Source organism: Oncorhynchus masou, chromosome 17, assembly GCF_036934945.1.
Source record: "Oncorhynchus masou masou isolate Uvic2021 chromosome 17, UVic_Omas_1.1, whole genome shotgun sequence".
Taxonomy (NCBI): Eukaryota; Metazoa; Chordata; class Actinopteri; order Salmoniformes; family Salmonidae; genus Oncorhynchus; species Oncorhynchus masou.
The window spans coordinates 1,665,463-1,736,252 of record NC_088228.1 but is presented as its reverse complement, the minus strand read 5'-3'; the positions used below and the strand labels follow the sequence as shown (position 1 = coordinate 1,736,252).

General features: G+C 46.6%; 3 protein-coding genes across 7 annotated transcripts; 1 reads left to right on the top strand and 2 right to left on the bottom strand.

The window, feature by feature from the left end:
• Positions 1-13,158: 13,158 nt before the first annotated feature.
• si:ch211-106k21.5 (SLIT and NTRK-like protein 3) lies at positions 13,159-26,773 on the bottom strand. Its single transcript, XM_064991859.1, has 2 exons — positions 26,496-26,773; positions 13,159-14,713 (listed from the first exon to the last, which is right to left on the bottom strand). Exons 1-2 carry the CDS (start codon positions 26,506-26,508, stop codon positions 13,461-13,463), a joined length of 1,266 nt encoding a protein of 421 aa, XP_064847931.1. The 5' UTR covers positions 26,509-26,773; the 3' UTR covers positions 13,159-13,460.
• Positions 26,774-31,831: 5,058 nt separating this feature from the next.
• LOC135558311 (zinc finger protein ZFMSA12A-like) lies at positions 31,832-44,133 on the top strand. Of its 3 annotated transcripts, none has more exons than XM_064992043.1 (9): positions 31,832-31,981; positions 35,025-35,227; positions 38,394-38,486; positions 38,692-38,787; positions 40,445-40,555; positions 41,401-41,524; positions 41,909-42,644; positions 42,929-43,046; positions 43,176-44,133. In XM_064992043.1, the coding sequence occupies exons 1-9, from the start codon at positions 31,978-31,980 to the stop codon at positions 43,758-43,760; spliced, it is 2,070 nt and encodes a 689-aa protein (XP_064848115.1). In that variant the 5' UTR covers positions 31,832-31,977; the 3' UTR covers positions 43,761-44,133. The 3 variants fall into 3 exon arrangements, with proteins under 3 accessions (XP_064848115.1, XP_064848114.1, XP_064848116.1); XM_064992042.1 differs by having other exon boundaries at positions 35,022-35,227; XM_064992044.1 differs by having other exon boundaries at positions 35,022-35,227; positions 42,929-43,078; positions 43,176-43,363.
• An 11-nt stretch (positions 44,134-44,144) lies between these two features.
• Positions 44,145-62,394, bottom strand: znf414 (zinc finger protein 414). 3 transcript variants are annotated; one of them, XM_064992047.1, is made up of 8 exons: positions 62,127-62,391; positions 61,788-61,911; positions 55,582-55,695; positions 54,586-54,691; positions 53,901-54,478; positions 50,196-50,272; positions 44,423-44,563; positions 44,145-44,324 (listed from the first exon to the last, which is right to left on the bottom strand). In XM_064992047.1, exons 1-7 carry the CDS (start codon positions 62,127-62,129, stop codon positions 44,468-44,470), a joined length of 1,098 nt encoding a protein of 365 aa, XP_064848119.1. In that variant the 5' UTR covers positions 62,130-62,391; the 3' UTR covers positions 44,145-44,324; positions 44,423-44,467. The 3 variants fall into 3 exon arrangements, with proteins under 3 accessions (XP_064848119.1, XP_064848117.1, XP_064848120.1); XM_064992045.1 differs by lacking the exon at positions 50,196-50,272 and having other exon boundaries at positions 62,127-62,394; XM_064992048.1 differs by lacking the exon at positions 50,196-50,272 and having other exon boundaries at positions 61,788-61,915; positions 62,127-62,392.
• Positions 62,395-70,790: the final 8,396 nt, after the last annotated feature.

Here is a 70,790-nt window from a genome sequence, read left to right as displayed (position 1 = left end):
CCATCCCATCCTATCCCATCCCATCCCCCCATCCCATCCCATCCCATCCCATCCCATCCCATCCTATCCTATCCCATCCTATCCTATCCCATATCCTATCCCATCCCATCCCATCCCATCCCATCCCATCCCATCCCATCCCATCCCATCCCATCCCATCCCATCCTCCCATCCCATCCCATCCCTCCCATCCTATCCTATCCCATCCCCATCCCATCCTATCCCATCCCATCCCATCCCATCCTATCCTATCCCATCCTATCCTATCCCATCCCATCCCATCCCATCCTATCCCCATCCCATCCCATCCCATCCCTATCCCATCCTATCCCATCCCATCCTATCCCATCCCATCCCATCCTATCCCCATCCCATCCTATCCCATCCCATCCTATCCCATCCTATCCTATCCCATCCCATCCTATCCTATCCCATCCTCCCATCCCATCCCATATCCTATCCCATCCCATCCTATCCTATCCCATCCCATCCCATCCTATCCCTATCCCATATCCCATCCCATCCTATCCCATCCCCCATCCCATCCCATCCTATCCCATCCTATCTATCCTATCCCATCCTATCCCATCCTATCCTATCCTATCCCATCCCATCCCATCCTATCCCATCCCATCCTATCCCATCCCATCCTATCCCATCCCATCCTATCCCATCCCATCCCATCCCATCCTATCCCATCCTATCCTATCCCATCCCATCCCATCCCATCCCATCCTATCTATCCCATCCCATCCTATCCCATCCTATCCTATCCTGATCCTCCTATCCTATCCCATCCCATCCTATCTATCCCATCCTTATAAGGGTACAAGGCGATCCTATCCTATCCATCCCATCCCATCCTATCCCATCCCATCCTATCCCATCCCATCCCATCCCATCCTATCCTATCCCATCCCATCCTATCCCATCCTATCTATCCCATCCTATCCTATCCTATCCCATCCTATCCTATCCTATCCTATCCTATCCCATCCTATCCTATCCTATCCTATCCCATCCCATCCTATCCTATCCTATCCTATCCCATCCTATCTATCCCATCCTATCTATCCCATCCTTATAAGGGTACAAGGCGAGACCTAGATGCAGACACGGGAGGCAGATGGTTTGAGTCTTTGATATTTATTACATCCAAAAGGGGAAGGCAAGAGAATGGTCGTGGAAGGGCAAAAGGTCAAAACCAGGTCAGAGTCCATGAGGTACAGTGGCAGGCAGGCTCGAGGTCAGGGCAGGCAGAAAGGTCAGGCAGGCTCGAGGTCAGGGCAGGCAGAAAGGTCAGGCAGGCTCGAGGTCAGGGCAGGCAGAAAGGTCAGGGCAGGCAGAAAGGTCAGGCAGGCTCGAGGTCAGGGCAGGCGGAATGGTCAGGCAGGCAGAAAGGTCAGGGCAGGCAGAAAGGTCAGGCAGGCTCGAGGTCAGGGCAGGCGGAAAGGTCAGGCAGGCAGAAAGGTCAGGGCAGGCAGAAAGGTCAGGCAGGCTCGAGGTCAGGGCAGGCGGAATGGTCAGGCAGGCTCGAGGTCAGGGCAGGCAGTATGGTCAGGCAGGCTCGAGGTCAGGGCAGGCTCGAGGTCAGGGCAGGCAGAAAGGTCAGGCAGGCTCGAGGTCAGGGCAGGCAGAAAGGTCAGGCAGGCTCGAGGTCAGGGCAGGCAGAATGGTCAGGCAGGCTCGAGGTCAGGGCAGGCAGAAAGGTCAGGCAGGCTCGAGGTCAGGCAGGCAGAAAGGTCAGGCAGGCTCGAGGTCAGGTCAGGCAGTATGTGTAGGCAGGCTCGAGGTCAGGGCAGACAGAAAGGTCAGGCAGGAGGACACAGAGTTCAGATAACAGGCAAGGGTCAACCCCGGAAGCACTAGTAAAAGAGAATAGAAAAGGCAGGAGCACAGGAAAAACACGCTGGATGACTTGGAACATACAAGACGGAACAGAAAACACAGAGATAAATACGCCAGGGATAACAAGCCAAACCTGGAGGGGAGGAGACAATCACAAGGACAGGTAAAACTGATCAGGGTGTGACAATCCTATCCTTTCTCTCCCATTCTATCTGTCTGTCATTCTAGATATCCCATCTGGGCGGCAGGGTGGTTAGAGCGTTGGACTAGTAACCGAAAGGTTGCAAGTTCAAATCCCCGAGCTGACAAGGTACAAATCTGTCATTCTGCCCCTGAACAAGCTGTCATTGAGAATACAAATTTATTCCTAATTAACTGACTTGCCTAGTTAAATAAAGGTACAAATCTATCCATTCTATCCTTTCCAAAATGTACAATTCTTGAAATATTGATTTCAAATGTTTGCTTTTAAGAGTAATATAATGAGGTTCCAGCCAAGTTGAAAATCATTATGAAGGCATGTCTCCTCATACCTGTAAACACTGAATCCAGTCCCTCAGTCCTTAGAAAGATACTTACTTCCCTCTCCTCTCATGTCAACCTTCCACATTGGCCGGTCAGAGTCTATCAGCGCCATTTGCAGATTTACAGGCTGGGTATGAATGCAACAAAAATCTGAGAATGTTAATCAATGAATGTATCAATGTTAATCAATGAATGTATCAATGTTAATCAATGAATGTATCAATGTTAATCAATGAATGTATCAATGTTCATCAACGAATGTATCAATGTTAATCAATGAATGTATCAATGTTAATCAATGAATGTATCAATGTTAATCAACGAATGTATCAATGTTCATCAACGAATGTATCAATGTTAATCAATGAATGTATCAATGTTAATCAATGAATGTATCAATGTTAATCAATGAATGTATCAATGTTAATCAACGAATGTATCATAAATTGAAGAAGTACATACTGTGAAATAAAAAGGTCAAATCAAATCAAATTTTATTTGTCACATACACATGGTTAGCAGATGTTAATGCGAGTGAAATGCTTGTGCTTCTAGTGTTTTTGTTTTACAGTGAATGATTGATAGCATGGGGATAGCTCCCCCTGTACTGTTCAGAGCAGAACAAAACACAGTTTATTGAGGTACCACCCAACTGGAACAAAATGTTTTACAGTGATTGATTGATAGCATAGGAATAACTCCCCACAATATCACCCTGTACTGTTCAGAGCAGAACGAGGTCCCACCCAACTGGAACAAAATGTTTTACAAGGCCTATTTGAATGCCTGATTGACTTATATGGAGGACCAAACCTGACATAATTAGAAATACATTAATACATCCATAAATGAATACATCCGTAAATTAATAAATCCATAAATGCATAAATTAATAAATCCATAAATGCACATATGCACACATACATAAATAAATGCACATATAAATAGATAAATGAATCCCACTTTCATTCATCTAAATTATACAACGGCAATCAAGTGTATGTGGGTGGTATGAAACACACCGTTGCTCCATTGCATTCGCCTGCAACATTTAATTAAATGGAAACCTCACTGTACTGAACAACCAGTTGAAACCTGTGTGATTATGGTGACCCAGAGGGCCATTGTCTATGTTGTGCTGCACAATCTTTGTGACAACGGTCACACCCATATTGATCAGGCCACACAAACATACCTCAAAGGCTGCTGAAGAACGACGCACCATTTTTGTAAAACGTGTCGTTCAGTTCAAACCATCACGCAACAAACCATCACGGAAACGTTGAACCTAACTCAACAGCACTACCAAGTCTAAGGCCACCTCACCTGATTGCAGCCACTTGCCAGAAGAACTGGGCTGTTGTCTACCTAGTTTGATTGTTTACATTTTGGACCATCAGAGCCAGGAAAATGCAATCGAGCAACGCTCTGTTGAAATTGACCAACCAATGTTGTGTTACCACCCAGAGACTTTTGATTGACACCCCCTCATTAACATATTGGAGGAATAAATGCATAAATAAATCCTTTTTTAAATAATATAGATGAATGAAAGTGTGAATAATTAGATTATAGTTAGATAAATCATTTTATACAAATATATAGCCAAAAATTATTTTTGTCAGCATTTTTGTATTTGATAGTTCATTTATATATTTATGAGTACATTTATTTATTTATTAATTTATTTATATATGTTTGCATATATTTGTTCATTTATTTATTTATAATTATTGCAGGTTTGGTCCATCATAGACTGACAGCTGTGTCACTATATATACAAAAGTATGTGGACACTCATTCAAATTAGCGGATTCGGTTATTTCAACCACACCTGTTGCTGACAGGTGTATAAAATCGAGCACACATTCATGCAATCTCCATAGACAAACATTGGCAGTAGAATGGCCTTAGTGAAGAGCTCAGTGACTTTCAACATAGCACCTTTCCAACAAGTCATTTTGTCAAATGTCTGCCCTGCTAGAGCTGCCCTGGTCAACTGTAAGTGCTGTTAATGTGAAGTAGAAACGTCTAGGAGCAACAACGGCTCAGCCACGAAGTGGTAGGCCACACAAGCTCACAGAACGGGACCGCCGAGTGCTGAAGCACGTAGCGCGTAAAAATGGTCTGTTCTCAGTTGCAACACTCACTACCGAGTTCCAAACTGCCTCTGGAAGCAACTTCAGCACAAGAACTGTTCGTCGGGAGCTTCATGAAATGGGTTTCCATGGTTGAGCAGCCTAAGATCACCATGCGCAATGCCAAGTATCGGCTGGAGTGGTGTAAAGCTCGCTGCCATTGGATTCTGGAGCAGTGAAAACACGTTCACTGAAGTGATGAATCACTCTTCACCATCTGGCAGTCCGACTGACGAATGCATAGTGTCAACTGTAAAGTTTGTTGGAGGAGGAATAATGGTCTGGGGCTGTTTTTAATGGTTCGGGCCCCTTAGTTCCAGTGAAGGGAAATCTTAACACTACAGCATACAATGACATTCTAGATGTTCTACGCGCAGGTGTCCACATACTTTTGGTGACGTAGTGTATCTTGTCCTCTTTGTCGTTGTCGCTGGTCCCCAGCTGACTTGCGTTTCTCATTTCAATGCCAAGTGGTTTTCACCAGTCAGTGGACTATAAACTTCTCTCTTCTCTACTTGCCCTGTTTCATCCTCCTCTGTTTGTTCTGTTTCTCCTTTCTGACACAAATAAAAAAAAAAACATTTATTTATATAGCTCTTCTTACATCAGCTGATGTCACAAAGTGCTGTACAGACACCCAGCCTAAACCCCCAAACAGCAAGCAATGCAGGTGTAGAAGCACACTATTTATGGGTCAGCAAGCAATGCAGGTGTAGAAGCACACTATTTATGGGTCCATCTGTCTTTTCAAAAGAACACGGAAAAGGAAGTGAGATTCAACCCTGATTTGTTTCTGTTTCAATGGAAGTCAATGAACTATAAGTAGTCCAGGCCCAGCTGCTGTCGCATTGGTGTCTATAGGAGAGCCGCCCTTTAAGGACTTACCAGTCCTACCAACGTCCTTAATCACATTGATTCAAATCATATCAGGATCCGCAAATGTAGGTGAGTATTAGCTACTTACTTTTGCATGAATATGGGCAAGATAAAAGGTAGATATGTTTCAGAAATGTTTTTGTTTGTATTATTCAGTTTCAGCAGAATGTGTGGTTTATGGACTGGTTTTGTTGGACTAGTATTATTCAGCAGGTAGTCTAGTGGTTAGAGCGTTGGACTAGTAACCAGCAGGTAGTCTAGTGGTTAGAGCACTAGTGGTAGTCTTGGTTAGAGCGTTGGACTAGTAACCAGCAGGTGGTGGTTAGAGTGTTGGACTAGTAACCAGCAGGTAGCCTAGTGGGTTAGAGCGTTGGACTAGTAACCAGCAGGTAGCCTAGTGGTTAGAGCGTTGGACTAGTAACCAGCAGGTAGCCTAATGGTTTAGAGTAGTAACCAGCAGGTAGCCTAGTGGTTAGAGTGTTGGACTAGTCACCGGAAGGTTGCAAGTTCAAATCCCGGAGCTGACAAGGTACAGATCTGTCATTCTGCCCCTGAACACGCAGTAACCCACTGTTCCTAGGCCTTCATTGAAAATAAGAATTTGTTCTTAACTGACTTGCCTAGTTAAATAAAGGTAAAATGAAATAATTCCAGGAAGCTTTCTCCCTTTCTCTTCCCTCTCTCATAAATGTTATGTATATTACAGAACATAGATCCCCAGGAGGGCCTCAGAATCAGACCAGAGCAATGTGACTGGCCTGGTGGAGAAGACTGCAGGAGGGGCCTCATAATCAGACCAGAGCAATGTGACTGGCCCGGTGGAGAAGACTGCAGGAGGGCCTCATAATCAGACCAGAGCAATGTGACTGGCCCGGTGGAGAAGACTGCAGGACTCAGACCAGAGCAATGTGACTGGCCCGGTGGAGAAGACTGCAGGAGGGGCCTCAGAATCAGACCAGAGCAATGTGACTGGCCCGGTGGAGAAGACTGCAGGAGGGGCCTCATAATCAGACCAGAGCAATGTGACTGGCCCGGTGGAGAAGACTGCAGGAGGGGCCTCAGAATCAGACCAGAGCAATGTGACTGGCCCGGTGGAGAAGACTGCAGGAGGGGCCTCAGAATCAGACCAGAGCAATGTGACTGGCCCGGTGGAGAAGACTGCAGGAGGGGCCTCAGAATCAGACCAGAGCAATGTGACTGGCCCGGTGGAGAATCAGACCAGAGCAATGTGACTGGCCCGGTGGAGAAGACTGCAGGAGGGGCCTCAGAATCAGACCAGAGCAATGTGACTGGCCCGGTGGAGAAGACTGCAGGAGGGACTGGCCTCAGAGCAATGTGACTGGCCCGGTGGAGAAGACTGCATCAGACCAGAGCAATGTGACTGGCCCGGTGGAGAAGACTGCAGGAGGGGCCTCAGACCAGAGCAATGTGACTGGCCCGGTGGAGAAGACTACAGGAGGGGCCTCAGAATCAGACCAGAGCAATGTGACTGGCCTGGTGGAGAAGACTGCAGGAGGGGCCTCAGAATCAGACCAGAGCAATGTGACTGGCTCGGTGGAGAAGACTGCAGGAGGGGCCTCAGACCAGAGCAATGTGACTGGCCCGGTGGAGAAGACTGCAGGAGGGGCCTCAGACCAGAGCAATGTGACTGGCTCGGTGGAGAAGACTGCAGGAGGGGCCTCAGAATCAGACCAGAGCAATGTGGCTGGCCTGGTGGAGAAGACTACAGGAGGGGCCTCAGACCAGAGCAATGTGACTGGCCCGGTGGAGAAGACTGCAGGAGGGGCCTCAGAATCAGACCAGAGCAATGTGGCTGGCCCGGTGGAGAAGACTGCAGGAGGGGCCTCAGAATCAGACCAGAGCAATGTGGCTGGCTCACTCAATATAGTTGCTGGTCCACCCACCATGGAATGGGTCATGTCCGTTCTAATGATTTTAATTCTATGGTTCTAATTCTAGTCATTCTAATTCTATGTATCAGACCTCTCTGAGAACTGGATGGAGAGAGGGCAGCTCCACTCCAGCCCTGGGTGATTGTCTGAGTACCTGGTAACCCAATGCTATAATTACTACCTCCCACGGTGGGTGAAATCAGAGCCTGGTACCATGGTTCTCTGACTCTCTGACTCTGGTTCTCTGGTACCATGGTTCTCTGACTCTCTGACTCTGGTTCTCTGGTACCATGGTTCTCTGACTCTCTGACTCTGGTTCTCTGGTACCATGGTTCTCTGACTTTCTGACTCTGGTTCTCTAGTACCATGGTTCTCTGACTCTGGTTCTCTGGTACCATGGTTCTCTGACTCTCTGACTCTGGTTCTCTGGTACCATGGTTCTCTGACTCTAAGACTCTGGTTCTCTGGTACCATGGTTCTCTGACTCTCTGACTCTGGTTCTCTGGTACCATGGATCTCTGACCATGGTTCTCTGACTCTGGTTCTCTGGTACCATGGTTCTCTGACTCTCTGACTCTCTGGTTCTCTGGTACCATGGTTCTCTGACTCTCTGACTCTGGTTCTCTGGTACTATGGCTGGTGAGGAAGGAAAGACTTCAGGCGAGGAGGGATTTCAGGTAGCTGACTGAGAAAGGTCTGTCCTGGGTCCTGGGTCCTGGGTCCTGGGTCCTGGGTCCTGGGGCCTGGGTCCTGGGGCCTGGGTCCTGGGTCCTGGGTCCTGGGTCCTGGGTCCTGGGTTCTGGGTCCTGGGGCCTGGGGCCTGGGTCCTGGGTCCTGGGTCCTGGGTCCTGGGTCCTGGGTCACTGTTGGGACAGAGTGAGGCTGAGAGGCCAAGGGAAGGTTACTCATTACATTAATAAAGTCCAATTAAATAAACAAATATTAAAGTTTAAAAAAGGTTAAGTATTTATGCTGCAGTAGTTTATGTGTCAGGGGGCTGGGGTCAGTCTGTTATATCTGGAGTATTTCTCCTGTTTTATCTGGTGTCCTGTGTGAATTTAAGTATGCTCTCTCTAATTCTCTCTTTCTCCCTGTCCCTCTAAGTTGGCCGTTAAAGATATACCTCTAGTAGTGTGGGGGCTGTGCTTTGGCAAAGTGGGTGGGGTTATATCCTTCCTGTTTGGCCCTGTCAGGGGGTATCATCGGGTGGGGCCACAGTGTCTCCTGACCCCTCCTGTCTCAGCCTCCAGTATTTATACTGCAGTAGTTTATGTGTCGGGGGGCTAGTCAGTTTGTTATATCTGGAGTACTTCTCCTGTCTTTTCCGTTGTCCTGTGTGAATTTAAGTATACCCTCTCTAATTCTCTCTTTCTCTCTTTCTTTCTCTCTCTCGGAGGACATGAGCCCTAGGACCATGCCTCAGGACTACCTGGCCTGATGACTCCTTGCTGTCCCCAGTCCACCTAGTCATGCTGCTTCTCCAGTTTCAACTGTTCTGCCTGCGGCTATGGGACCCTGACCTGTTCACCGGACGCGCTACCTGTCCCAGACATGCTACCTGTCCCAGACCTGCTGTTTTCAACTCTCTAGAGACAGCAGGAGCGGTAGAGATACTCTTAATGATCGGCTATGATCGGCTAAGCCAACTGACATTTACTCCTAATGTGCTGACCTGTTGCACCCTCGACAACTACTGTGATTATTATTATTTGACCCTGCTGGTCATCTATGAACATTTGAACATCTTGGCCATGTTCTGTTATAATCTCCACCCAGAACAGCCAGAGGAGGACTGGCCACCTCTCAGAGCCTGGTTCCTCTCTAGGTTTCTTCCTAGATTCCTGCCTTCCTAGGGAGTTTATCCTAGCCACCCCTCAGAGCCTGGTTCCTCTCTAGGTTTCTTCCTAGGTTCTGGCCTTTCTAGGGAGTTTTTCCTAGCCACCGTGCTTCTACATCTGCATTGCTTGCTGTTTTAGGTTTTAGGCTGGGTTTCTGTACAGCACTTTGAGATATCAGCTGATGTAAGAAGGGCTATATAAATACATTTGATTGATTGATTGATTGATTTATTGATTGATTGATTGATTGATTGATTAAAGAGATACTCCGGTATTTAGCATACTCTTTAGCCAGTAGTTCTGAAAGTAGAACTCACGAGCCAAAAATGGTCCCCGATTATTGAGTACTCTGTCACAGATATGTGCACCATGTCATTGCGCTCTCTCTCTCTCTCTCTCTCTCTCTCTCTCTCTCTCTCTCTCTCTCTCTCTCTCTCTCTCTCTCTCTCTCTCTCTCTCTCTCTCTCTCTCTCTCTCTCTCTCTCTCTCTCTCGTCCAATCAAATCACTACGTATCCCATTTAGCCAAGCGGGGTGAGTCAGAAACCTCCAGCTCAGTTTATTTCCAGAGAATTTCTTAGTTACGTGATTTTGTATAACTAGCAACGGAGTTTTGAAGTTGAGAGTGCAGTCTTGATTAATTTTGGCAATGAGGTACGAAAACTAACATAGTTCAACTAGCCAGTTTAGCCAGGGAAAACAACTAACATAGTTCAGCTAGCCAGTTAGTTTAGCCAGGGAAAACAAAATTGGGACAGGATATAGCTGGGTGCCAATGCACACTAATTCAGGAGACAGACTGTTGTCTCTTTTTATATCATCCTGATAACAGGAGATGGAGGCGAACAGATTGATTCATTTCAGTCTCTGAATTAAAATCAGATGACTAATATTTATGGACATCGAATCGATATACAATCCTGGAATCAGCTGTAACTATCAATAGTAAAAACAAAGCTTAAAACGATGTTTGAGTGAACTCTGAATACAGAAAATGAATGGGGGAGTCGCCCCCGGACGTGGTAGACCCCTCCTCACCACTCTATCGCCTTGATGTACATGTTGTAGCCATAGAGATAGATAGAGGACTCATTTTTGTATCTGTGCCATTATGGCTCTGTGACAGAATGGGCAGTGCCATTGAGGCCATCTCCATTTTAAAGTAGTTCATTTTCTTCTTCTTCTTCATTGGCATTGATTTCTCCCAACTCATAGGAATCCCCACCCAGTTGACTACTTTAATATGGTGGAAGCCCTCCATGCTAAAATGAGTTAAATCCACAATGAGTCCTCTATATATCTTTTACTGTGAATATTTAGCGAACTAAAATGAGTCTTCCGTCGTATCACCTTGAACAACCTCAAGAGACAGCCATGAGAAAGGAGCATTTATTTTCTTATCCCAAATAACAAATATGCAATTCAGACAAAGTACAAAATGGACAGATACGATGTTTGACAATCTGAACATACAGAAATGAAGAAAACAACAAATCTGTGCCGAGAGCAAGAAGTGGTCACCCACAGTTTATTCAACTGTCTGACATTGTAACAGTGTAAGAACAGTGTAACCTCTCTTTCTCAGACATACACACTTAGACACTCATCCTTCTTGGACATTACGTCGTTGATGATGATGATGATGATGATGATTATCTTGCAACAGTCATTTTAACTGTCAGTCGATGTTTATGTCGCGTTCATCAGGATACGATGTTACATACAGTAGTTCGCGTCCATCAGGATACCATGTTACATACAGTAGTTCACTTCCAACAGGATACCATGTTACATACAGTAGTTCACGTCCAACAGGAGACCATGTTACATACAGTAGTTCACTTCCAACAGGAGACCATGTTACATACAGTAGTTCACTTCCATCAGGAGACCATGTTACATACAGTAGTTCACTTCCAACAGTGTTCTTTGTGACTTCCCATGTTGTATAGAACACAATACAGTCAGTCTGAGTGTCTTAGGAATAGAATGAGATGGTGAGATGATGGTGTGTGGTGTGTGGTGGTGTTGTGTGGTGGTGTTGTGGTGTGGTGGTGGTGTGGGTGTGGTGTTGTGTGGTGGAGGTGTGGTGGTGGTGGTGGTGGTGTGGTGGTGGTGGTGGTGGTGTGGTGGTGGTGTGGTGGTGGTGGTGTGGTGGTGGTGTGGTGTGGTTGTGGTGGTGGTGTGGTGGTGGTGTGGTGTGGTGGTGGTGTTGTGGTGTGGTGGTGGTGTGGTGTGGTGGTGGTGTTGTGGTGTGGTGGTGGTGGTGTGGTGTGGTGGAGGTGTGGTGGTGGTGGTGGGGTGGTGGTGGTGTGGGTGTGGTGTTGTGGTGGTGTGGTGTGGTGGTGGTGTGGTGGTGGTGGTGGTGGTGTGGTGGTGGTGTTGTGGTGGTGGTGGTGTGTTGGTGGTGTGGTGGTGTGGTGGTGTTGGTGGTGTGGTGGTGGTGGTGTGGTGGTGTGGTGGTGGTGTGGTGGTGGTGTGGTGGTGGTGTTGTGGTGTGGTGGTGGTGTTGTGGTGGTGGTGTTGTGGTGTGGTGGTGGTGGTGGTGGTGTGGTGGTGGTGTGGTGTGGTGGTGTTGTGGTGGTGGTGTGGTGTGGTGGTGTGGTGGTGGTGTGGTGGTGGTGTGGTGGTGTGGTGGTGGTGTGGTGTGGTGGTGTGGTGGTGGTGGTGTGGTGTGGTGGTGGTGTGGTGTGGTATGGTGGTGGTGTTGTGGTGTGGTGGTGGTGGTGTGGTGGTGGTGTTGTGGTGTGGTGGTGGTGGTGTGGTGGTGGTGTGGTGGTGGGTGGTGGGTGGTGGTGGTGGTGTGGTGGTGTGGTGTGGTGGTGGTGTGGTGGTGGTGGGGTGGTGGTGGTGGTGTGGGTGTGGTGTTGTGGTGGTGTGGTGTGGTGGTGTGTGGAGGTGGTGGTGTGGTTGTGTGGTGGTGTTGGTGGTGTGGTGGTGGTGGTGTGGTGGTGGTGGTGTTGGTGGTGTGGTGGTGGTGTGGTGGTGGTGGTGTTGGTGGTGTGGTGGTGGTGTGGTGGAGGTGTGGTGGTGTGGTGGTGGTGGTGTGGTGGTGGTGGTGGTGTTGGTGGTGGTGTGGTGGTGTTGGTGGTGGTGTGGTGGTGGTGTTGTGGTGTGGTGGTGTGGTGGTGGTGGTGTGGTGTGGTGGTGTGGTGTGGTGGTAGTGGTGTGGTGTGGTGGTAGTGGTGGGTGTGGTGTGGGTAGTGGTGTGGTGGTGTGGTGTGGTGGTGGTGGTGTGGTGTGGTGGTAGTGGTGTGGTGGTAGTGGTGTGGTTGTGGTGTGGTAGTGGTGGTGTGGTGGGGTGGTAGTGGTGTGGTGGTAGTGGTGTGGTTGTGGTGTGGTAGTGGTGTGGTGGTGGTGGTGTGGTGGTAGTGGTGTGGTTGTGGTGTGGTAGTGGTGTGGTTGTGGTGGTGTGGTGGTAGTGGTGTGGTTGTGGTGTGGTAGTGGTGTGGTTGTGGTGTGGTAGTGGTGTGGTGGTGGTGGTGTGGTGGTAGTGGTGTGGTTGTGGTGTGGTAGTGGTGTGGTGGTGGTGGTGTGGTGTGTAGTGGTGTGGTGTGGTGGGTGTGGTGTGGTGTGGTGGTGTGTGGTGGTGTGGTGTGGTGTGGTGGTGGTGTGGTGTGGTGTGGTGGGTGTGGTAGTGGTGTGGTGTGGTGTGTGGTGTGGTGGTGGTGGTGTGGTGTGGTGGTGTGGTGGTGGTAGTGGTGTGGTGGTGGTGGTGTGGTGTGGTGGTGGTGGTGTGGTGGTGGTGTGGTGTGGTGTGGTGTGGTGGTAGTGGTGGGTGTGGTGGTGGTGGTGTGGTGGGTGGGTAGGTGGTGTGGTGTGGTGGTGGTGTGGTGTGGTGGTGTGGTGTGGTGTGGTGGTGGTGGTGGTGGTGGTGGTAGTGGTGTGGTGGGTGGTGGTGGTGTGGTGTGGTGGTGTGGTGTGGTGGTGTGGTGTGGTGGTGGTGGTGGTGTGGTGGTGGTGGTAGTGGTGTGGTGGTGTGGTGTGGTGGTGGTGGTGGTGGTGGGTGTGGTGGTGGTGGTGGTGGTGGTGGGTGGTGGTGTGGTGTGGTGGTGGTGGTGTGGTTGTGTATGAGCTCAAGTCAATCCCATCCTGGAGATCCCAAGGTGACCTCACTTCCTGTCATATGATTGTGATTGATAATTCAGTTCCGACCACATCTCTGTGGAACATTCAACACTCTGTCTCTCTTTTTCTCTGACACACACACACACACACACACACACACACACACACACACACACACACACACACACACACACACACACACACACACACACACACACTCAAGCCAGTCAGCCAGTCATGAGAGACACACTCCTTCTCGCGAACCTCTGTCCATTCTCACGACAGGTCAACACTCTCATACTCTGCGTGGTTCGAGGCCTGATCTGAGTCGTCCAGGTCCATCCCTGGCACCAGACTGTAGTATTCAGTGGTCTGGGTCATGTAAGCCTTCTCCCTGTCTGCTGAGTCCTTCATCACCTCCGTCACACTCACTGCATCCAGCTCTGCTTGTCCGCCCAGGTCCAGCTCGGGGCACTCTGTCTGGGAGGAGGACCCAGGAGAGGGAGGGGAGTTGGGGAGGGACTGAGAGATGGACTCCACAGATTCTACTTTAATCTCCACCTCCTCATAGATGTCCCTGGTGGAGCCAAGAAGGGTGGAGGAGGGTCGCAGGAGGAGCTGGTTCTTCAACATCTCCTTCCTGCTGCTGTCCTCCTCCGTGGGGTAGTTACCCCCTCCTCCGCCTGCTGGGGGCTTGGATCGGTGGTGGTGGTGACCGTTGGGTGAATGAGAGTGGGAGGCCTTCTTCTTGGAGGAGCCGAAGGCCGGCTTCTCCTTCGTCTTCCTCTTCCTCCCACAGCACCAGCAGAGGACGAGGCCGAGGAGGATGAGGAGGGGCAGGAGGATGAAAAGTGCCGTGAGCCCTGGTGGGCGGCAGACGTCCCCAGGTGCCACTGACCACACGAGCCGCCCAGCCAGGCTCCGAGGAGATGCGCAGGTGATGTTACCCACGATGCCCTGCAGGCTGGTGTTGTTGTTGTCCAGCTCCTCCACCAGGGAGCAAGAGCAGTCCCAGGGGTTGTCCCCCAGTTCCAGCCTCTCCAGACCCCGCAGAGACAGCACAGAGGTGGGGAGAGAACGGAGGAGGTTGCCCCTGAGATCCAGCTCCTGAAGGCCGTCAGATCCCTTGAGGAAATCCTCAGGCAGCTCCCTCAGCTGGTTCATGCCCAGCTCCAGCACCTTCAGGCTGGGCAGATCTGACAGGAAGTTCCCTGGGATGGAGGTCAGTCTGTTGTGACCCAGATAGACCTCCTGGAGAGGAGAGAGTGTGGTCTCTGTGTCCTCCAGGTCTATCTGAGTGATGGTACAGTGAGACAGGTCCAGGAGCTGTAGTCTGGTCCTGTTGGTGAGCATGGCCCAGCGAACATGGCCGAACGTGGAGCCGGAGTAGTTCAGACAGCAGGCCTCAGCGGGTAGGACAGAGGGAAACTGGGCCAAAATGGTGGCTCCTGGACACTGACATCCCTCTGAGTGGATGGTCATCACAGGGAGAGTACACAGCAACAGTAGAGCCCACTGAGAGAACATCTCTGGAGAGAGAGAGAGAGAGAGAGAGAGAGAGAGAAAGAGAGAGAGACAGAGGAGGGAGGGCCGAGAGAGAGAGAGAGAGAGACAGACAGACAATGAGAGAGAGAGAGAGAGAGAGAGAGAGAGAGAGAGAGAGAGAGAGAGAGAGAGCACGAGACAGACAATGAGAGGGGAGAGAGAGAAGAGAGAGAGGACAGAGAGGAGAGAGAGACAGACAGACATTGTGTCATGATTGTGATTACAAAGTTGGCCAGTACACTCCCTCTCCCTCTCTCTCTCTCTCTCAATTCACTTTCAATTTAAGAGCTTTATTGGCATGGGAAACATATGTTAACTTTGCCAAAACAAGTGAAGTAGATAATAAACAAAGTGAAATAAACAATAAAAATAAACATTACACACTCAGAAGTTCCAAAAGAATAAAGACATTTCAAATGTCATATTATGTCTTTATACAGTGTTGTAACGACGTGCAAATGGTTAAAGTACACAAGGGAAAATAAATAAGCATAAATATGGGTTGTATTTACAATGGTGTTTGTTCTTCACTAGTTACTCTTTTCTTGTGGCAACAGGTCACACATCTTGCTGCTGTGATGCACAATGTGGCATTTCACACAATAGATATGGGAGTTTATCAACATTGGATTTGTTTTCTAATTCTTTGTGGATCTGTGTAATCTTAGGGAATTATTTGTCTCTAATATGGTCATACATTTGGCAGGAGGTTAGGAAGTGCAGCTCAGTTTCCACCTCATTTTGTGGGCAGTGTGCACATAGCCTGTCTTCTCTTGAGAGCCAGGTCTGCCTACGATGGCCTTTCTCAATAGCAAGGCTATGCTCACTGTGTAATGGCCGTCGTCGGTGGAAGGTGAGGACCAAGGTGCAGCGTGGTAACTGTTCATGATTTTTAATATAATCAAAACTGAACACTAAACAAAATGTTTGAGAACCATACCAGGCCAAACGTTAAAAAAAAATACAACATAGAAAAACAAACATAGACTGCCCACCCCAACCCACGCCCTGACCATACTAAAACAAAGACAAAACAAAGGAACTAATGTCAGAACGTGACACACTGAGTCTGTACATAGTCAAATGTTTCCTTAAGTTTGGGTCAGTCACAGAGGTCAGGTATTCTGCCACTGTGTACTCTCTGTTTAGGGCCAAATAGCATTCTAGTTTGCTCTGTTTTTTTGTTAATTCTTTCCAATGTGTCAAGTAATTATCTTTTAGTTTTCTCAAGATTTGGTTGGGTCTAATTGTGTTGCTGTCCTGGGCCTCTCTCCCTCCCAGAGAGACATGCTATTTGTTGTTTCACAGAGATGTAACCAGGAATCTGTTACCCAGCAACCCCTGTAGCAACCCTTCTGAGGCTCCTGGCTGGTTGTTGACAAGTCTGGGAGGCCGTCGGCCTGGCAACGCAGAACGTTGGGGATCAGACATCCACCTCTCACGCCTGTCTACTGTATTGTGCTTGTTGTCTGTACTATATTGTTGTTGTGTTGAGTCTGTCTGTCTGTCAACAGAACCAACTCTGTAATGGTCAACTATAATGGTCAACAGATCCTAAATCCTGACCGTCTTCTCCATCTGACTTGTGAAGGGTATTCTGGACAAATTTAAATGAAAGGTGATCAACAAAAGCTTCTTTATAGTTAAAAAAAACTCTCTCAACCAACGGACTCCAAAAAACTCTCTCTCCCAACTAACTCTAAAAAACTCTCTCTCCCAACTAACTCTAAAAAACGTATTTTAAACAGGTAGGAAAAGGGGGTGAGAAAGCCTGTATCTGTGTGGCTGGCAGAAAGACAGAGAGAGAAAGCCTGTATCTGTGTGGCTGGCAGAAAGACAGAGAGAAAGCATGTATCTGTGTGGCTGGCAGAAAGACAGAGAGAGAAAGCCTGTATCTGTGTGGCTGGCAGAAAGACAGAGAGAAAGCCTGTATCTGTGTGGCTGGCAGAAAGACAGAGAGAAAGCCTGTATCTGTGTGGCTGGCAGAAAGACAGAGAGAAAGCCTGTATCTGTGTGGCTGGCAGAAAGAAACCCTGTTAGAAACCCTGTTATAGAAACCTGTTATCCCTGTTATAGAAACCCTGTTATAGTTATAGAAACCCTGTTATAGTTATAGAAACCCTGTTATAGTTATAGAAACCCTGTTATAGAAACCCTGTTATAGAAACCCTGTTATAGTTATAGAAACCCTGTTATAGAAACCCTGTTATAGAAACCCTGTTATAGTTATAGAAACCCTGTTATAGAAACCCTGTTATAGAAACCCTGTTATAGAAACCCTGTTATAGTTATAGAAACCCTGTTATAGAAACCCTGTTATAGTTATAGAAACCCTGTTATAAAGACAGAGAGAATGCCTGTATCTGTGTGTGGATATGATGTCACACTTCCTCAACAACAATAGAACAGGAAGAGAAGACAGGAACTCCCCAACAACCCAGCAGACTGGCTGACTGGCTCTCTAAAAGAGAGATGGAAGAACAGAGTGGAAGATTGCCCACCCTTGCTTTTTAACCTGGGTTGTATTTGATTCCACTGAGCTGTAGAGAGAAAACACCTGTCTTGTCACCTGTGAGGCTGTGACTAGCAGTAATAAGGCTCTGTACTCTAGCTGTATAATGAGAATGGCTTTCAATCACTAGAACAGGGTTTCTATAACTATAACAGGGTTTCTATAACTAGAACAGGGTTTCTATAACAGGGTTTCTATAACTATAACAGGGTTTCTAAACAGGGTTTCTATAACTAGGGTTTCTATAACTATAACAGGGTTTCTATAACAGGGTTTCTATAACTATAACAGGGTTTCTATAACTATAACAGGGTTTCTATAACTATAACAGGGTTTCTATAACTATAACAGGGTTTCTATAACAGGGTTTCTATAACTATAACAGGGTTTCTATAACTATAACAGGGTTTCTAGAACAGGGTTTCTATAACTATAACAGGGTTTCTATACCAGGGTTTCTATAACTAGAACAGGGTTTCTATACCAGGGTTTCTATAACTATAACATTTCTATAACAGGTTTCTATAACAGGGTTTCTATAACTATAACAGGGTTTCTATAACAGGGTTTCTATAACTATAACAGGGTTTCAATAACAGGGTTTCTATAACAATAACAGGGTTTCTATAACAGGGTTTCTATAACTATAACAGGGTTTCTATAACAGGGTTTCTATAACTATAACAGGGTTTCTATAACAGGGTTTCTATAACAGGGTTTCTATAACTAGAACAGGGTTTCTATAACAGGGTTTCTAATAACAGGGTTTCATAACTAGAACAGGGTTTCTATAACAGGGTTTATATAACTATAACAGGGTTTCTATAACTATAACAGGGTTTCTATAAACAGGGTTTCTATAACAGGGTTTCTATAACTATAACAGGGTTTCTATAACTATAACAGGGTTTCTAGAACAGGGTTTCTATAACTATAACAGGGTTTCTATAACAGGGTTTCTATAACAGGGTTTCAGTAACAGGGTTTCTATAACTATAACAGGGTTTCTATAACTATAACAGGGTTTCTATAACAAGGTTTCTATAACTATAACAGGGTTTCTATAACTATAACAGGGTTTCTATAACAGGGTTTCTATAACTATAACAGGGTTTCTATAACTATAACAGGGTTTCTATAACAGGGTTTCTATAACTATAACAGGGTTTCTATAACTATAACAGGGTTTCTAGAACAGGGTTTCTATAACTATAACTTTCTATAACAGGGTTTCTATAACTAGGGTTTCTATAACAGGGTTTCTATAACTATAACAGGGTTTCTATAACAGGGTTTCTATAACTATAACAGGGTTTCTATAACAGACTATAACAGGGTTTCTATAACAGGGTTTCTATGACTATAACAGGGTTTCTATAACAGGGTTTCTATAACAGGGTTTCTACTATAACAGGGTTTCTATAACTATAACAGGGTTTCTATAACTTTCTATAACTATAACAGGGTTCTCAAGGATTCTATAACAGGGTTTCTATAACAGAGTTTCTGTAACAGGGATTCTATAACAGGGTTTCTATAACTATAACAGGGTTTCTATAACAGGGTTTCTATAACAGAGTTTCTGTAACAGGGTTTCTATAACTATAACAGGGTTTCTATAACAGGGTTTCTATAACAGGGTTTCTATAACAGGGTTTCTATAACAGGGTTTCTATAACAGGGTTTCTATAACAGGGTTTCTTTCTATAACAGGTTTCTATAACAGGGTTTCTATAACAGGGTTTCTATAACAGGGTTTCTATAACAGGGTTTCTATAACTATAACTTTCTATAACAGGGTTTCTATAACTATAACAGGTTTCTATAACAGGGTTTCTATAACTATAACAGGGTTTCTATAACAGGGTTTCTATAACAGGGTTTCTATAACAGGGTTTCTATAACAGGGTTTCTATAACTATAACAGGAACAGGGTTTCTAGAACAGGGTTTCTAGTAACAGGGTTTCTATAACTATAACAACAGGTTTCTATAACTATAACAGGGTTTCTATAACAGGGTTTCTATAACTATAACAGGGTTTCTATAACAGGGTTTCTATAACAGAGTTTCTAAACAGGGTTTCTAAAACTATAACAGGGTTTCAACTATAACAGGGGGTTCTATAACTCAGGGTTTCTATAACTATCTGATTTTATAACTATAAAATTCTATAACAGGGTTTCTATAACAGAGTTTCTGTAACAGGGTTTCTATAACAGGGTTTCTATAACTATAACAGGGTTTCTATAACAGAGTTTCTGTAACAGGGTTTCTATAACTATAACAGGGATTCTATAACAGGGTTTCTATAACTATAACAGGGTTTCTATAACTATAACAGGGATTCTATAACAGGGTTTCTATAACAGAGTTTCTGTAACAGGGTTTCTATAACAGGGTTTCTGTAACAGGGTTTCTATAACTATAACAGGGTTTCTATAACATGGGTTTCTATAACAGGGTTTCTATAAAACAGGGGAGTTTCTGGGAACAGGGTTTCTAAACATTATTCAACAGGGTTTCTATAAAGACGGTTTCTATAACATATTCAACAGGGTCTCTATAACAGGGTTGTCCCAACAGGGTTTCTATAACAACACTTTCTGTCAACAGACGGTTTCCCAAAACTATTCAACACTGTTTCTATCATACACCATGTCCCAAAGGGCATTATTCAACAGAGTCTCTATCATAGGGTTTCCCAAAGACTATAACAAGTCACTGTTTATTTCACCTAACTATAACCCTATTCCCTATAACAGGGTTTCTATAACAGGGTTTCCAAAGCCCAGAATGCACTATAGGGAAGGGTTTCATTTGGGTTTCTATAACAGGGTTTGTTAACAGGGTTATACTCAGTAACATTTGCTCCTTCACAGCTTTATGGAAAGAGTTTCTCAACAGAGTTTCTGTATTTTGGGGGTATTTTCAAAAACACAGTAACAGGGTTTCTATAACTATAACAGGGTTTGCTATAACATTTCAATGGACAGGTTTCTAATGGACAGGTTTCTGACAATGGACAGGTAACTGAGAATGGACAGGTAACTGAGAATGGACAGGTAACTGAGAATGGACAGATAACTGACAATGGACAGGTAACTGAGGTTTCAGGTAACTGAGAATGGACATAACAGGTAAACTGAGAATAACAGGGTTTCTACAATATAACAGGACAGGTAACTGAGAATGGACAGGTAACTGACAATGGACAGGGTAACTGAGAGGACAGGTAACTGAGAATGGACAGGTAACTGAGAATGGACAGATAACTGACAATGGACAGGTAACTGAGGTGGACAGGTAACTGAGAATGGACAGGTAACTGAGAATGGACAGATAACTGAAATGGACAGGTAACTGATGACTGGACAGGTAACTGAGAGTGGACAGATAACTGAGAATGGACAGGTAACTGAGAATGGACAGATAACTGACAATGGACAAACTGAGAGTGGACAGGTAACTGAGAATGGACAGGTAACTGAGAATGGAACTGACAATGGACAGGTAACTGACATGAGGACAGGTAACTGAGAGGGACAGATAACTGAGGAAAACACAGGGGACTGAGAATGGACAGTGTAACTGACAATGGACAGGTAACTGAGAGTGGACAGTAACTGAGAATGGACAGGTAACTGAAATGGACAGGTAACTCAGACACTGTCAGATAACTGAGAATGGACAGGTAACTGAGAATGGACATTAACTGAGACATGGACAGATAACTGAGAATGGACAGGTAACTGAGAATGGACAGGTAACTGAGAATGGACAGGTAACTGAGAATGGACAGGTAACTGAGATGGACAGGTAACTGAGAATGGACAGGTAACTGAGAATGGACAAGTAACTGAGAATGGACAGATAACTGAAATGGACAGGTAACTGAGAATGGACAGATAACTGAGAATGGACAGGTAACTGAGAATGGACAGGTAACTGAGACTGGACAGGTAACTGAGAATGGACAGGTAACTGAGAATGGACAGGTAACTGAGAATGGACAGATAACTATAATGGACAGATAACTGACAATGGACATAACTTCACAGCTTTATGGAAACTGAGAATGGAGGTAACTGAGAATGGACAGGTAACTGAAAATGGACAGGTAACTGAGAATGGACAGATAACTGACAATGGACAGGTAACTGAGAATGGACAGGTAACTGAGAATGGACAGATAACTGAGAATGGACAGATAACTGAGAATGGACAGGTAACTGAGAATGGACAGATAACTGACAATGGACAGATAACTGACAATGGACAGGTAACTGAGAATGGACAGGTAACTGAGAATGGACAGGTAACTGAGAATGGACAGATAACTGAGAATGGACAGGTAACTGAGAATGGACAGGTAACTGAGAATGGACAGGTAACTGAGAATGGACAGGTAACTGAGAATGGACAGGTAACTGAGAATGGACAGGTAACTGAGAATGGACAGGTAACTGAGAATGGACAGATAACTGAGAATGGACAGGTAACTGAGAATGGACAGATAACTGACAATGGACAGATAACTGAGAATGGACAGGTAACTGAGAATGGACAGATAACTGAGAATGGACAGGTAACTGAGAATGGACAGGTAACTGAGAATGGACAGGTAACTGAGAATGGACAGATAACTGAGAATGGACAGGTAACTGAGAATGGACAGGTAACTGAGAATGGACAGATAACTGAGAATGGACAGATAACTGAGAATGGACAGGTAACTGAGAATGGACAGATAACTGACAATGGACAGATAACTGACAATGGACAGGTAACTGAGAATGGACAGGTAACTGAGAATGGACAGGTAACTGAGAATGGACAGATAACTGAGAATGGACAGGTAACTGAGAATGGACAGGTAACTGAGAATGGACAGGTAACTGAGAATGGACAGATAACTGAGAATGGACAGGTAACTGAGAATGGACAGATAACTGAGAATGGACAGATAACTGAGAATGGACAGATAACTGAGAATGGACAGGTAACTGAGAATGGACAGGTAACTGAGAATGGACAGGTAACTGAGAATGGACAGGTAACTGAGAATGGACAGATAACTGACAATAGAGGGATACTGTTTACTGTTGCAGTATTATATGCAGAACTATTCTGACAGAAGCAGACTTCAGACTTCTGATACTATTTAACACACACACATTCATTGATACACATAGATCAATCAGGTTATCTGCTCCGGGGCTCTGAAGGCTTTCCAACAGTCTAGATACCAGATAGGCTGGTCATTTATTCAGGTCAACATACAGTCACTGAGAGGTTGGGTTGTGGACCCCTTGAACTGAAACAACTTCCCTGTTGTATCAATACAACAAACAATCCCTTGATCAGTGGGGACACTGTACTGAATCTAGGGATTCCTTATTGAATCCCTCCAGCTTTAAAAAAAAAAGTATAGTGCTATGATGTTTGCTAACGCTGTGATTAGTGGTCATATAAATCGTACCTGTTGAACAGTTCAACCTCCAGACCCCATATCATACAGCAACGATCCCTTCACCACCTAACCTTATCCAACAACAATTCCAGGAATTTGTTGTTGAAGTGATTCAAATGTGTGCTAACGGTGTGGTTCAACAGAGTCCACATTAAGATCCATGTTAGGCCTACTAGTTAACCCACCCATGTGTAGCCTAATGCTCTGGTCTGATACTAGTTAACCCATCCATGTGCTCTGGTCTGATACTAGTTAACCCATCCATGTGTAGCGTAATAATGCTCTGGTCTGATACTAGTTAACCCACCCATGTGTAGCCTAATGCTCTGGTCTGATACTAGTTAACCCACCCATGTGTAGCCTAATGCTCTGGTCTGATACTAGTTAACCCACCCATGTGTAGCCTAATGCTCTGGTCTGATACTAGTTAACCCACCCATGTGTAGCCTAATGCTCTGGTCTGATACTAGTTAACCCACCCATGTGTAGCCTAATGCTCTGGTCTGATACTAGTTAACCCACCCATGTGTAGCCTAATGCTCTGGTCTGATACTAGTTAACCCACCCATGTGTAGCCTAATGCTCTGGTCTGATACTAGTTAACCCACCCATGTGTAGCCTAATGCTCTGGTCTGATACTAGTTAACCCACCCATGTGTAGCCTAATGCTCTGGACTGACATTAGCTTGCACCTTATTCCTTTTTGGGTCATAGGGCTCTGGTTAATAGTAGTGGACTACATTGGGAATATGGAGCTACATCCTTAGTGACTCTGGCAGCCATGGCAACAGAGTGATTGATAATATTTCAACATCTGTTCCGTGGTACGATTATACGACAGGAAAGCTGCGGTCTGGGTTTTGTCATAGAACAGAACAGGCAAAGCACCGTATTGACTGATGAGGGTGTCTCTGTGTGTTTGGAAATCCCAGTCGTGGACTGTGTCCCTAATGGCATCATATTTCCTATGTACTTTTCTGGTCAAAAGTTGTGCACTATATAGGGATTAGAATGCTATAGGGATTAGGGTACCATTTGGGACTCAAGTGTCTCACTGAGGTCAAAGGTTGTGGATGACTAATGTACTATGTTGCCTGCTATGAAACAGCACGTCAACAGTGGAACGTCCCAAATACCATCCTTTTCCCTATTGGCCCTGATCAGAAGAAGTTCACTATATAGGGAATAGGGTGCCATTTGGGCAAACAGCAACAGGCCTACACGCTTGTCTATTTCAACGGCACACTCACTTGGCATTATCTAAACAGTTTGTTTCTGGGGAATGTCTCGTCTTGGAGTATGTCTACAGTAGAGTTATTCAGGTGCAGAGTGAGAATTCTCAGGGGAGGTATTTGGGAGTGTTCCTACACTACATGACCAAAAGCATGTGGACATCTGCTTGTCCAACATCTCATTCCAAAACCATGGGCTCCTTTGCTGCTATAACAGCCTCCACTCTTCTGGGAAGGCTTTCCACTAGATGTTGGAACATTGCTGCTATAACAGCATCCACTCTTCTGGGAAGGCTTTCCACTAGATGTTGGAACATTGCTGCTATAACAGCCTCCACTCTTCTGGGAAGGCTTTCCACTAGATGTTGGAACATTGCTGCTATAACAGCCTCCACTCTTCTGGGAAGGCTTTCCACTAGATGTTGGAACATTGCTGCTATAACAGCCTCCACTCTTCTGGAAGGCTTTCCAGCCTCCAGATTTCCACTAGATGTTGGAACATTGCTGCTATAACAGCCTCCACTCTTCTGGGAAGGCTTTCCACTAGATGTTGGAACATTGCTGCCATAACAGCCTCCACTCTTCTGGGAAGGCTTTCCACTAGATGTTGGAACATTGCTGCTATAACAGCCTCCACTCTTCTGAACAGCCTCCAGCTCCACTCTTCTGGGAAGGCTTTCCACTAGATGTTGGAACATTGCTGCTATAACAGTCTCCACTCTTCTGGGAAGGCTTTCCACTAGATGTTGGAACATTGCTGCTATAACAGCCTCCACTCTTCTGGGAAGGCTTTCCACTAGATGTTGGAACATTGCTGCAGGGACTTGCTTCCATTCAGCCCCAAGAACACTAGTGAGATCGAGGACTGATGTTGGGCGATGAGGCCTGGCTCCAATTCATCCCAAAGGTGTTCGATGGGGTTGAGGTCAGGGCTCTGTGCAGGCCAGTCAAGTTCTTCCACACCGATCTCGACAAACCATTTCTGTATGGACCTCGCTTTGTGCACAGGGGCATTGTCAAGCTGAAACAGGAAAGGGCCTTCCCCAAACTGTTGCCACAAAGTAGGAAGCACAGAATCATATAGAATGTCATTGTATTCTGTAGCGTTCAGATTTCCCTTCACTGAAACTAAGGGGCCCGAACCACTGAAAAACAGTCCCAGACCATTATTTCTCCTCCACCAAACCCAGAGTCCAATGGCGGTGAGCTCTACACCACTCCAGCCGACACTTGGCATTGCGCATGGTGATCTTAGGCTGCTCAACCATGGAAACCCATTTCATGAAGCTCCCGACGAACAGTTCTTGTGCTGACGTTGCTTCCAGAGGCAGTTTGGAACTCGGTAGTGAGTGTTGCAACTGAGAACAGACCATTTTTACACGCTAAGTGCTTCAGCACTCGGCGGTCCCGTTCTGTAAGCATGTGTGGCCTACCACTTCGTGGCTGAGCCGTTGTTGCTCCTAGACGTTTCTACTTCACATTAACAGCACTTACAGTTGACCAAGGCCGCTCAAGCAGGGCAGAAATTTGACGAACTGACTTGTTGGAAAGGTGGCATCCTATGACGGTGCCACGTTGAAAGTCACTGAGCTCTTCAGTAAGGCCCATTCTACTGTCAATGTTTGTCTATGGAGATTGCATGGCTGTGTGCTCGATTTCTTTATATTTTTAAATTGTGTGGCCACTAATTTGAAGGGGTGTCCACATGTTGCTGTATATAGAGTGTATCTTAGAGTATGTGTTCATGAAATATCTTAGGGTGTGTGTAGAGTGCTAGATCATTGTATGGGTGTGTGTAGGTAGAGAGAGATCTTATCTTAGGGTGTGTGTGTGTGTGTGTGTGTGTGTGTGTGTGTGTGTGTGTGTGTGTGTGTGTGTGTGTGTGTGTGTGTGTGTGTGTGTGTGTGTGTGTGTGTAGAATGGCGAGAGAGAGAGAGAGAGATCTTCTGGTGTGTAGACCTACAGAGAGACATTGTTATGTGTGTACTGTGTTACTGTAGTCAAGAGATGTGTATAGAGAGACAGAGAGCATAGGAAAGGAGGAGAGGCAAGGAAGAGAGGAAAGGAGGTGAGGTTTATTCTCAGGTGATCTCATTCTGGAACAATGTGAGCTGTTACATTCTCTCTCGGTGAGTTTTTTCAGACTGTATAGGCTATGCAAAATTTGCATCACTCTTTTTTGGTGTGTTTTTTTTTCTTCGCCTTTTTAAATGCAGGGCAGATTAAATTTAACACAAGACTTGACTGAATGTTAGATTAAACTAATCAGCTGTGCAACACAGTCATTCCCTCTGCTTATCAACCAAATGGTTACACCTAGTTACAGCAATAACACGTTACTTTAAAAATAAACAAACGACTTAAAGACGCAGCACACTTTGCCTATTTTAAATTATATCACCGAGTAATATAAATATTACAAAACTGTATTCTAATAAAGAATAAATTAACAACAATATTCACTTTTTTCTATTCCCCCATTTCACATATGGCAAAATAAACTTTTATAATAATTGTAGCGACCCTGAATGAATGTGATGTTTATCTTACCTTTAACGCCCATGGTTGCAACCTGTTGCCTCGTCTTCAGTAGATGCACATAGCCTTACCAACACGACTGTCAACCGGTCCTCCACAGCCAGCATGTAACCCGCTGTAAAACGACTAGCCTACAGCAGGGACGGCAGCCACGACCTCGTCATCACGTCAACCTAAATAACGGAGTGACTTCGTAACTACAGATTCACCATCGCCGCACTCTCCTGTGTCTTTTCCTTATGGGTGTGTCTCTGTCCCTGCCTCCCAGCAATGCAGTTGGACAACAACTTTAAACGGAATGTGGAAATCTTATTTGAGGGTGTGTGTGCGCGCACGGTAGGTGCGTGACTGAAACATGAAATATGAAAAAATAGCAATAACTTTCCTTTTAAACACAGTCGGTATAGTTCATGCTTAAAGAGTAATAACTTTCCTTTTAAAGACAGTCGGTATAGTTCATGGTCCTACACCGCGCCCCAGTAATATTGTAGCCTCGTACTAGAGCGCCATCTGGTGGTCGTCGATGGATACGTCTTAAACGTCAAGTTCCAAATCCTCTGTTGAAGTACGTGTTTTTCCTCCTTTCACCTCTAGATGGGATGGTTGGAGGATACCACCAGGGACAATTCAGTTCACGTCCAAAAACCAATGTGGCAAAGACGTTTAAATTTATCATCACAATGATCACAATCACTGAGTTGCCAGAACATACAAGCAATATATTGTTTATTTAGGAAAATAAGAACTGTTCAAAGTTTTATGTACAGTTTAACTAGGGTGGCATGTAGCCTGGTGGGTAGGAGAGTTGAGCCCGTAACCGAAAGGCAAAACATCTAACGTTCTGCCACTGAGCGAGGCAGTTCTCTGAGCGAGGCAGTTCACTGTTCTCCGGGCGCCGATGATGTGGATGTCGATTAAGGCAGCCCCCCTACACCTCTCTGATTCAGAGGGGTTGGGTTAAATGTGGAAGACACTGGGATTCTCTGCCTCTAACCCTATTACAGGGGCTGAGTCACTGCTTACTGGGGCTCTTTCATGACATCCCAAGGAGGGGTGTGTCACTTGAGTGGGTTGAGTCACTGATGTGATCTTCCTGTCTGGGTTGGCACCCCCCCTTTGGTTGTGCCGTGGCAGAGATCTTTGTGGGCTATACTTGGCCTTGTCTCAGGATGGTAAGTTGGTGGTTGAATATATCCCTCTCGTGGTGTGGGGGCTGGGCTTTGGCAAAGTGGGTGGGGTTATATCCTTCCTGTCTGGCCCTGTCCGGGGGTATCATTGGCTGGGGCCACAGTGTCTCCTGACCCCTCCTGTCTCCGCCTCCAGTATTTACGCTGCAGTAGTTTATGTGTCAGTGGGCTAGGGTCAGTTTGTTATATCTGGAGTACTTCTCCTGTCCTATTTGGTGTCCTGTGTGAATTTAAGTGTGCTCTCTCTAATTCTCTCTTTCTTTCATCGGAGGACCTGAGCCCTAGGACCATGCCCCAGGACTACCTGGCATGATGACTCCTTGCTGTCCCCATTCCACCTGGCCGTGCTGCTGCTCCAGTTTCAACAGTTTCGACTCCGTGGCCATGCACGCCTCCAACTCAATCATCAAGTTTGCGGACGACACTACAGTGGTAGGCTTGATTACTAACAACGACGAGACGGCCTACAGGGAGGAGGTGAGGGCCCTCGGAGTGTGGTGTCAGGAAAATAACCTCACACTCAACGTCAACAAAACAAAGGAGATGATTGTGGACTTCATGAAACAGCAGAGGGAGCACCCCCCTATCCACATCGATGGGACAGTAGTGGAGAAGGTAGTAAGTTTTAAGCTCCTCGGTGTACACATCACAGACAAACTAAATTGGTCCACCCACACAGACAGCGATGTGAAGAAGGCGCAGCAGCGCCTCTTCAACTTCAGGAGGCTGAAGAAATTCGGCTTGTCACCAAAAGCACTCACAAACTTCAACAGATGCACAATCAAGCGCATCCTGTCGGGCTGTATCACCGCCTGGTACGGCAACTGCTCCACCCACAATCGTAAGGCTCTCCAGAGGGTAGTGAGGTCTGCACAACGCATCACCGGGGGCAAACTACCTGCCCTCCAGGACACCTACACCACCCGATGTTACAGGAAGGCCATAAAGATCATCAAGGACATCAACCACCCGAGCCACTGCCTGTTCACCCCGCTATCATCCAGAAGGCGAGGTCAGTACAGGTGCATCAAAGCAGGGACCGAGAGACTGAAAAACAGCTTCTATCTCATGGCCATCAGACTGTTAAACAGCCACCACTAACATTGAGTGGCTGCTGCCAACACACTGACTCAACTCCAGCCACTTTAATAATGGGAATTGATGGAAATTGATGGAAAATATATCACTAGCCACTTGAAACAATGCTACTTAATATAATGTTTACATACCCTACATTACACATCTCATATGTATATGTATATACTGTACTCTATAGCATCTACTGCATCTTTATGTAATACATAGTATCACTAGCCACTTTAACTATGCCACTTTGTTTACATACCCTACATTACTCATCTCATATGTATAAACTGTACTCGATACCATCTACTGCATCTTGCCTATGCTGCTCTGTACCATCACTCATTCATATGATGTTGGGGACAACTCCCTGACCACTCCCTGACCACTCCCTGACCACTCCCTGACCACTCCCTGACCACTCCCTGACAACTCCCTGACCACTCCCTGACCACTCCCTGACAACTCCCTGACCACCCCCTGACCTAACCCTGCTACCTGCCCCCTTCTCCCCCTGACCACTCACTGACCACCCCCTGACCTAACCCTGCTACCTGCCCCCTTCTCCCCCTGACCACTCCCTGACAACTCCCTGACCACCCCCTGACCTAACCCTGCTACCTGCCCCCTTCTCCCCCTGACCACTCCCTGTCCACCCCCTGACCTAACCCTGCTACCTGCCCCCTTCTCCCCCTGACCACTCCCTGACCACCCCCTGACCTAACCCTGCTACCTGCCCCCTTCTCCCCCTGACCACTCCCTGACAACTCCCTGACCACCCCCTGACCTAACCCTGCTACCTGCCCCCTTCTCCCCCTGACCACTCCCTGACCACCCCCTGACCTAACCCTGCTACCTGCCCCCTTCTCCCCCTGACCACTCCCTGACCACCCCCTGACCTAACCCTGCTACCTGCCCCCTTATCCCCCTGACCACTCCCTGACCACCCCCTGACCTAACCCTGCTACCTGCGCCCTTCTCTCCCTGACCACTCACTGACCACCCCCTGACCTAACCCTGCTACCTGCCCCCTTCTCCCCCTGACCACTCCCTGACAACTCCCTGACCACCCCCTGACCTAACCCTGCTACCTACCCCCTTCTCCCCCTGACCACTCCCTGACCACCCCCTGACCTAACCCTACTACCTACCCCCTTCTCCCCCTGACCACCCCCTGACCTAACCCTGCTACCTGCCCCCTTCTCTCCCTGACCACCCCTGACCTTACCCTGCTGGCTGCCCCCTCCAGTCCCTCCACCAAAACCAGACCTCTGGGACCTAGGCCAACAGCACTCCGTATTATTCAGAGCTCCAACTCGACTTTTACATTGGCACAAATAATACTTTTTTCTCTATAATCCAATATGTAATACATATACATGATTTGCATTGGGGGAATTATTTGACCTTGGAACATGTTTTAAAACCCACATTTAATGGAAATGTCATTTAGTGGGAAGGGATATGTGTATGTGTAGCGTCAATATGCAAGTGTGTGTGTTGGAATGTGAGTGTATGGTTGAGTCCAGTGAGTGTACATAGTCTGTGCAAAAACGTATAATTAACAAAAGGTGTTCAATGCAAATACTCCGGGTAGCCATTTGATTAACTATTAAGCAGTCTTATGGCTTGGGGGTAGAAGCTGTTATGGAGCTTTTTGGTCCCGGACTTGGTGCTCCAGTACCGCTTGCCGTGCGGTAGCAGAACTCTATGACTTGGGGGGCTGGAGTCTTTGACAATCAACCGTCTTTCCTGGCTTGGTCATCTTCTCCGAGTCACCCATCTTGCCCAAGTGATCTCTCCCTCCCCACACTTTCTGTCCAGTCCTCCCTATATCCACTCTAAACTTATCGGCCTGTTCTTCATCTCTCCTTTGTGTGACTCAGATAGATAGTGCTGAGAGCGCTTTTGTGACACAATATGTACTGACTGTGCCTCGCCCAGCCACTCATTTCCCTCTCTGTCTGGAGAACGTATCTTGCCCCTCCCCTCGGACAGTCTCTCTAAGTGCACTTCCTCTTCTGTTTTATTGATTTAGTTTGGTATTGATTAAGCCTGTTCCACTTCAGTGTCGTTATCAAAGGGTGTCTGTGTGAGAGAGAGTAGTGTAGGACAGAAATATTGTAAATGAGCATATAATATGAAGTATAATATAAATCTGTAGATGAGTATTCCTTTTAAAGAATCTCAGGTCGCACAGCTTCCATTTAAAACAACTCTAGCTCCTGTTTGAAATCTACTATATCTACTCTGTACATATCATTGCTAGTATATCTACTCTGTACATATCATTCTAGTATATCTTCTCTGAACATATCATTCTAGTATATCTACTCTGTACATATCATTCTAGTATATCTACTGCTGTACATATCATTCTAGTATATCTACTGCTGTACATATCATTCTAGTATATCTACTCTGTACATATCATTCACCACCTTCCGGAGACACCTGAAACCCCACCTCTTCAAGGAATACCTAGGATAGGATAGGTAATCCTTCTCACCCCCCCCCCCTTAAATGATTTAGATGCACTATTGTAAAGTGGCTGTTCCACTGGATGTCAGAAGGTGAATTCACCAATTTGTAAGTCGCTCTGGATAAGAGCGTCTGCTAAATGACTTAAATGTAATGTAATGTAATTTAAAAATGAACAAATAGTTATCATTGTTAATTTTTAGACAATTATTTTTCATACATTATGAATAAATACAGGTTAATTTCACGTTTCTACTATTACATGAGGGACTTTTATTTGAAAATCAGAAATTCCGTGATCTGGAAGTACTTTTTTAGTGCTGCTGACGAGACGCTGAGCGAGAACAGACCCATAGAGAAGGATAGAGACCCTAGTGGCCTAAAGTCTATTTTAGCACAGTAAGCGCCGTTGAGGGCTTTCACCATGCTTCCGACATCCATTTATAAGTAGTCAACTGGATGGGGATTCCTCTGGGTTGTAGCCTCAGTGGGGCTGCCCATGTTGTCACAGACTCTATAATGTCACAGATATAAAGATAAGACCTCTATCTATCTCTATGCACGAACCATTCCGGAAGTTCAGTTTCCGGAAGCACATTTGCATCTCTTTTATAACCAACAAAGAAAACGCCAAAGATGGTGTTCTTGTGCTAACTAGCATTTAAAAAACATAAATAAATACAACGCTAATTTCATTTAGTCTTTATAACAATCCGAAGCGTTAAGTTGCTTAGAGGTGCAACATGGGTATGTATTAGCTAAAGTCGTATATTTTGTTTTGTAGCTTAGCCATTATGCTTCTATATCTAGTTAGTTTTATCTTGTTTCGGCCCTCCATTGCTGTTTTATCTAGATGTAGCTTAGCCCACATCAAATGGTCCTCTTCACATGTGTAATACGGGCCCTTCCCGACCATACAGGGAGAATGAAAGTAGAGGAACAATAGGAAAGTAACACGTAATGCGTCCACGGTGAATAATGACAACTTGTCTATCTATATACACGAGTAACCAGTTTTATATTAACAGTGGCAGACAACTGTATTTTTAAGTGACACCGTGTTGGTTTGTGGCTTTGATCTTCCAGTTACGCAAAGGTGTTGTTCTGAGAGGCATGCAGCTAATTAGCAGTCCACTCTGTCTTCAGTAAACATGGTTTTGTTTGAACTATTTCTCGCTGATATGAAAGATGAAGGCCCTTTATGCGTCCAACATCGTAACGTGTGTTGTTCATGGACCCAAAGGTGCTATTTATACCGTTTCCCAGATGTTCTGCTGCAGAAAATCCAAAGTTGGCAAGCCATTTATAAATTCACTTAATTCTCCTCTCCCCTTTTCTTTCAAATCACATTTTATTGGTTGAATACACATTTATCAAATATTATTGTGGGTGTAGCGAAATGCTTGTGTTCCTGGCTCCAACAGTGCAGTAATATCTAACAATGCACACACCTAAAATAATGGAATAAAAACAATTTGGATTAGCTCTGTCTGTGATGGGATGTATGTGTCTAGACTAATATATCTGAAGAATACATGGATAAAATAGTGTATATGTTATATAGTGTGTATAGATAGTGATGTAGATTTATCTTTATATCGCTCTATATCTCAATCATTGAATGATGGACTAAAATACAGTATATACATATATGGTGGCGGGGTGAACAGACTCGGGGGGGCTGAGGTCCTGTGCTCCCGGTGATTTCGGACTCACCACCCTCTGGAGGCGTTCGTGGCCATGCAGTCGTGGGTGAATAGGGAGTACAGGAGGGGACTAAGGACGCACCCTTGTGGGTCCCCTGTGTTGAGGATCAGTGTAGTGTAGGTGGTGTTGCCTACCTTCACCACCTGGAGACGGCCTGTCAGGACTCAGGGCCCCAAGCTTAGTGATGAGCTTGGAGGGAACAATGAGCTGGAGTCAATGAACAGCATTCTTGCATAGATATTCCTTTTGTCCAGGTGGGACAGGCCAGTGTGGAGTGGGATTGAGATTGCATCATCTGTTTCTCTGTTGGGGCGGTATGCAAATTGGAGTGGGTCTAGTGGTTCCGGGATGTTGATGTGAGCCATGACCAGCCTTTCAAAACACTTTAGGGTTACCGACGTGAGAGTGCTAAGCGGCGGTAGTCATTTAGGCAGGTTACCTTAGTGTTCTTGGGCATGGGGACAATGGTGGTCTGCTTGAAACATGTTGGTATTACAGACTCGGTCAGGGAGTGGTTGAAAATTTCAGTGAAGACACTTGCCAGTTGGTCTGCGCATGCTCTGAATACACATCCTGGTAATCCGTCTGGCCCTGTGAATGTTGACCTGCTTGAAGGTCTTACGCACATCTGCTACGGAGAGTGTGATTACAGTTGTTCGGAACATGGTGCTCTTGTGCACGCTTCAGTGTTGCTTGTCTGCTCGCGTCAATGGGTTTCCCTTTTGTAGTCCGTAATAGTTAGCAAGCCCTGCCGTAATAGGATTCTACCTTGTTCCTATATTGTCATTTTGCCTGTTTGTTGGCCCTGAGAAGGTCGTAGCAGGACTTGTTTGTGTCCTCAGCCATAGCGCCAGGGTACACTACAATAGCCCTGTGAGTGGTAGCCCTTTAGTGCACACCTGGGGGTGTTAACCACCTCAGTCCCCAGTTAACTCGTTACTCGTTACTTAACTCGGACTGAGGAGGTTAACTAGTCAGCGTTAACTGACTGGGGACTGAGGAGGTTAACTAGTCAGCGTTAACTGACTGGGGACTGAGGAGGTTAACTAGTCAGCGCTAACTGACTGGGGACTGAGGAGGTTAACTAGTCAGCGCTAACTGACTGGGGACTGAGGAGGTTAACTAGTCAGCGCTAACTGACTGGGGACTGAGGAGGTTAACTAGTCAGCGCTAACTGACTGGGGACTGAGGAGGTTAACTAGTCAGCGCTAACTGACTGGGGACTGAGGAGGTTAACTAGTCAGCGCTAACTGACTGGGGACTGAGGAGGTTAACTAGTCAGCGCTAACTGACTGGGGACTGAGGAGGTTAACTAGTCAGCGCTAACTGACTGGGGACTGAGGAGGTTAACTAGTCAGCGCTAACTGACTGGGGACTGAGGAGGTTAACTAGTCAGCGCTATCAAAGCAGTCCTGTAGCCTCTTCAGAGGAACATTTCTCTATGGTGTAAAGGGGTACTTCCTTTTGTGAGCTTCTCCTTGTAAAAATGAAGCAGGAGTCATAGCGCCAGGGTACACAACAATAGCAGGAGTCATAGCGCCAGGGTACACAACAATAGCAGGAGTCATAGCGCCAGGGTACACAACAATAGCAGGAGTCATAGCGCCAGGGTACACAACAATAGCAGGAGTCATAGCAGGGTCGTACTCTGCGGATGTTGTAGAGCATGGTACCTACAACAATAGCAGGAGTCATAGCGACAGGGTACACAACAATAGCAGGAGTCATAGCGACAGGGTACACAACAATAGCAGGAGTCATAGCGACAGGTTACACAACAATAGCAGGAGTCATAGCATCATGATCTGATTTTCAGAAAGGGGGATGAGGCCTTTCGCTTATTTAGACAATTAACTATGCCGCACCTGGTCATGGTGACTCAACCTATCCTGTCTCCTCCCTCCAATGATCTCCTCCATCTCTCCTCCCTCCCTCTCTCCTCCTCCCTCTCTCCTCCCTGGGGGACCCCAGTGGTGAGAGCGCGTGGTGAGGAGACAGATCCACCTCCTCCTCCCTCTCTCCTCCTCCCTCTCTCCTCCTCCCTCTCCTCCTCTCTCCTCCTCCTCCCCTCTCCTCCTAGCAGAATCCCCCTTTCCTCTGCCCTCCCTGGGCTTGCTGGTCCCTCCTCTCCGGATGATGTCAGCAGTTATGTGGCAGGTGGTGCGCCAGGGCAACACAAAGCATTATGGGAAGCTGGAGGAGTTTGTGTCCATGGTAACGGAGGTGGTTCCAGAACTCCTGTCCAACAGACAGAGGTGGCTGCTCATCCTGGCTCTCAGAGGACGGGTAAGAGATTCCCAATCAATCTCAAGGATTTTTCTGCTGTTGAAATCCATAGGTGACCAAACCGTGTAAAAGAAAAAATATATATATATATTCAATGCATTCAGAAAGTATTCAGACCCCTTGACTTTTTCTACATTTTGTTACATCCTTATTCTAAAATGGATCAAATGTATAATTAAAAATACAGATACCTTATTTACATAAGTATTCAGACCCTTTGCTATGAGACTTGAAGTTGAGCTCAGGTGCATCCTGTTTCCATTGATCATCCTTGATGTTTCTACAACTTGGAGTCCAACTGTGGTAAGTTCAATTGATTTGGCATGATTTGGAAAGGCACACACCTGTCTATATAAGGTCCCACAGTTTACAGTGCATGTCAGAACAAAACCAAGCCATGAGGTCGAAGGAATTGCCTGTTGCGCTCCGAGACAGGATTGTGTCGAGGTACAGATCTGGGGAAGGGTACCAAAAATATTCTACAGCATTGAAGGTCCCCAAGAACACATTGGCCTCATCATTCTTAAATTAAGTTTGGAACCACCAAGACTCTTCCTAGAGCTGGCTGCCTGACCAAACTGATACAATCGGGGAAGAAGGGCCTTGGTCAGGGAGGTGACCAAGAACCTGATGGTCACTCTGACAGAGATTCAGAGTTGTTCCTCTGTGGCTTCCAGAAGGTCGATCATCTCTGCAACACTCCGCCAATCAGGCCTTTATGGTAGAGTGACCAAACGGCCACATGACAGCCCGCTTGGAGTTTGCCAAAAGGCACCTAAAGGACTCTCAGACCACGAGATACAAGATTCTCTAGTCTGATGAAACCAAGATCAAACTCTTTGGCCTGAATGCCAAGCATCACGTCTGGAGGAAACCTGGCACCGTCTCTACAGTGAAGCATGGTGGTGGCAGCATCATGCTGTGGAGATGTTTTTCAGCTGCAGGGACTGGGAGACTAGTCAGGATCAAGGGAAAGATGAATGGAGCAAAGTACAGAGAGGTCCTTTAGGAAAACCTGCTCCAAAACGCTCAGGACCTCAGACTGAGGTGAAGGTTCACCTTCCAACAGGACAACGACCTTAAGCGCACAGCCAAGACAACACAGGAGTGGCTTCGGAACAAGTCTCTGAGTGGCCCAGCAAGAGCCCGGACTTGAACCCGATCAAACATCTCTGGAAAAAACTGAAAAAAGCTGTACAGCGACACTCCCCCTCCAACCTGACAGAGCTTGAGAGGATCTGCAGAGAAGAATGGGAGAAACTCCCCAAATACAGGTGTGCCAAGCTTGTAGCGTCATACCCAAGAAGACTCGAGGCTGTAATCACTGCCAAAGGTGCTTCAACAAAGTACTGAGTAAAGGGTCTGAATACTTGTGAAAATTTGAAATTTGAGTTAAATTAATACATTTGCCGAAATTCCTAAAAACCTGTTTTTGTCATTATTGTGTGTAGATAGTTTTGTAAATGCATTTAATCCATTGTGAATAAGGCTGTAACATGACAAAGTAGGAAAAGTTCAGGGGTCTGAATACCTTCCAACTGCACTGAATATATATTTCAAAATTAATTGTTGGGTTGGAAAAACTATTTCAGTGTTAACTTAAATGACTAAAGCCCAGATATGAATAATTAACGATCGGCGTCCCTTCAACAGGACAGTTGTAAATAATTCAGCCCGTTATGTCAAGATTCAGATGTCTTATATCGGCTGAAAGCTGAAAGCTTAAATTCTTGTTAATATAACGGCACTGTCCAATTTACAGTAGCTATTACTGAGAAAAAAAAAGACCATGCTATTGTTTGAGGAGAGCTCCTAGCAACAAAACACTTTTTTCACCGAGATAGGCTTGATACATTCACCTCTGAATTAAATTAAATCAGAGCAAGATTTCAGAATGTATCATCCAAAGGGTCTCAGAGATAACATAAAGTGTAATTTTGTTATATATTTTTTTTAATTTTAATTTTTTCTTTTTCCTTTATTTAACCAGGCAAGTCAGTTAAGAACAAATTCTTATTTTCAATGACGGCCTAGGAACAGTGGGTTAACTGCCTGTTCAGGGGCAGAACGACAGATTTGTACCTTGTCAGCTCGGGGGTTTGAACTCACAACCTTCCGGTTACTAGTCCAACGCTCTAACCACTAGGCTACCCTGCCGCCCCAGATGAAAAAGGATTTTATATCCTAAAAAGGTCCAAATAGCATGCACGGTCGATTTTATTTTTTTTGTATTTCCACTCGTTCAATTTGTAAAGAAAGGAATCTGTGAAAATCTAACCCTCAACGTCGCTTCAACCAGTCAAATCACGTTCGTATTTATTCCTCAGAGATCCTAGAATGTAACCAGACTTCACTATATCATTAGGGGGGTAGTATATCCTATAGGACACCATATTTGGTCAGAGAGCGACAGCATGGCCCACTGATGACTTGGGCGGTCATCACTTGAACAACTGTCTTTTGTCAAAGAAGCACCAATCGGGGTCAAACAAAGCTAGCTAAATCGCCAATGAGCTGGGCTTTACGGTAGTATCGGAAACCATGTATCTGTCGTAAAATGTAGCTACTAACCTTGTACGACAGCATGCCTTTTCATTTTGGACCGAAATTATAAGGATATTCAGAGTTATGAAAACGGGTTGTTTTGTAAATGTTGAACATATAATACTTGGAAAGCTAAATCAAAGTCTAAGTATACAGCTTTGACGATATACTTGCCAAAAAATGTCATATGAATGCGAATGTCTCCTTCACGATTTGCCCAAATGTACCTGGAGACTTCACACTGAAAGTCTTGTCGTTCACATACTTCTTCAAGTTATCCATCTGAAACTTTGCGAGCACACTGCTGCCATCTTGTGGACATTATTGGAATTACAACCAGAGTGATGGCTTGAACTAGGACCTTTCTCTTGCATTTCAAAGATGCTGGTAGAAAAAGACTGTTTTTTTCCTGTGTATTTTCTTCTCCCAGATCTATTGTTATATTCTCCCACATGGGTCCCAGGTGATAACTGGCTGGGTCCCAGGTGATAACTGGCTGGGTCCCAGGTGATAACTGGCTGGGTCCCAGGTGATAACTGGCTGGGTCCCAGGTGATAACTGGCTGGGTCCCAGGTGATAACTGGCTGGGTCCCAGGTGATAACTGGCTGGGTCTCTTCTCAGGTGACTCTGGAACTGATCCGATCTGGACGTCCTGATGACCTCAAGGCTGTTCAAACACACCTGGATAGAATCACAGCATCTGGTCTGAAACAGGTGAGTGTTTAATCAACTGGGGAGATATTCTGACAAGCCCATTCTCTTGAACAGTAAGGGGCAGTTGAAACAAGTCCTGGACTAAAAAGCACTTTCAAAGATCATTCTCTATTGTTTGCTTTTTAGTCCAGGACTAGGCTGTCTCCAGGATACCAACACTGTGTCCAGCTTGTGATGTTTGTCTGGATCCTTTTATGTGTTGCAGTCAAACGATGCAGCGATTGAATTTGCTGAAGCCAACTTCCTGAAGCTGATCCGGAGCCTCGTGGAAGACCCAGATAGGAGGGAACACTTCTTCAAGGTAAGATAGAGCCTAGTGGAAGACCCAGATAGGAGGGAACACTTCTTCAAGGTAAGATAGAGCCTAGTGGAAGACCCAGATAGGAGGGAACACAGGGCTCCTAACAATCAACAACAAGTGGGACACAATCATGAAGTGGAACGACATTTATTGGATATTTCAAACTTTTTTAACAAATCAAAAACTGAAAAATTGGGCGTGCAAAATTATTCAGCCCCTTTACTTTCAGTGTAGCAAACTCTCTCCAGAAGTTAAGTGAGGATCTCTGAATGATCCAATGTTGACCTAAATGACTAATGATGATAAATACAATCCACCTGTGAGTAATCAAGTCTCCGTATAAATGCACCTGCACTGTGATAGTCTCAGAGGTCCGTTAAAAGCGCAGAGAGCATCATGAAGAACAAGGAACACACCAGGCAGGTCCGAGATACTGTTGTGAAGAGGTTTAAAGCCGGATTTGGATACAAAAAGATTTCCCAAGCTTTAAACATCCCAAGGAGCACTGTGCAAGCGATAATATTGAAATGGAAGGAGTATCAGACCACTGCAAATCTACCAAGACCTGGCCGTCCCTCTAAACTTTCAGCTCATACAAGGAGAAGACTGATCAGAGATGCAGCCAAGAGGCCCATGATCACTCTGGATGAACTGCAGAGATCTACAGCTGAGGTGGGAGACTCTGTCCATAGGACAACAATCAGTCGTATATTGGCCTTTATGGAAGAGTGGCAAGAAGAAAGCCATTTCTTAAAGATATCCATAAAAAGTGTCGTTTAAAGTTTGCCACAAGCCACCTGGGAGACACACCAAACATGTGGAAGAAGGTGCTCTGGTCAGATTAAACCAAAATTGAACTTTTTGGCAACAATGCAAAACGTTATGTTTGGTGTAAAAGCAACACAGCTCATCACCCTGACCACACCATCCCCACTGTCAAACATGGTGGTGGCAGCAGCATGGTTTGGGCCTGCTTTTCTTCAGCAGGGACAGGGAAGATGGTTAAAATTGATGGGAAGATGGATGGAGCCAAATACAGGACCATTCTAGAAGAAAACCTGATGGAGTCTGCAAAAGACCTGAGACTGGGATGGAGATTTGTCTTCCAACAAGACAATGATCCAAAACATATAAAGCAAAATCTACAATGGAATGGTTCAAAAATAAACATATCCAGGTGTTAGAATGGCCAAGTCAAAGTCCAGACCTGAATCCAATCGAGAATCTGTGGAAAGAACTGAAAACTGCTGTTCACAAATGCTCTCCATCCAACCTCACTGAGCTCGAGCTGTTTTGCAAGGAGGAATGGGAAAAATTTCAGTCTCTCGATGTGCAAAACTGATAGAGACATACCCCAAGCGACTTACAGCTGTAATCGCAGCAAAAGGTGGCGCTACAAAGTATTAACTTAAGGGGGCTGAATAATTTTGCACGCCCAATTTTTCAGTTTTTGATTTGTTAAAAAAGTTTGAGATATCCAATAAATGTCGTTCCACTTCATGATTGTGTCCCACTTGTTGATTGATTCTTCACAAAAACATACAGTTTTATATCTTTATGTTTGAAGCCTGAAATGTGGCAAAAGGTTGCAAAGTTCAAGGGGGCCGAATACTTTCGCAAGGCACTGTAAGTCCCTAACTTTGACTCTGTCTGTCAGGTGGTGTTCCCTGTGGAGTATGGTCCTAACTTTGACTCATCGCTGCAAACTCTGGTGTGCCACTTCCTGTCTAGGCTGGAGGAGCTGCTGCCGGTCCCAGATTTCAAACAGGTACACCGTTGGACAGCACTGCTACAGTGTCTGAATACCTGTACTTGTGTTGTAAATGGCAGGCATTTTTAGGTATGAGAAAATTGACATGCTATCAAGGAGGAGCCTAGTACAATGATATTCTCGGGAGGCAGGGCCTAGAATGTGGCTCTTCTCGGGGGCGGGGCCTAGAATGTGGCTCTTCTCGGGGGGGCGGGGCCTAGAATGTGGCTCTTCTCGGGAGGCTATTATTTGTTGCTTACTGCATTTATTTCTACTGAACAGTCCGTTCTAAGTAGTATGATTAGTACACAGTAAGTAGTAGGCCAGACAGATTTGGGACACGGCCGGTGACACTGAGTTTTCAGGTCCATTGTTGCCCACTAGTCCGGTGTCAGATGAGTCAAGATAAAAGGATTATACAGGGTTGGGACAAAACATGGTTATTTAGAATAAACTGGGTGGTTCACGCCCTGAATGCTGATTGGCTGACAGCCGTGGTATATCAGACCGTATACAACCTATTTTAACGTTGGTAACCAGTTTATAAATAGCAAAAAGGCACCTCGGGGGTTTGTCGTATATGGCCAATATATCACGGCTAAGGGCTGTATCCAGACACTCAGCTTTGCGTCATGCATAAGAACAGTCCTTAGCCGTGATATATTGGCCATATACCACACCCCCTCGGGCCTTACTGCTTACATGACATTCACTGGTGTAGGTAGAATAACGACTGTAAAACTAGTACAGCTGTATTTCATCGTAATATTAGTTTAATTTACAAGCATTTCGCTAAACCCGTAATAACATCTGCTAAACATGTGTATGTGACCAATACAATGTGATTTATCATCTTTGTTCAGACTGCGTTGTTGATCAGTGCTGCCCCCTCTGTTCTGGAGGACTACATGCGCTGTGTCTCTCACGGAGAGGACTTGAAGTCTCTGCTACAGAACCAACACTGCCCCGGGAAGCTGCCCAAGAGCGGTAAGTCTCTGTCTGCGTTTCCCATGGCAACCTATTCCCTTTATAATGCTCTACTGTTGACCAGGCTCCTGGGGCTTCTGGTTAAATGTAGTGCACTATATAGGGTCGTAGCAGTGCACTATATAGGGTCGTAGTAGTGCACTATATAGGGAATAGGGTCGTAGTAGTGCACTATATAGGGTCGTAGTAGTGCACTATATAGGGAATAGGGTTGTAGCAGTGCACTATATAGGGTCGTAGTAGTGCACTATATAGGGTTGTAGTAGTGCCATTTGGGATGCATATTCTGTCTGACTGTAGATGACGTTCTATGGCATTTTATTTCACTAACCTATAGACGACTCACCTGTCTTCTTTCCATTGGTCCTGCCCTTCACTGTTCAGTTCCCTCGAGGACAGAGGACCGCCTCCTCATCTCGTTATCCTTCCCTCCATCACTGAGACTGGCCAATGCCACGCGCCACAGCGCCCGCGACAGCCCGCCCTTGGAGATCAGAGACGACCAGGGGGTTTCGACTGACAGTTTGACTGGCCAATGGGCCGAGTTAAAAACAAGTGTGGATAAAAATAGTGGAACAGATTCAGTAGAAACCCAAGGATCTGAAGGAGAGGATCACCTGAAGGAGAGACCGAAGTCTGAGGAAGGAAGAGAAGCAGTCGTCTCGGAGCACCAATACTCGCTGAGCAGCACGACAGCCGAACACGCCCCATCAGCCTCTTCCGGGGTGTCGACGGAGCAGCCGCGGCAGCGCGTGGCCCACAGGTGTCCCCAGTGCGGCCGTTGTTTCATTTACCGCTATGAGATGCTGGAGCACCAGAGACTCCACACAGGGGAGAACCCTTACAAGTGTTCCCAGTGTGGTAAGACCTTCAGAAGGTCCTCGGAGATGTCCACCCACCGCAGGACGCAGTGCTCCAACGCTGCCTATGTCTGTATTAAATGTGGAAGCAGTTTTGGGTCGGTCAGAGAGCGGGTCAGCCACAGGTGTTGTCGACGGGCCAGCGGTTTGGGTCAGGCGGGCCAGTTTGAGTGTCCGCAGTGTGGGAAAGTCTTCAAGTGGCACAACTCCCTAAAGAAACACCTGGTAACCCACTCCGCTGACAAGGTCTTCAACTGCAGGTATATTATACTGATATCCTGTTGCTGTATGTGGTTGTCCCAAATGGGACTCTATATAGTGCACTAGTTTTGACTAGGGTGCCATTTGGGATACCGGTCTGTGATTCATGATTGTTGAGTACACGAAATTAATGTTTTTCCAATCACCTGCCCTATAAGGTGAACAGTCAATAACTACATCCCAAATTACACGCTACTCAGGGCACTAGTTTTGACCAGAGCCCTATATCTATCTGTAAATTATAGGGAATAGACTGTCTGTGTGCTAACCTATGTATCGCCAGGTACTGTGGGGAGGGACCATTCCCGGGCGTGGCGGAGCTGAGGGCCCACCAGAAGGCCCACGGTGCAGAGGACAAACCCTACAAGTGTAAACTGTGTGGAAAGGGCTTCAGCTCCCAGGTGTTGTTTTGTGCATTTTCTTTTCACCAGAGGTGAACACATTTCCAAGACAAGAAAAAGCCGTGTATTGTTAACCTAAAATGGCTAAGACAATATATTTTAAATGTCTAATAAAATTATTTTGTTTAGGTCTGGCAAAATAACCACGAGCAGCGCCACTCCCAAGAGAGGTCCAAGATCTGCCCCAGCTGTGGAAAGGCCTTCCGGTGTAAAGGAGACCTGAAGCTCCACATGCGGACTCACACCGGCGAGAGGCCGTACCAGTGCACCTACTGCACCAAGCGGTTCTCTGTGAACGGAAACCTGACGATACACATCAGGACTCACACAGGGGAGAAACCTTTCCTCTGCTCCGACTGCGGCAAGGCCTTCTGCTCTGCAGGAGAGCTGCAGATACACAGGAGAACACACACTGGGGAGAGACCGTACAAATGCACCGTCTGCGAGAAGGGCTTCACCATGGCGAGTAAGGTCACGCTTCACATGCGTGTACACACGGGCGTACGACCCTACATCTGCCACGAGTGTGGTAAGGCATTCTCTCGCGGTGCGGAGTTGAAGAAACATGTTCTGAACCACACTGGGGTGAGACCGTACCCCTGCCATCTCTGTTCCAAGACCTACACCTGTCTAAATCACCTGAAGAGACATTTAAAGACTCACTCTGCCTCCCAGTCGTTGGATGTGAGCAGTGGATCGACTGTAGTAGAATGACCACTTGCAGAGAAATCTATATTGTGAATATAAAATGTTATTTTCTAATGATGCTCGTAAAGGAGCGATAGTTGGAAGTTGACTAAGCGTAATATACTTTGTTAATATCGGGACTCGAACTCTGCTTATATATTTTTTTTAAGAGGAAGTGGAATGTTTATTTGCTGCTGTAGAGTTGAGTCTGGGAACAAGGTCGTTTGTCTTCAGGTGAGGCTCATCTAAATATCACCGTGCTTTTAGCTTGTTGAAATTTCACATGCCAAGTTTTCAACTTTATCAGCTATGTAAACTATCAAAGTCAGAACTGTAATTTGTGGTCCCTCCCAACCATCTGAGGTGTGTGACTACATTCTCTGCACGTAAAAAAAAAAAACACTGAAATCATTTACCAAGTTAATTATGTTTATTGAAATGAATCACTTTCACAGGAAAATAAAAAAACTAGTTCCACTAAACACCGTACTATTGACCTGTGTTTCCTCCCATCGTCGAGTCAGAGACAGGTGTAGGTGCTAGCCTCTGTATCTGAAGATCCTTTAGTCTGTGAGGAGGGCACACGGTCATCTAAAATGAAGAGGGTTCAGTGAGACGAGGCAACAACACACCAAATCAGTCCTTATGAACCAGAGGGCTATAATAGACAGTGGTATCTGTGTCGTTACCAGGCTTGGCAGCGGGGCTCTTGTGTTGGCCCTTGATGTGGGCGGTCATCTCCTTCCTGTTTGGGGTGGCGTGGCCACACTGGACACAGCTGTAGCGCCCCCTGGTGTGTTTCCATAGAATACGGCCGTTGAAGGACTGACCTGGAGGGAAGAGGGGTAAACTGTACATTAACCTTGGTCCCAAATGGACTCCTAGACCCTAGTGGAGAGCTGAGTGAATAAACATGGTAGTAGCTCCCTGATAGGCTCGGTAGAAGTTTCACCATATTTCTTGTACCAATCAAATCCTCTCAGGTCTCCATAAGGCGTTTCAGATTGATGCGAGGCGAAAGCAGGTTTAAACACAAAAAAGCACAAGGGGGGGAAAGTGGAAGCTGGTGAACATGAATCAACATAGAAGGCAGCCAGACACAGCAAAGCCACAAGCCCTCATCCCTGTACTACTGAAAGCCCTCGTCCCTGTACTACTGAAAGCCCTCATCCCTGTACTACTGAAAGCCCTCGTCCCTGTACTACTGAAAGCCCTCATCCCTGTACTACTGAAAGCCCTCATCCCTGTACGACTGAAAGCCCTCATCCCTGTACTACTGAAAACCACAATGAACCTACAGCTCTTCACACGACAGACCTCTCCTAAAGGAAGAAGTCGGAGCTTGGGAACAGTCGGCACCAGATGAAGGAACGAGAGGTGTGGTATGACGATACAGAACGCTCATCTGCATGTTCTGGAGGAAAAGGTTTTGTCTTAAGGAACCCAAACATCTGAATGGTAATGCATCTGCCAGTTTCAGCTAGAGATCAGTGGTTGCTTGATGTCGGGCTGTCTGCGGTGGAAGGTGGCAGAGCGGAGTGGTGTTTGTCAGACCATGTCTTCTCTCACACATCTGAAAGGTTTGGCCTACAAAAAACCCCCACAAGTGTCACGGAACTCGTCCGAGGGTAACCCAGACCAATGAAATGGAAGTTAGTTTTGTGCCAAACAAAAATGAGCGGTTAAATACGTCTAAAAACAAAAACATATTTCCTGATCTTTCTTATCGAGGGCACTCTGAAAGTATTCCGAGACTTCTTCTAAAAACAGAAATTGGTTTTTTTCTCCCCCTCATCAATCTACACACCCCATAATGACAAAGCAAAAATAGGTTTATAGAACTTTCTGCGACAGTATTAATAAAGGTATTTAGACCCTTTACTTAGTACTTTGTTGAAGCACCTTTGGCAGCGATTACAGCCTCGAGCCTTCAAGCTTGGCACACCTGTATTCGGGGAGTTTCTCCCATTCTTCTCTGTAGATCCTCTCAAGCTCTGTCAGGTTGGGTGGGGAGCGTCACTGAACAGCTATTGTCAGGTCTCTCCAGAGATGTATGATCAAGTCTGGGCTTTTTTTTGTTGCCATTTCTGAATGTGTTATTCTATAGGCTATAGTTATATTTGGTCTTAGCCTTTGAGGTTAATAACTGCTGGTGAATGCACACTGGGCTGTGTCAGAGAATCTGGGAGTCGGACAGGTTGAACAATCAGCCACATGATGGATCCATTAGGTGATTAATAGGTGATTGGTTAGGGCAGGAAAAGGGAAGCCAAGTTAGCAGGAAGGGGAGAGGGAGGAAGCCAATAACGCAGTTAGCATTGGAGGAAGAAGCAGGAGAATTCCATTGGATATGACCAGAGGGCAGTTTAGTGGTCTCTCTCGCTCTCTCTCTCTCTCTAGTTGTGTGTGTTTAGTGGTCTCTCTCTCTCTAGTTGTGTGTGTTTAGTGGTCTCTCTCTCTCTAGTTGTGTGTGTTTAATGGTCTCTCTCGCTCTCTAGTTGTGTGTGTTTAGTGGTCTCTCTCGCTCTCTCTCTCGTTGTGTGTGTTTAGTGGTTTCTCTCTCTCGTTGTGTGTTTAGTGGTCTCTCTCTCTCTCGTTGTGTGTTTAGTGGTCTCTCTCTCTCTCGTTGTGTGTTTAGTGGTCTCTCTCTCGTTGTGTGTGTTTAGTGGTCTCTCTCGCTCTCTCTAGTTGTGTGTGTTTAGTGGTCTCTCTCGCTCTCTCTAGTTGTGTGTTTAGTGGTCTCTCTCGCTCTCTCTAGTTGTGTGTGTTTAGTGGTCTCTCTTTCTCTAGTTGTGTGTGTTTAGTGGTCTCTCTCTCTCTAGTTGTGTGTGTTTAGTGGTCTCTCTCTAGTTGTGTGTGTTTAGTGGTCTCTCTCTCTCTCTCTAGTTGTGTGTGTTTAGTGGTTTAGTTGTGTGTGTCTCTCTAGTTGTGTGTGTTTAGTGGTCTCTCTCTCTCTCTCTCTAGTTGTGTGTGTTTAGTGGTCTCTCTCTCTCTCTAGTTGTGTGTGTTTAGTGGTCTCTCCTCTCTCTCTCTAGTTGTGTGTGTTTAGTGGTCTCTCTCTCTCTCTCTCTAGTTGTGTGTGTTTAGTGGTCTCTCTCTCTCTCTCTCTCTCTCTCTAGTTGTGTGTGTTTAGTGGTCTCTCTCTCTCTCTAGTTGTGTGTGTTTAGTGGTCTCTCTCTCTCTCTCTCTCGTTGTGTGTGTTTAGTGGTCTCTCTCTCTCGTTGTGTGTGTTTAGTGGTCTCTCTCGCTCTCTCTCGTTGTGTGTTTAGTGGTCTCTCTCGCTCTCTCTCGTTGTGTGTGTTTAGTGGTCTCTCGCTCTCTAGTTGTGTGTGTTTAGTGGTCTCTCTCGTTGTGTGTGTTTAGTGGTCTCTCTCTCTCTCTCGTTGTGTGTGTTTAGTGGTCTCTCGCTCTCTAGTTGTGTGTGTTTAGTGGTCTCTCTCGTTGTGTGTGTTTAGTGGTCTCTCTCTCTCTCTAGTTGTGTGTGTTTAGTGGTCTCTCTCTCTCTCGTTGTGTGTGTTTAGTGGTCTCTCGCTCTCTAGTTGTGTGTGTTTAGTGGTCTCTCCCTCTCTCTCTCTAGTTGTGTGTGTTTAGTGGTCTCTCTCTCTCTCTCTCTCTCTCTCTCTAGTTGTGTGTGTTTAGTGGTCTCTCTCTCTCTCTCTCTCTCTCTAGTTGTGTGTGTTTAGTGGTCTCTCTCTCTCTAGTTGTGTGTGTTTAGTGGTCTCTCTCTCTCTCTCTCTCGTTGTGTGTGTTTAGTGGTCTCTCTCTCTCGTTGTGTGTGTTTAGTGGTCTCTCTCTCTCGTTGTGTGTGTTTAGTGGTCTCTCTCTCTCGTTGTGTGTGTTTAGTGGTCTCTCTCTCTCTCTCTCGTTGTGTGTGTTTAGTGGTCTCTCTCTCTCTCTCGTTGTGTGTGTTTAGTGGTCTCTCTCGTTGTGTGTGTTTAGTGGTCTCTCTCTCTCTCTCGTTGTGTGTGTTTAGTGGTCTCTCTCTCTCTCTCTAGTTGTGTGTGTTTAGTGGTCTCTCTCTCTCGTTGTGTGTGTTTAGTGCTCTCTCTCTCTCTCGTTGTGTGTGTTTAGTGGTCTCTCGCTCTCTAGTTGTGTGTGTTTAGTGGTCTCTCTCGTTGTGTGTGTTTAGTGGTCTCTCTCTCTCTCTCGTTGTGTGTTTAGTGGTCTCTCTCTCTCTCTCTCGTGTGTGTTTAGTGGTCTCTCTCTCTCTCTCTCTAGTTGTGTGTGTTTAGTGGTCTCTCTCTCTCTCGTTGTGTGTGTTTAGTGGTCTCTCTCTCTCTCTCTTGTGTGTGTTTAGTGGTCTCTCTCTCTCTCTCTAGTTGTGTGTGTTTAGTGGTCTCTCTTTCTCTCTCTAGTTGTGTGTGTTTAGTGGTCTCTCTAGTTGTGTGTGTTTAGTGGTCTCTCTCTCTCTCTAGTTGTGTGTGTTTAGTGGTCTCTCTCTCTCTCTTTCTCTAGTTGTGTGTGTTTAGTGGTCTCTCTTTCTCTCTCTCTAGTTGTGTGTTTAGTGGTCTCTCTCTCTCTCTCTAGTTGTGTGTGTTTAGTGGTCTCTCTCTCTCTCTCTAGTTGTGTGTGTTTAGTGGTCTCTCTCTCTCTCTCTCTCTCGTTGTGTGTGTTTAGTGGTCTCTCTCTCTCTAGTTGTGTGTGTTTAGTGGTCTCTCTCTCTCTCTCTCGTTGTGTGTGTTTAGTGGTCTCTCTCTCTCTCGTTGTGTGTGTTTAGTGGTCTCTCTCTCTCTCTCTCTAGTTGTGTGTGTTTAGTGGTCTCTCTCTCTCTCTCTCTCGTTGTGTGTGTTTAGTGGTCTCTCTCGCTCTCTCTCATTGTGTGTTTAGTGGTCTCTCTCTCTCTCGTTGTGTGTGTTTAGTGGTCTCTCGCTCTCTAGTTGTGTGTGTTTAGTGGTCTCTCTCGTTGTGTGTTTAGTGGTCTCTCTCTCTCTCTCTAGTTGTGTGTGTTTAGTGGTCTCTCTCTCGCTCTCTCTAGTTGTGTGTGTTTGGTGGTCTCTCTCTCGCTCTCTCTAGTTGTGTGTGTTTAGTGGTCTCTCTCTCGCTCTCTCTAGTTGTGTGTGTTTAGTGGTCTCTCTCGCTCTCTCTAGTTGTGTGTTTAGTGGTCGCTCTCTCTCTCGTTGTGTGTGTTTAGTGGTCTCTCTCTCGTGTGTGTTTAGTGGTCTCCCTCTCGCTCTCTCTAGTTGTGTGTGTTTAGTGGTCTCTCTCGCTCTCTCTCGTTGTGTGTGTTTAGTGGTCTCTCTCGCTCTTGTTGTGTGTGTTAGTGGTCTCTCTCTCTAGTTGTGTGTGTTTAGTGGTCTCTCTCTCTCTAGTTGTGTGTGTTTAGTGGTCTCTCTCGCTCTCTCTAGTTGTGTGTGTTTAGTGGTCTCTCTCGCTCTCTCTAGTTGTGTGTGTTTAGTGGTCTCTCTCGCTCTCTCTAGTTGTGTGTGTTTAGTGGTCTCTCTCGCTCTCTCTAGTTGTGTGTGTTTAGTGGTCTCTCTCTCGCTCTCTCTAGTTGTGTGTGTTTAGTGGTCTCTCTCTAGTTGTGTGTGTTTAGTGGTCTCTCTCGCTCTTGTGTGTGTTAGTGGTCTCTCTCTCTCTAGTTGTGTGTGTTTAGTGGTCTCTCTCTCTAGTTGTGTGTGTTTAGTGGTCTCTCTCTCTCTAGTTGTGTGTGTTTAGTGGTCTCTCTCTCTCTAGTTGTGTGTGTTTAGTGGTCTCTCTCGCTCTCTCTAGTTGTGTGTGTTTAGTGGTCTCTCTCGCTCTCTCTAGTTGTGTGTGTTTAGTGGTCTCTCTCGCTCTCTCTAGTTGTGTGTGTTTAGTGGTCTCTCTCGCTCTCTCTAGTTGTGTGTGTTTAGTGGTCTCTCTCTCGCTCTCTCTAGTTGTGTGTGTTTAGTGGTCTCTCTAGTTGTGTGTGTTTAGTGGTCTCTCTAGTTGTGTGTGTTTAGTGGTCTCTCTCTCTAGTTGTGTGTGTTTAGTGGTCTCTCTCTCTAGTTGTGTGTGTTTAGTGGTCTCTCTCTCTCTCTCTAGTTGTGTGTGTTTAGTGGTCTCTCTCTCTCTCTAGTTGTGTGTGTTTAGTGGTCTCTCTCTCTCTCTCTCGTTGTGTGTGTTTAGTGGTCTCTCTCGCTCTCTCTAGTTGTGTGTGTTTAGTGGTCTCTCTCGCTCTCTCTAGTTGTGTGTGTTTAGTGGTCTCTCTCGCTCTCTCTAGTTGTGTGTGTTTAGTGGTCTCTCTCGCTCTCTCTAGTTGTGTGTGTTTAGTGGTCTCTCTCTCGCTCTCTCTAGTTGTGTGTGTTTAGTGGTCTCTCTCTCTCTCTCTCTCTAGTTGTGTGTGTTTAGTGGTCTCTCTCTCTCTCTCTAGTTGTGTGTGTTTAGTGGTCTCTCTCTCTCTCTCTCTCTCTCGTAGTGTGTGTTTAGTGGTCTCTCTCTAGTTGTGTGTGTTTAGTGGTCTCTCTCTAGTTGTGTGTGTTTAGTGGTTTCTCCACATCTCACCTGCGCTCCATCTCTAGTTAACCTGTGATTGGCTGGAGGAGGAGAGGTCCATCTGTGTCTTAGAGACCCCGGAGCGTCTGGCAGGACAGTGCAACACGATAAAACACAATTCACTCATCACTGCAATCAGCACGTCTGTTTCATCCAGGGATCTCCAACAGGACTAGCCTGGTGGTCCCAGATCTGTTTATAGATCCGTGTAGCCCCCAACTCCTATGGTCATTGCAGTTGACTATAGCACAAACAGATCTGGGACCAGGCTAAAATATGACTACAAGTCAACATGAACGAACACAGACGTGAATTCCAAGCAACTTTTGACCGAAACGGTCTTTACATATTTAGGTAGAAGTGGTCAGAAAGAGACTTCTTACGACCTTTATTTATTTTTTTACCTTTATTTAACTAGGCAAGTCAGTTAAGAACAAATTCTTATTTTCAATGACGGCCTAGGAACAGTGGGTTAACTGCCTGTTCAGGGGCAGAACGACAGATTTGTACCTTGTCAGCTCGGGGGTTTGAACTAGCAACCTTCCGGTTACTAGCCCAACACTAACCACTAGGCTACGCTGCCGCCCCTTTCGGTTACTAGTACAACGCTCTAACCACTAGGCTGCCCTGACAAAAGTTTGTTCACAACTACTCATTCAATGGTTTTTGCTTTATTTTCTACATTGTAGAATAATAGTGAAGACATCACAACTATGAAATAACGTAGTGACCAATAAAGTGTTAAACAAATTTAAATATATTTTATATTTGAGATTCAAATAGCCTTTACCTTGATGGACAGCTTTGCATACTCTTGTCACGACATGATTCCATTGTGTTATTTTATAGTTGTGATGTCTTCACTCTTATTCTACAATGTAGAAAATAGTTTTAAAAAAATAAAGAAACCCTTGAAAGAGTAGTGGTGGTAAACCTTTTGACCGAGTTGACCCGTTCTGCATACCCCAGCCCATTCAGACATCACTGGAAAACTCAACCGTTTTATCATTTAATACTTGTTTCTCTTCTTCATTTTCACATTGTATCTTAGCTGATCACATTATTTTGAACACAGGGTGGGTGTCATGTTTTGGCTGATTAATGTACTAAAATGCAAATAAAATTTCAAACTTCAAAATAGTACCGTAAAGATGTTGACTTGAATGGGAATATAAACTTGTTTTAATTGATACTGTCAATCCTCCATTGGAAACCTACTGAAATCATAGAACTAGAATACAATGGACATTCAATGGTTGGTTGACCGGCGGACATCATTAGCAGTGATTGGAAATTAAAATTCAATGTAAATGATGTACCAGATAAAACGCAGCAGTCTGAAAGGAGGCCCCCATCTAAAACGCAGCGGTTTGAAGGGAGGGGTCCCCCCCATCTAAAACGCAGCGGTCTGAAGGGAGGGGTCCCCCCCATCTAAAACGCAGCGGTCTGAAGGGAGGGGTCCCCCCCATCTAAATCGCAGCGGTCTGAAGGGAGGGGTCCCCCCCATCTAAAACGCAGCGGTCTGAAGGGAGGGGTCCCCCCCATCTAAAACGCAGCGGTCTGAAAGGAGGCCCCCCATCTAAAACGCAGCGGTCTGAAGGGATCTAAATCGGGTCTGAAGGGAGGGGTCCCCCCATCTAAAACGCAGCGGTCTGAAAGGAGGCCCCCCATCTAAAACGCAGCGGTCTGAAGGGAGGCCCCCCCATCTAAAACGCAGCGGTCTGAAGGAGGCCCCCCCCATCTAAAACGCAGCGGTCTGAAGGGAGGGGTCCCCCCCCCCCATCTAAACCGCAGCGGTCTGAAGGGAGGGGTCCCCCCCATCTAAAACGCAGCGTCTGAAGGGAGGGGTCCCCCCCTCCCCATTCTATCTAACGACTCAACACAGATGTCTCACGGTAGGGCACGGTAGGGTAGGTTGTGGGTAGGGCACGGTAGGGGGTGGGTAGGGTAGATGGTGGGTAGGGCACGGTCTGAGGGGGTGGGTAAAACGTAGGGTAGATGGTGGGTCCCCCAAAAATCGCACGGTAGGGTTGATGGTGGGTCCCCACGGTAGGGGTCTGGGTAGGGCACCCCCATCTAGGGTAGATGGTGGATAGGGTAGGGGTCCCCATCTAAAACGTAGATGGTGGGTAGGGGTGGGTCCCCATCTAAATCTGGTAGATCTGGGTAGGGTAGGGCACGGTAGGGTAGATGTGGGAAGGGCACGGTAGGGTTGATGGTGGGTAGGGCACGGTGAAGGTAGATGGTGGGTAGGGCACGTAGGGTAGATGGTGGGTAGGGCACAGTCTGGGGGAGATGGTGGGCGGGGCAAGGGGGTCCCCCATCTAAAACGCAGCAGTCTGAAGGTAGGGCAGGGTAAAACGCAGGGTCTGAAGGGGGTAGGGTCCCCATCTAAAACGTAGATGGTCTGGGTAGGGCCCCCTCCCCAGGGTAGATGGTGGGTAGGGTAGGGGTGGGTCAGGGTAGGGCACGGTAGATGGTGGGTTGTGGGTAGGGGTGGGTAGGGGGTGGGTAGGGTAGATGGTGGGTAGATGGTGGGTGGGTGGGTAGGGGTAGGGGTAGGGGGGGGTAGGGTAGATGGTGGGTAGGGCACGGTAGGGGGATGGTGGGTAGGGCACGGTAGGGTAGATGGTGGGTAGGGTAGGGCACGGTAGGGTAGATGGTGGGTAGGGTAGGGCACGGTAGGGGGATGGTGGGTAGGGCACGGTAGGGTAGATGGTGGGTAGGGTAGGGCACGGTAGGGTAGATGGTGGGTAGGGTAGGGCACGGTAGGGTAGATGGTGGGTAGGGTAGGGCACGGTAGGGTAGATGGTGGGGGGTAGGGCACGGTAGGGTGGGTGGGGGTAGGGTAGGGTAGATGGTGGGTAGGGGTGGGTAGGGTAGGGCACGGTAGGGGGTGGGTAGGGTAGATGGTGGGTAGGGTAGATGGTGGGCAGGGTAGGGGGTGGGTAGGGCAGATGGTAGATGGTGGGTAGGGTAGGGTAGATGGTGGGTGGGTAGGGTAGGGCACAGTAGGGGGTGGGTAGGGTAGGGTGGGTAGGGGGTGGGTGGGTAGATGGTGGGTAGGGTAGATGGTGGGTAGGGTAGGGTAGATGGTGGGTAGGGTAGATGGTGGGTAGGGGTGGGGGGTAGATGGTGGGTAGGGTAGATGGTGGGTAGGGGGTAGATGGTGGGTAGGGGGGTGGGTAGGGCAGGGTAGATGGTGGGTAGGGGATGGTGGGCACGGTAGGGTAGATGGTGGGGTAGATGGTGGGTAGGGTAGATGGTGGGTAGGGGGGGTGGGTAGGGTAGATGGTGGGTAGGGGGTGGGTAGGGTAGATGGTGGGTAGGGTAGGGTAGATGGTGGGTAGGGTAGGCGGTGGGGGTAGGGTAGGGTAGATGGTGGGTAGGGGGTGGGTAGGGTAGGGTAGATGGTGGGTAGGGGGTGGGTAGGGTAGATGGTGGGTAGGGGGTGGGTAGGGTAGATGGTGGGTAGGGGGTGGGTAGGGTAGGGTAGATGGTGGGTAGGGGGTGGGTAGGGTAGGGTAGATGGTGGGTAGGGTAGATGGTGGGTAGGGTAAATGGTGGGTAGGGTAGGGGGTGGGTAGGGTAGGGTAGGGTAGATGGTGGGTCAACGTTGAGCACCTCTCGCTCCTCAAAACCGGTCTGTGGGCAAAAAGTAATTGAAATCAAATAAAAATGACATTTCCCTGAGATTCAACAAGCTGTTATTACCTTGGTTCTTCCCCCAGCGAGCGTTCGAGCCTGGCGGGGTGGAGGTCTGGGGTGGCGGAGAGGAAGGTAGAGCCGAAGGGACGGGCCTGGGGGGCCTCTGCTGTTGTTGCTGCTGTGGCGTCGGTCCAGAAACCTCCAGTGGAGATTGAAGGTACTGTGAGAAGGAGCCATAGGATCCCTCAGGGAGCTGGTCTGTGGGGCCTGGGGGCTGGGTGTCTGACAATCCCCCACCACCTCCCTCCTGGAGAGAGAAAGCCCCAGGGAGCAGGGCCGAGTTGAGGTCCAGGCCGAGGAGAGATCCATCCTCTGGGGGCTGGTAGGGGGAGGGAGCCTGGGCAGAGAGATGGTCAGACCCGGTAGACCCATGGACAGGGTGGGAGGGCTCGGACTCCATGGGCTCTTGCTGCTGTGGGGTTTCCTGGTCTGTAGCCATGGGAACAGCAGCATCGGGGTCAGGGTCCGGCTTGACCTCTGCCTGCTCGCCAGCCTTGGCCTTGCTCTTGGCTACCTTAGCGCAGGTGTGGAGGTGTTTGAGGAGGGCGCGGTAGGAGCGCAGCTTGGACCGACAACTCTGACACCTGGCAGAGACAGAGGGGAATCAAGATAATCATCACACTTGTCAGAGGGACATCTGGAGCGTGATGAGTAGCTCTTCGTACACACACACACACACACAAATACCTACAGGAAGTATGTATTGGGTTTGTGGTGCTGTCTCATATGTTCCATCAGATGCTGCATGCTGGGAAAGGAGCCGTTGCAGCCGATGAAGGAGCAGAGGAACACTTTACCTGGAGAGAGAGAGGGGGTACCTTCCATAATAAACTGATTATGTCTACTGTGATATACCTGGGCACCCTATCCTGCTCTGAGGCATTATCTGAGCAGACTCCTGTCTACTGTGATATACCTGGGCACACCACATATCCTACATCCTAAACTACATCCCGCCAAGGCGATTCTCTGTTACCATCCTGGTAACACATTGGCGATTCTCTGTTACCATCCTGGTAACACATTGGCGATTCTCTGCTAGCTACCATCCTGGTAACACATTGGCGATTCTCTGCTAGCTACCATCCTGGTAACACATTGGCGATTCTCTGCTAGCTACCATCCTGGTAACACATTGCCGTTTTGGTGATCCTCTCCTGGCTACCATCCTGGTAAGTCACCACTCTCTCGTTGCTGGCCAGGTTTTTGCCTTGGTTGTGTTTATTGTGGGTCCTAGTTCTGGCCAGGTTTTTGCCTTGGTTGTGTTTATTGTGGGTCTTAGTTCTGGCCAGGTTTTTGCCTTGGTTGGGTTTATTGTGGGCCCTAGTGGGGTTTTTTTTGTTGCTGAAAATACAATAATTGTTGTTATGGAAAAAGATATTTCACAGCAGTTTAGATGGTACAATGAATCTGTACGCAATACTTGCTTGTTTTGTCACGAAAACTTTAATTATGAGAACTAATAGAATTCAAGCAACCAGGAAACGACAGAGCGATTTCTGCAGAGTGCAACTTTAACCTGGCTATAATAATTGTAACTGTCCTCTGATGTTTTTTTGTATCCTCACACACACGCACACACACACAAACACACACGCACAGCAGTTCAGGTACTTCTGAGTCTACCTTTATCCAATAAGGAAACCTTGTCTTCTCCAAGATCCAGGAAGTTGTATTCTGAGTTTACCTGGGAGGGACTGAGTGGGGATGTGATTCTGATGGTCCTTGATGTGTTTGGCCAGGCTGTCTGTGTCCGTGTAGACACGATGGCAGCCGTATAACGTGCAGGGCATCCTCTGACCTAGAGAGAGAGAGGAAACACAACAGCTTTCTTCTTTTAAAAACTGTTAACAGTCGATAATATTGTTCAGCAACAACACGTTTGTGGCTTTCGTTTACACACAGGTGTTCGGAGACTGCTAATTAACACAGGTAGTCCTCCCGGTCACAGGTGTTCGGAGACTGCTAATTACAGGTCGTCCTCCCTGTCACAGGTGTTCGGAGACTGCTAATTACAGGTCGTCCTCCCTGTCAGGTGTTCGGAGACTGCTAATTAACACAGGTCGTCCTCCCTGTCACAGGTGTTCGGAGACTGCTAATTAACACAGGTCGTCCTCCCTGTCACAGGTGTTCGGAGACTGCTAACTTACAGGTCGTCCTCCCTGTCACAGGTACAGGTCGTCCTCCCTGTCACAGGTGTTCGGAGACTGCTAATTACAGGTCGTCCTCCCGGTCACAGGTGTTCGGAGACTGCTAATTACAGGTCGTCCTCCCTGTCACAGGTGTTCGGAGACTGCTAATTACAGGTCGTCCTCCCTGTCAGGTGTTCGGAGACTGCTAATTAACACAGGTCGTCCTCCCTGTCACAGGTGTTCGGAGACTGCTAATTAACACAGGTCGTCCTCCCTGTCACAGGTGTTCGGAGACTGCTAATTAACACAGGTCGTCCTCCCTGTCACAGGTGTTCGGAGACTGCTAATTACAGGTCGTCCTCCCTGTCACAGGTGTTCGGAGACTGCTAATTACAGGTCGTCCTCCCTGTCACAGGTGTTCGGAGACTGCTAATTACAGGTCTTCCTCCCTGTCACAGGTGTTCGGAGACTGCTAATTACAGGTCGTCCTCCCTGTCACAGGTGTTCGGAGACTGCTAATTAACACAGGTCGTCCTCCCTGTCAGGTGTTCGGAGACTGCTAATTACAGGTCGTCCTCCCTGTCGTCTGTCTGTATCCGTCAACAGGCGCTGCAGGATGTCAATATGGCGGTGTGAGAACTCTAACCCTATAAAACGGTTTCAAGTCATGTAAACCTTTAAAAAAAAAAAAGAAGATTTCTCACTAATATGAAAGATACATGACCAAAGTATGTGGACACCTGCTCGTCAAACCTTTCATTCCAAAATCGTGGGCATTAATATGGAGTTGGTCCCCTCCCCTTTGCTAATGTAACAGCCTCCACTCTTCTGGGAAGGCTTTCCACTAGATGTTGGAACATTGCTGCTATAACAGCCTCCACTCTTCTGGGAAGGCTTTCCACTAGATGTTGGAACATTGCTGCTATAACAGCCTCCACTCTTCTGGGAAGGCTTTCCACTAGATGTTGGAACATTGCTGCTATAACAGCCTCCACTCTTCTGGTTAGGCTTTCCACTAGATGTTGGAACATTGCTGCTATAACAGCCTCCACTCTTCTGGGAAGGCTTTCCACTAGATGTTGGAACATTGCTGCTATAACAGCCTCCACTCTTCTGGGAAGGCTTTCCACTAGATGTTGGAACATTGCTGCTATAACAGCCTCCACTCTTCTGGGAAGGCGTTCCACTAGATGTTGGAACATTGCTGCTATTAACAGCCTCCACTCTTCTGGGAAGGCTTTCCACTAGATGTTGGAACATTGCTGCTATAACAGCCTCCACTCTTCTGGGAAGGCTTTCCACTAGATGTTGGAACATTGCTGCTATTAACAGCCTCCACTCTTCTGGGAAGGCTTTCCACTAGATGTTGGAACATTGCTGCTATAACAGCCTCCACTCTTCTGGGAAGGCTTTCCACTAGATGTTGGTACATTGCTGCGGTGTCTTGGCTTCCATTCAGCCAAGAGCATTAGTGATGTTGGGGAGAAAAAGTTAAAAATAAAAAGATTTCCCTTCACTAGAACTAAGGGGCCCAAACCATGAAAAAAAGCACTTTTTTAAAATTTATTTTTTAAAATACCTACTTTCTCTTTACTAGCTGTACAGGGAAACGCCATTTAGTTGGACAACTGACTAGGTATCCCCCATTTTCCTTTCTGTAGCCTAGTTGTAATTTTAGAATCCGAATATCGAATCAGTTTGACGAGGTGAAAAACAGATTGTTTTGACGGTGCCCTAGGCTGATTGCTCTGCTATTTTATTAGCAATTTAGTGTTGTATTTTTTTAATTGGATTTGTTTTTTTGAGTAGCTATTCAATCTGGTCATTCTGAATGTCAACGTTGAAATCGGTTAAAGAAATTGGTATTTCCTGTCATCAACAAAGTATAGCTAGCGGTTTGTTTTCGACCCTGCTCTCTCCTTCAATGTCCACATTGTAAAATATCTCCCGCCTAGGACCCTCGCTCACTACATCTGACAGAAAAACTCATCCATGCATTCATTTTTTTTTCAAAAATTGATTATGTGAACACAGTATCAATTAATAAACTACAGCTCATCCAAAAAAAGTCTGTCCACATCACCCTCATCCCCAACCCCAGTCTGTCCACATCACCCCCATCCCCAACCCCAGTCTGTCCACATCACCCCCAGTCTGTCCACATCACCCCCAGTCTGTCCACATCACCCTCATCCCCAACCCCAGTCTGTCCACATCACCCCCAGTCTGTCCACATCACCCTCATCCCCAACCCCAGTCTGTCCACATCACCCTCATCCCCAGAACCAGTCTGTCCACATCACCCCCATCCCCAACCCCAGTCTGTCCACATCACCCCCATCCCCAACCCCAGTCTGTCCACATCACCCCCATCCCCAACCCCAGTCTGTCCACATCACCCTCATCCCCAACCCCAGTCTGTCCACATCACCCCCAGTCTGTCCACATCACCCCCAGTCTGTCCACATCACCCTCAGTCTGTCCACATCACCCTCATCCCCAACCCCAGTCTGTCCACATCACCCTCATCCCCAACCCCAGTCTGTCCACATCACCCCCAGTCTGTCCACATCACCCTCATCCCCAGCCCCAGTCTGTCCACATCACCCTCATCCCCATCCCCAACCCCAGTCTGTCCACATCACCCTCATCCCCAACCCCAGTCTGTCCACATCACCCTCATCCCCAACCCCAGTCTGTCCACATCACCCCCATCCCCAACCCCAGTCTGTCCCCAACCCCATCACCCTCATCCCCAACCCCAGTCTGTCCACATCACCCCCAGTCTGTCCACATCACCCCAGTCTGTCCACATCACCCCCAGTCTGTCCACATCACCCTCATCCCCAACCCCAGTCTGTCCACATCACCCTCATCCCCAGAACCAGTCTGTCCACATCACCCCCATCCCCAACCCCAGTCTGTCCACATCACCCCCATCCCCAACCCCAGTCTGTCCACATCAACCCCAGTCTGTCCACATCACCCCCATCCTTGCTCATCCTACCTCAGCTACCTTTTTCTAAAAAAAAAATGTACTACAGAATTATCCTTGTCTACAAAGCCCTAAATGACATCGGACCCACCTACCTGTCAGACCTACTCTCCCCCTGACCCTCCATGCACCCTACATTCAAGCCCTGCAAAACTGCACTACCTCCACGCACTCTACATCCATGCCCCCAGGACCAGACTCCTCCATGCCCCCCAGGACCAGACTCCTCCATGCCCCCCAGGACCAGGCTCCTCCATGCCCCCCAGGACCAGGCTCCTCCATGCCCCCCCAGGGCCAGGCTCCTCCATGCCCCCCCCAGGCCCCCCACCAGGCTCCTCCATGCCCCCCAGGACCAGACTCCTCCATGCCCCCCAGGACCAGACTCCTCCATGCCCCCCCAGGCCCCCCAGGACCAGACTCCTCCATGCCCCCCAGGACCAGACTCCTCCATGCCCCCCAGGACCAGACTCCTCCATGCCCCCCAGGACCAGACTCCTCCATGCCCCCCAGGACCAGGCTCCTCCATGCCCCCCCAGGCCCCCAGGACCAGACTCCTCCATGCCCCCCAGGACCAGACTCCTCCATGCCCCCCAGGACCAGACTCCTCCATGCCCCCCAGGGCCAGACTCCTCCATGCCCCCCAGGACCAGACTCCTCCATGCCCCCCAGGACCAGACTCCTCCATGCCCCCCCAGGATGCCCCCCAGGACCAGGCTCCTCCATGCCCCCCAGGGCCAGGATGCCCCCCAGGACCAGGCTCCTCCATGCCCCCCAGGACCAGGCTCCTCCATGCCCCCCAGGGCCAGGCTCCTCCATGCCCCCCAGGACCAGACTCCTCCATGCCCCCCAGGACCAGACTCCTCCATGCCCCCCAGGACCAGGCTCCTCCATGCCCCCCAGGACCAGACTCCTCCATGCCCCCCCCCCAGGACCAGACTCCTCCATGCCCCCCAGGACCAGACTCCTCCATGCCCCCCAGGACCAGACTCCTCCATGCCCCCAGGACCAGACTCCTCCATGCCCCCCAGGACCAGACTCCTCCATGCCCCCCAGGACCAGACTCCTCCATGCCCCCCAGGACCAGACTCCTCCATGCCCCCCCAGACTCCTCCAGGACCAGACTCCTCCATGCCCCCCAGGACCAGACTCCCCCCAGGACCAGACTCCATGCCCCCCAGGACCAGACTCCTCCATGCCCCCCAGGACCAGACTCCTCCAGTCATGTGTTGCTGCCATGCCGTGTCTCTCTTGTCATGTGTTTTGTCATATATTTCTATTTAATTTATTTTTAATCCCCATCCCCACAGGAGGCCTTTTGGTAGGCCGTCAGTGTAAATCAGAATTTGTTCTTATCTGACTTAGCTAGTTAGATAAAAATACATGTTCTGACACCTCCCAGATGGTAGGTAGTGTGAGGTCCAAAGCATCATCATCTGACAAGGTACAAATCTGTCGTTCTGCCCGTGAACAGGCAGTTAACCCACTTTTCCTAGGCCGTCATTGAAAATAAGAATTTGATCTTAACTGGCTTGCCTGGTTAAATAAAGGTCAAATGTAAAAAATGAAACGTGTTATTGTTACTTTGACACAAGCGTCGCTATGTTGTGTTGAATCAGTAGTTATTTGAAAACAGCATCGGAACGTCAAGATGGTGATGTGCAGTTCGAACGAGTCAATTTTTTTTAACAACTCTTCACTGACTTGTGAGTCATGACCCCCCCCCCCCAACAGAGTGACTCATTCATTTGACCTGCTGTACACTGGGTAGGCTGGACACATTTTTCAGATAAACTCTAGTTCAGTACATATGCCGTCGAGCCCAGTTTCATAATATTACCATATGTCACAACTGCTTGTAGTTTTTTTAGGAAATCACTAAAGAACAGGCATTATTTTGGTGCATTTTCACCCTACCAGCTCCTATTAGTTATATTGAGCACCAACTCTCCTTCCAAACATTCTATTCCCAGCTTATTGTGTCACAATGCCTGCTTCTCCCTAGTTGGCAATGAGACCAGTCGTCCCATTGTTTCCTATAGGGGAAATATAGGTATGTCTGTCTATTTCAACAAATATCTCAATGTATATATTTAGATTTTTCCCCCCCCAACTGAAATACCTTTTGCCCTTGGAACGCTGAGCAGCCCCCCCCCCTCATTGTTTTCATATGGAGGGGCATTCTGGTATATTTCGCCTAATATCAAACAATGTGTATATTTAAAAAAAAAAATCTAATCGGGCACCATTTCAAATCAGAATAATCTCTTTCTATTTACATATTGTTGGGCATCGTAAACTGCTGTCATCGATCGCTAGACCAGAAACAGTCAAAATGCCATTCGTTTCCTACTTCCTTGTTATGCAGACAAAGCACTATTGGCACCATCGAGGTGCGGATGTTGACTTTCTACACGAATTGTTATTTTTCAGTTTCGTTTCAAAAACCCAGATGGTAGTTGTAAAATAAAAAGGGATACATTTTTGTGCCAGAGAAGAGGCTCTGCAAACGTAAAAACACCATTAATTTGCTATGGGATCGGGCTACGGTTCCAGCTCTGCCAACTTTCATTTGTCATGTTTCAGCCATGGGTGAATTCTGACTCGTTCTTTTGTCCAAATTAAATATAAAATAAATTAGTCGGACAATTCGTTATTTTGACGACTCAAAAAAGATCAGAAGCAGTCAAAATAGCCTGAAGCTCCGTTATCAATCGTCTATTGATTATAGTTAGTTAATAGTAAAAATGTGTAATTGTTGCATAAAACCTTGGGTTGTGTTGCTAGTAGGCTGCAGTAGAGGTGCAGAGGCCATCCCCGTAGACATGGTGGTGGGGGACGAGCGGTCAACTGGCGGTATGGGAGAAGACGACAGCAGTCTCACGAGTTCAGACTACCTAAAACAAATTAATCCATGCTGTTATATCAATATAAAGGACATGTAGCTAGTTATGCATGTTAGGTTAACTATATTCATTCCTTGGCCAGTCAAAACAGTCAGACACTTTTCGGTAGCTAGTTTATTAAGCTAAACATAACGTATAAGCTCATATATATATATATACCGAAATGATTATCTAGCTATGTAACCAGACAAATAACTCTTACCATAGCCCATTTGCAATTAGGATGATCAATATTTATCGTTGACCATTTTGTGAGCAAGAAGGAAAACGTTGATGCGTTTCTTTACCAGCGTCTCGTCCGCAACATCAAAAAAGTACTTCCGGGTTACGGAATTTCGGAAATGTTCAAAAGAAAATATGTAATATGTTGTTGTTTTTTTAACTGGCGATTTTAGCATGTAAATCTTGTTGGGGCAAACTAAATAAAAAAAATAAAAAAAACATGTTCGATGCATGCCAGCAAAGACACTACACAACACTAAACAATACATGAACTGCACTATAACGGCGACAAGCGGTACCCACAAACTGGTGCATGTACACTAGACAGCGGTATATTGCCGCACATTGCGAATCGCTTATGGGCGTGCCGGCAGCATATGGTGCTTCCAAAAATTCAGCATTGCAAGTTTGTATAGAGGTCTGGTTACTAAATGGATACACAGTTCAATAGTAATATCCTCTAAACCCCTCTGGTGGCAAACACACTTTGCTGCCCTGTTTCCAATTGTCCACATGGCTGGGAGAACCTATTAAAGTGAATAAATACATGTTGAAAATGCTTTAAAAAAAACCTGATGTATTATTAGCTAACTAACTCAAATGAGCTGCTAAACGAGGTAGCTATCGAGACAACTTCCCATACTGTATAGATAGCTAGCTAAGTGAATGAAATATCACCAGCTACCTAACTTCATATTAACTAGCTATCTTGATGTATTTATCACTGTAAAAAAACAAAATCCAAAAGCATTTGTAGGTAGCGAGCTAACAGCATTGGGGGGGGTGAAAGGATAGCAGCACCAACTGTCAGTGAGAGAGGAGGCTATTCTGGATAGGGCATGTACTTTTGTGTTGTTCCTGTTCTTATAAGTGAGGGCGGCGATAATAGTAACATAATAATCATTGTGGTGTAGTTAGTTTGACTATAACGAAGTCTGTTTCTTGTGAGGTTTTCTGTCCTCAGATAAAGAGAGCTGTGAAAGCCTGTCTGCAGATGAAGAGGTCCCAATGAAGAGCAGTGGTTCTCAGTCCTGGGGACTCAGATACAGAGAGCTATGAAAGCCTGTCTACATATGAAGAGGTCCCAATGAAGAGCAGTGGTTCTCAGTCCTGGGGACTCAGATACAGAGAGAAAGCTGTCTACATATGAAGAAAGTCCCAATGAAGAGCCTCAGTCCTGGGGACATATGAAAGCCTGTCTACATATGAAGAGGTCCCAATGAAGAGCAGTGGTTCTCAGTCCTGGGGACTCAGATACAGAGAGCTGTGAAAGCCTGTCTACATATGAAGAGGTCCCAATGAAGAGCAGTGGTTCTCAGTCCTGGGGACTCAGATACAGAGAGCTGTGAAAGCCTGTCTACATATGAAGAGGTCCCAATGAAGAGCAGTGGTTCTCAGTCCTGGGGACTCAGATAAAGAGAGCTATGAAAGCCTGTCTACATATGAAGAGGTCCCAATGAAGAGCAGTGGTTCTCAGTCCTGGGGACTCAGATAAAGAGAGCTATGAAAGCCTGTCTACATATGAAGAGGTCCCAATGAAGAGCAGTGGTTCTCAGTCCTGGGGACACAAAGAGGTGCATGTTTTTGCCTTTGCACAGCTGATTCAAATGATCAACTTATCATCAAGCTTCAAGTGGTATTTATGTATTCATTTGTGATGCTATCCTTGTTATGATTCTGTTATTGTCGCATGCTACACATGCACATGTGTGTGCCCATGCATCTATCAATCCAATGTTCTCATGATTTGTTTTCAGCGATATTATACTTCAGTAATCCACAATGACCTGGTGATGTAAAAGTCTAATACTTACATTATCTTCCATATTCCTACAGATACTTTGCAACTGGAGATTCCTTCAAAACAATTGCCTACGGTTAACTTGTAGGGCACTGCAAGGTTTGGTGACCAGGGTCATCTGGGACTGCCTCCTGGAGGAATTCAGGTGTGTGAAGGCTACCTGTGTCCTGCATAACTTCATGGGGATGGACACGAGGACCAGGAGGAGATCTGCAGCTCGCTGCCGTGTGCCAGATGAGGAGTCTGCTGCCTTGGGTGCTGTTCCCTGGCAACACCGTAGACTAGGACTTAGAAGCAACTTCTATTTTAGTGCCTGGCAACGCCGACACTCGATGGCGCGTGCGAGCAGTGTGGGTGCAATGATTGAATAACATGCATGTGTACATTTATTTTGCAATGCACGCGGCACGAGCGGTGTGGTCAGCATGTAAACCCTATGCTGCCTAAACCGGACGAGTTGGGTGCGCAAGCGTTGCAAAATAAATGTTGTCACGGCTGGTTTTGATACAGCCTGGAATCGAAACTGGAATAGTGTATAACTGTAAAGTTGTGTAATGTAAGGTTGAGAGAATGCCAAGAGTGTGCAAAACTGTCATCAAGGCAAAGGGTGGCTACTTTGAAGAATCTCAAATATTAAATTCAAAAGGTACTCGCACATCTGAGCAATTTTTTTGCAGGTGCAGTTGGACAAGATGAATGAAAAAGGAAACCTGCACACTGCTCTTGATAGTATCACTGATCTTTACTAAGCTTTACGTATCGACCTCACCGCCTTCATCAGAGCTTTTGTGAGTTTTGTTAAATTAGCACCTTTAAGTAGACCTAGCCCCACCCACATCCGTTCCACGCATCGAATGGGGTTGGCGGGGAAGGAAAAATTGCGACTGGATAATCCCTGTCATTTCTCCTGATTGAACTTTTGTGTTCACTAATTCTCTGTTTGAGAGATCGAGAGTTTTTCTGGACATAGCAGAGCCCACATGGACATTTAATAATGTAGATAACATGGGTGGTGGAACGCGTAATGATGTCATTGATTTGGAACCGTTTTCCTGTATGTGGGTGGCAGAAACATTCACACTTCATCATATTGTTGCACTGTGCGCATCCTCTGCATTTATAGCTACCATTTGGTAGAGGGCGTAAAAGAGCCTGGCTGATTGTTTTTTGTGGCTGGCAGTTGGCAGCGACCAATTTATCACGTAAATTGCGACCTCTCCTATACACAATAAGTGGTGAATTTGTTTGTGGATCAGGAGAAACGACAGGGATTATCCAGACGCAGTACATTTTAATGATCTAAAAGACGACATTTCTACCTTTTAGATTTTGTGGCGTAGAGAAAGTTAAGATATCAGAAAGGGGAGGTGATATCAATAATACTCTGAGTTAAAGGGAATGTTTTGGGATTTTCACCCTCCAGACATTATTTCCTAAAGGACTTAATCATGAAATGCCTATGTTTGTTACGTTGTAAATTTGAACATGAATTATGTGCCTATTTACTCTGATGTTTTTTGTAGGATGTACCCAATGATGAACAACAACTTGCTATGTCATTACACACTTTATTTGAATATTTATGAAATGCATATTGTTATATTTGGTAGCACTTATTTGTTTTTCCTTCTCCTCCAACCCCATTCGATGCGTGGAACGGATGTGGGCGGGGCTAGGTCTACATTCAATGCGTGGAACGGATGTGGGTGGGGCTAGTTCTACATTCGCTGCGTGGAACAGATGTGGGCGGGGCTAGTTCTACATTCGCTGCGTGGAACAGATGTGGGCGGGGCTAGGTCTACATAAGGGTGCTAATATTTTTTAAATTCCCAAAATCTCTGATGAAGGCCGTGATGCCAATAAGTAAGCTTATTACAGATCAGTGATGCTATCAATAACAGTGTGCGGTTTCCTTTTCCCCTCAAGAATCTCAAATATAAAATATATTTTGATTTGTTGAACACTTTTTTTGGTTACTACATGATTCCATATGTGTTATTTCATAGTTGTGATGTCTTCACTACTTTTCTACAATGTAGACAATAGTAGAAATAAAGATAAACCCTTGAGTGAGTAAATGTGTCCTAACTTTTGACTGGTACTGTATCTTACATTAAAGTTCACAGTAATTTGACAAAACAAGTACACTACATGACCAAAAGTATGTGGAGGAATGGGCCAAAATTCACCCAACTTATTGTGGGCTACCCGACGCTTGTGGAAGGCTACCCGAAACGTTTGACCCAAGTTAAACCATTTAAAGGCAATGCTACCAAATACTAATTGAGTGGATGTAAACTTCAGACCCACTGGGAATGTGATGAAAGAAATAAAAGCTGAAATAAATCATTGTCCCTACTATTATTCTGACATTTCACATTCTGTAAATAAAGTGGTGATCCTAACTGACCTAAAACAGGACATTTTAACTAGGATTAAATGTCAGTAAATGTGGGAATTTTTTTTTACGTTTAAATGTATTTGGATCTAAGGTGTATGTAAACTAACGACTTCAACTGTGTGTCTTTTTTTATACCTCCAGGAGTCCAAAAATTAGCTAAATGATCCATCTTAAAACAATTCCGTATGTTAGCTTAATATGGAATTGTCTTAGATGCCAATAAAGGCCATAACTTAATGGATTATGAGAACAAGTCAAAGTCAACTATGTGAAATGCAAAACCTTTTTATTAGTTAAAGAAAATGTATCAGTTCTGAATCGTCTGGTACCAAAACAAATAGTCCATGTAGATCTATGTTGTAAACACAAAAAGCCTTTCAGTGTCCGTGTCATAACACAACAGTCGTATGGGGGTGGAGGCAGCGCGGGGTCCTGAGACAGTGTCTATGCCGGGCCAAGTCTCCAGAGCTGAGCTGTGAGGGTGGGCTGAGGAGGTCGAAGGGGTGGCCGAAGATGTGGGCTTCATCACCAGATTCTCCTCCTGACGCCTCGGTGCCTCTGGGTCCATAGAAGACGCGTATCCCTCCGCTGCCAACGGATCCCTCCGCCTTAGTGGCGCAGGGCATTTCAGAGGGTCGAGGGCTGCTGCCTGGATGGGCTGCCTAGTTGGCTGCCTGGTTGCCGAGGAAAGGGTTGTCTGGCTGGTGGCCACCATGCCAGGAAGGGGTTTGAGCTTGACTTCCAGACAGTTCCTCTTCACATGCATCTCCAGCTGGCGTCTCTCCTGGGTCAGGGTCACTGGGTTCGGGGCAATCTGGAGGGAGGACTCGTCCAGAGATCGGCTGGTCTGGGTGGGTTTGGTAGTGTGGGTCTCGGCTGGCTGGGGAGTAGTGGTGCTGCTGGTGAAGGCAGTCTTCTCCACAGGCCTGCTGTTGGCAGGTGAGCTGTATAAATTGTCCTTGAGTTTGGCTGTAGCTGCAGGACTAGTAGCCTGGTTCTCCTCTCTCTCCTCCCCTGGCCTTGTCCTGTTACTCAGCCTGAAACACAACTCTGTGTTTCGCTGCCCTCGGCCAACATGGTCGCTTACGTTGCCCATGATCTTGCCAGGGATCTTAACCGTCTTGCTGTCGCCGGAAGCGGAGGGGGCCTGGGCAGCCAGGTCGGCAAGATGGTCTCCTACGTACCTGGTGACTAGCTTGGGGAATCCCCAGAGGCGCTGGCTCTGCTTGCGACGGACATGGGACTCCAGCTTCTCCTGGATATCCTGGGTGATGAAGGTGATCTGGGCCCCACCCTGCAGGTACATCCGGATGGACGGCTTGTCTTGACCTTTAGAAAATAAAATACCACCCCCCCCCCAAAAAAAATACAGATTGTGGGTGCAGGAGTACTTTTTTTTACAGTGTTGATATTTGGGGCAGTGACTTCAAGCATCAAAAAGGAGATAAACTTAGCAGTGTTAACTCTTATAAGACTTGGGTTTACCTTTGCCCTCTGACCCACTGAGACAAGGAGGGTTGTTGACACGCTGCGGGGAGAAGTCTGGAAGGCTGGTGGTTTTCCTGGCGATCCTTCTTGTTTTTGCCTGAAATGAGGTTGAGGTGGACTGGGTGGTTTCGAGGTGGGTGGAGGTAGAGGTCAGGTTAGAGGTGGTGTTGGTCCCTCCTCCCTTCAGTCTCTCATTATGGGCTACCTTCGATTAGATTACATCAGATTACATTAGATTACATCAGATTACATTAGATTACATTAGATTACATCAGAATACATTAGATCATATCAGATTACATCAGAATACATCAGATTACATTAGATTACATCAGATTACATTAGATTACATTAGATTACATCAGAATACATTAGATCATATCAGATTACATCAGAATACATCAGATTACATTAGATTACATTAGATTACATCAGAATACATTAGATTACATCAGAATACATTAGATTACATTAGATTACATCGGAATACATTAGATCATATCAGATTACATCAGAATACATCAGATTACATTAGATTACATCAGATTACATTAGATTACATCAGAATACATTAGATTACATCAGAATACATTAGATTACATAAGAATACATTAGATTACATCAGATTACCACTCCTCAACAGGGTGTGCGTCCAAAAAGGCACCCTATTCCCTACGTACATATATATAGTGCACTACCTTAGACCAGAGATCTATGGGGGATAAATTGCCATTTGGGACGCAGAGACATTTTAAAGGGTAACCTTCTGTTGCACATTTACCTCCAGGCGTCGTTGGTTCCAGCTGTGCAGGACAGGTGGGTCACTTTTCCCTGGAACGATCTCAAACACTGTAATAATCCGTCTCACTGTCATCGGAGTCTTGGAATGGTCTACACAGTTGGCCTTCTGAGTCTCGGAGCAGTCAGCGGGGTTGGAGCGGTCTTTGCAGCCAGGTGAAGATTTAACAGTAGTAGCAACCACAGGAACATAGTCCCCTTTGTCCTCCATCTTGGTGGTGACGTAGTAACCAATAGTAGGCTGCCGAGGGCTTTGATGATACTCCAGAGGCAGCCGAGAGTCAGAAGGATTCACGTACTTAGAGGAGCTAGGGGAGGAGTCAGATAATTAGAGGAGCTAGGGGAGGAGTCAGATACTTAGAGGAGCTAGGGGAGGAGTCAGATAATTAGAGGAGCTAGGGGAGGAGTCAGATAATTAGAGGAGCTAGGGGAGGAGTCAGATACTTAGAGGAGCTAGGGGAGGAGTCAGATACTTAAAAAAAGCTAGGGGAGGAGTCAGATATTTAGAGGAGTTTGGGGATGAGATAGAAGGATTCACGTACCTCGAGGGGCTGGGAGAGGACCATTGGGAGGCATTTTCAGAGGAGTGGCGAGTCGAACGGCAGGAGGTGTTGGAGGCTTGCGTGGAGCCATAGTATCTGACGTGTCCCTTATCATCTCCTGGTAGTGGGCTAAGACTAAATGGTTGTCTGGGGCTTTCCACTGGGCTGGGGCTATCCAATGGGTGAGGGCAATCCAGACTATCCAATGGGTAGGGACTATCCAGACTACCGCCCAGGAACCTGTCCGGCCGTTTGTTACAGTGTCGGCAGGTGCTGCAGTCACCACCACTAGATCTGGAGGAGGACCTAGAAGATCCGGAAGATCTACAATGTGATCGAGAATGTGTTTTAGTTCTAGAGGTGTTTCTGCAGGAGGACCTCTCAGACCAGGAGTCAGAGGTGTTTCTGCAGGAGGACCTCTCAGACCAGGAGTCAGAGGTGTATCTGCAGGAGGACCTCTCAGACCAGGAGTCAGAGGTGTTTCTGCAGGAGGACCTCTCAGACCAGGAGTCAGAGGTGTATCTGCAGGAGGACCTCTCAGACCAGAAGTCAGAGGTGTAGCTGCAGGAGGGTCCACCAGAGCAGGAGTCAGAACCATAGCAGCAGCAGGAGGAGAGGTCAAAGTTCGCTTCAGCGTTCAGTCTGTCTATTTGTAGCTTCTTCATGTCCAGCCGCCCCTCCAAGCGCTGGAGGTATTTGTAGTTGAGGGTGACTCCCTCTGTGAACCTGTTGACCAGGTTTCTGCAGGACAAAATCAATCAATCTCAAATGGCATCCTAATTAATCCCCTGTGCACTACTTTTGACTAGAGCCCTATGGGTCCTGGTCAAACGTAGTGCACTACATAGGGAATAGGGTGTAATTTGTTTTTTAAATTCTGAATTATTCAATGGTAATCTTTTTTTTTATTTTTTATTAACCCACATGAAAGATCCCTTTGAATTCACAATAAATTATGAAAGAGGACTTACGAGTCAATCTCGTCGTAGACCTCATCCTGTTGAGAAAAGCCACAGCAAAAATTGGTATAAGGATTATAAAATAGACATTTAAGGCCTAGTCTGATTATCCGCTTCCTATACGTTACACACACGTAGAGTAAGCCTACTGGCTACTACTAACGTAGAGTAAGCCTACTGGCACCACTACTAACGTAGAGTAAGCCTACTGGCACCACTACTAACGTAGAGTAAGCCTACTGGCTACTACTAACGTAGAGTAAGTCTACTGGCACCACTACTAACGTAGAGTAAGCCTACTGGCACCACTACTAATGTAGAGTAAGCCTACTGGCTACTACTAACGTAGAGTAAGCCTACTGGCACCACTACTAACGTAGAGTAAGCCTACTGGCACCACTACTAACGTAGAGTAAGTCTACTGGCTACTACTAACGTAGAGTAAGCCTACTGGCTACTACTAACGTAGAGTAAGCCTACTGGCTACTACTAACGTAGAGTAAGCCTACTGGCACCACTACTGACGTAGAGTAAGCCTACTGGCACCACTACTAACGTAGAGTAAGCCTACTGGCACCACTACTAACGTAGAGTAAGCCTACTGGCTACTACTAACGTAGAGTAAGCCTACTGGCACCACTACTAACGTAGAGTA

What these genes read in the sequence shown, in the direction of transcription:
- LOC135558311 (XM_064992042.1), top strand. An exon ending in CGGTCCCAGATTTCAAACAG is followed by an intron (nt 40,556 to 41,400) that starts GTACACCGTTGG and finishes ATCTTTGTTCAG; the next exon opens with ACTGCGTTGTTGATCAGTGC. An exon ending in GACAAGGTCTTCAACTGCAG is followed by an intron (nt 42,645 to 42,928) that starts GTATATTATACT and finishes ATGTATCGCCAG; the next exon opens with GTACTGTGGGGAGGGACCAT.
- znf414 (XM_064992045.1), bottom strand. An exon ending in CCCCACTCAGTCCCTCCCAG is followed by an intron (nt 54,692 to 55,581) that starts GTAAACTCAGAA and finishes CTCTCTCTCCAG; the next exon opens with GTAAAGTGTTCCTCTGCTCC. An exon ending in GAGCCCCGCTGCCAAGCCTG is followed by an intron (nt 44,325 to 44,422) that starts GTAACGACACAG and finishes TCTTCATTTTAG; the next exon opens with ATGACCGTGTGCCCTCCTCA.